The 61,038-nt window shown below is 29.8% G+C and overlaps 1 protein-coding gene across 7 annotated transcripts; it reads left to right on the forward strand.

Moving 5' to 3' along the window:
* The first annotated feature begins 23,432 nt into the window (after positions 1–23,432).
* LOC100571379 (phorbol ester/diacylglycerol-binding protein unc-13-like) lies at positions 23,433–57,792 on the forward strand. Of its 7 annotated transcripts, none has more exons than XM_029490704.1 (15): positions 23,433–24,106; positions 45,217–45,279; positions 45,566–45,595; positions 46,152–46,254; positions 46,799–46,916; positions 48,906–49,029; positions 49,206–49,295; positions 52,770–52,886; positions 52,960–53,103; positions 53,968–54,082; positions 54,149–54,297; positions 54,364–54,466; positions 55,122–55,205; positions 55,274–55,424; positions 57,045–57,792. In XM_029490704.1, exons 2-15 carry the CDS (start codon positions 45,258–45,260, stop codon positions 57,711–57,713), a joined length of 2,019 nt encoding a protein of 672 aa, XP_029346564.1. In that variant the 5' UTR covers positions 23,433–24,106; positions 45,217–45,257; the 3' UTR covers positions 57,714–57,792. The 7 variants fall into 7 exon arrangements, with proteins under 7 accessions (XP_029346564.1, XP_029346565.1, XP_016656435.1 ...); XM_016800946.2 differs by having other exon boundaries at positions 23,434–24,106; positions 52,954–53,103; positions 57,045–57,788; XM_016800947.2 differs by having other exon boundaries at positions 23,434–23,888; positions 52,954–53,103; positions 57,045–57,788.
* The last annotated feature ends 3,246 nt before the right edge of the window (positions 57,793–61,038 follow it).

The raw sequence follows: 61,038 nt of genomic DNA on the forward strand, positions 1-61,038 counted from the left end.
CAACAGTACCTTTTCTGATAGGAAAGTGAATCTAGTTGGTACTTGGGGGGGTCAAAAGTAACATTTTTCCAATAGTTTTCAAAAGCGCCGTGAAAAACAAAAGAAAAATTAAGGAAAAACAGGAATTTTTACGCAAAATCTGTTTTCGAGAAAATTGATTTTGGTTTTTGGTGTAACATTAAAACGAATGACTGTAGATACATGAAATTTTCACTGGTTGTTTATATTTCTATTTTCTATACATGATAACATTTTCAAAATACTTTGATTTGTTTTGAGCTGTTTACGGACAATTTTAGTTTCCAATTTAATTAGTTTTTTTTTTCTATGAATGTCAATAAAACTTTATTTGTTGAGTAAAAATACTTGAAAATTTAATAGAAGGCTCCTAGTATACCTATTGTTTCAAAGGCAGATGAAAAATATTAAAAATCGTTAGTCACAGTTTTTTTTTTTAAGCATTTAAAGTTCAAAAAATGACAAAATATGGAAAAATCACGAAAATTAGCAAATTATTTTGAGTTAATAATTCGTAAAAATGTTTCTTTTTAGAACTAAGATTTTAAAATGTGATACAATATTCCTTATAGGATAATCTACCTTTATCAAAAAAAAAATGTCTATAAGAAAGTCAAATTAAATTTTTATGAGCGTTTGAAATTCATATTTTTACAACATTGGATATTCACTCGATTTCTCATGTAGCGATTTTCTTATTTTGTTGTAATTAAAAAACGAATGACTGTAGAAACTTGAAAATTTCACTGAATGTTTATATTAGCATTTTATATATACGATAAAATTTTGAAAAATAATTTGACTCTTTTTGAGCTGTTTACGGACATTGTAAGTTTTCAATTTTTTTAGTTTTTTTTTCTATAAACATCAATAAAGTTTTATCTATTGGGCCAAAAAGTGTAAAAAATTAATTCAAAGCTCCTGATACATTGTTACAATAGCAGTTGAAAAATATTAAAAATACATAGGCACAATTTTTTTTTATAAGCATTTGAAGTTAAAATGTTGACAAAATTTATCAAATTTAAAATTGAATAATTATTTTGTAGTTAAAAATGTATAAAATGTTCAACTTTTATATCTAAGGATTGAAAATTTAAAACAAGATTCCACGTAAATATTTAATTCTGTTGCCAAAAATTCTAAGAAATACATAAGCACAGTTTATTTTTATAGTCATTTTAATTTCCAATTTAGACGAAATTACATATTAAAAAACCTGGAATAACTATTTTAGTTATTTTGTTGTGATTGTAATGATTGTATAATATTATTTGTGGGTACTTGAAACTTCTAAAGTATATTATTATATATCTATGATAGTACCACGGTTTGTTGTTGATGTATAACGCGTTACCTGATTGATATTGTGATATGATTAATTTGGAATTTATTATTAATACCTATTATAGGTCAATTTTTTTTGAATACTATAGATAAGTATACCTATAATAGGTATGTCTAATACCTAGACTGACAAACCGTCTCCACTCAGAATCGTTTTTCTTATCCAGTGATATTATATCATTGAATTCAAATTTAATTCTATCCATTATACAGTGACCCACTTGTAACCTACCGTACAGCAGAGCGACATACATTTACCCACCTTTTTATACTTCATGTTTTTATAATTTTTAAATTCAAATATTGCATAATATGTTTAATAGTGAATATACATAGGTAATAGGTGTTCTAACTATATACATAGTGTAGGACTTCAACATTTAACACAACACCCCAATGTTGTTATTTGATATACCTACCTACAAATTTCAACTAGTTAACTTGACATTTAGACACTTAACAATAATTGAAACTGTATTTAACTCCAATATTTCTATGTGTATATAGGTATATCGTATATTATTCAATCGTATTATGTAACCTCATGTATTTCAATTTACCGCAAACATAGCCCAGTCGACACAATTTATACAGATTTTTCAAAAAAATGTTTCCAGTAGGTACCTAGATCATTGTCTATATCTTATTGAAATCCTTAACCTCATTAGTGCAGTCGTACAGATGATTCTTATTTCTTAATTATTTTACTGGAGACGGCCGTATCTTGTTGATCGCTCCATTTATGTCCTTGTATCGCTCTTTTAATTTTTTTTTTTACACCGACGTCACTGTGTCCTTCATTGAGGAGCTATGTAAGATGCTCCTCTCCTGTTTTTTCTTCTCATAAATTTCGCCTCATTAGTGCTCGGCCATGCTAAACCAAAAATGTTTGCCAACGACATATCATAAAATTAACTGCGCATAGCCTCTATTCCGACTGTTACCTTCTCGACGATGGACCTTCATATGAATATATGATTGAACCTTCATGTTTTTTTGGGTTGAGTCTCTAATATTTATTTTAAACATCCTCAAATGTTTTGTATTCAAATTTACTTGCATACGTTCACCTGTATAACTTTTTTCTACCATATACAAAGTATTCCACTATAAACCCGCAGATGACGGTTATGTGTGGATAATTAATGTCATTTATGAAAGATGAAGTCCAAATGTTTGAATGCCTTACAATATAAGGCCTCGGCGTGGACTTTACTCTTACGCGTAAAACTTCACCTATAAGGCTTCAAAGCACACTGAGGCCCTATATTGTGTGGCGTTCAAACTTTTGGACTTCATCTTTCATAACTTACATTGTTTCCATCTGGTATCGCCTCAAAAGAAACTATACTGCAAACTTGAAAGCCTTAAACCTTTTAAATATGGTTATGTCCTTGGATCCAAGATGCCCAACTGCTTTTATTAGTGTTGTGGTTGAAAGAGTCCTTCGTAATGTAGATTCCTGCGTTTGTCACCCTTTATTAAGACTCGACATACCTTGTTTTCCCCATGAATACCTCTATCAAATTCCTGCTAAATCTTTCAAGTCTTGCTGACAGTGTATATGCTGCTAATCTTCTATTGTTATCCAATTCAATATTTCCTATACTAAAATCGATTCTACTATGCTTTTATGGTTTTACCCATTGTTGCTCGTTCCTAGTTGCACCACCACTCGTCCACCTGTTTCTTTCCATATATTCTTTGTTATTAGATATCCAAAAAACTCTTTTGATAATTACCCTATTATTCATCTAATTTGAATTGTAAAAAGAAACGCCACATTTTCCCTTAATTTAAGATAAACCTGTATGTTCTGTAGCGATAGCAGCATGATATATGTCTGTGGATCTTTCTTGAATTGGTCTATGGTGCAATTTGGTTCGATCATTTAAACCTAATATTGAAAACTCAGGTAGCTATAAAATACAGTGTAAAAATTAATAGTATTTATTATGGATTTTAGAAAGATGATAGGATCTGACCTAGGTACCTACCTACCTATATCTCTTACGACGGGTCCACCCAATCACGCGAACGTACATTTTTCAACTCCACATGGTTTTTGCATTATTTCATATTATCTGGAACAGTGCTTCTCAACCTTTTTTGTTATAGGGCCCCCTAAATTTAATGTAAAACTGTTAAGGCCCCCCCTCAATCAAAATCATTAATTATTTTTTCTTAATGATATACTACATTTGCATGCACTATTTCATTATTTCACTATTATTATTTTACATGTAATAAATAATGATTAATCATATGGTCGGTTATAATGTTATATAATAACTAAATAATCGAAAATATTTTAAATGAAATAAATATCCCCCCCATAGCCACGGCTCTCTAGGGAGCCGCGGCCCCCAGGTTGAGAAGCACTTCCAGATTCTGGAATACGCAAATATTATTTTTTTATTGTCCCAATTCCCATTTCATTCTTATTGTCACAATGCAGTACAACTCGTTTCACGTCGATATAACAGTATAGGAATTAGGATAGTAGTATAGTGCTAATTATTACCAACGTAATCTGCGAAAGGTTAATCGTACGAAGACATCGCATGATAATTAATAAAGTGTCACATTTATAATAACGTGTTGTGCAGCAGCGTGTATAGGTAATTATTATAAGGCTTGGGTGTGGGCGTGGGTGTAATTTTTCGGCATATACACGATACCTACATTGTTTCGAGTTTTAACACTACCTACAACCCAGATAGGTATAATAAGTACTATGAAGTATTGTAGTAAAATAGTATATAGATACCAATCAAACATTTGGAAGATAGGTACTAATTATACCAATAATTATAGTACCTACTAATAGGTCTGCCTTATGTAGTTTTAATCACACATTTTTTTATCACCACATTTATATGCACACATCATTAGCCATTAGGTATTATTTTATACTTCTGTGAAGTTAAATCAGTCATTTATACCTTTAGATTCTGAGCTGAGTGATGAATATGTATTGATTTTACAATGATGTGTTTTTTTTTTATCTGTCGTCAACTTTCGGGGCAGTAAAAATGCTTCGATATTTTACATCAGCATCTTTTCGGGTAACAAAGTGAATGTATAGTTGGTAATATTGAGAGGTCAAAGGTAAAAAATTCACAGTCGTAAAAAGCGTCGGAAAAGCAAAAATAAAATTAAGAAAAAACGAGGATTTTTACGTGCAACAAGTTTTCGACAAAAATCGATTTAGTTTTTTTGGTGTAACTTATAAATACCTACCCATAACCATAAATACTTTTAATTGTCACCAAATGTTTATATAATAATTTTCCATACATGATAAAATTTCCAAATTACTTTAACTCTTTTTGAGCTTTTTTAAGCATTAATTAAAAATGTCTGATGCCTATACATTTTAAATTTTTTTATAATTATTTTCGAAAATAATTTTTTAATTGGTTAAAAAAATTTAAAATTTAAAATAAAGGTTCCTAATCAGTTTTTAATAATGTAGGTAATTATAAAAAAAAAAGTTGAGCCTAAACTCATAATAATTTTTTTATGAGCGTCTGACGTTAGAATTTTTTCAACATTGTATAATATTCAGCCATAAACTATCGAAATCTAATTTCTAATGAAACGATTTTCTTATTTTGTTGTAATTCAATAACGAATTACTGTAGTCTGCAGCTGATGCTTGAAATGTATACCAAATGTTAATAGGTACTACCATTTTTTATAAACGATTACATTTAAGCGGCAAAATATTTTGACCATTTTTGAGCTATATTTTACTCTTATTATATATTTATATTTAGGTATTAAAAAATGTTGATTTTTTTTTAAATTTTTGTATACAAAATCTTTCCGCTTTGTCAAAAAATTTGAAACTTGAATACAAAGTTCTCCATAATTTGTTATAATATCAGTTCAAAAATATTAAATATACGTAGGCGAGATTTTCTATAAGTTTTTAAAGGTTAAAATTCATCAAAATCACAAAAATGTGCAAATTATTTTTTATAAGTAGGTGTACCTACCTAGTTAAAATTTTATAATTTTATTATAATGTTCAATTTTATAACTAAGGCTTGAAAATGTAACAAAATTAATGTAAAGAAGGATTCTCATAAGTAGTCCATCCTGTAACCAAATATCTAAATAAAATATTTAAATATAGATTTTTTTATAGACATTTTAATTTCAAATTTGGAAAGAATTAGATATTTTAACAAAGAATACCGATTTTAGTTATTTTGTTGTAATTTAAAAATAATATTCGTGGTTAGGTACTTAACATTTTTAAATTATATAATTATATTTTATACATACAGTGATATTTTCAAATGCAATAATTTATTCAATCTACTGTATTAGGTATTAACAAGTAGGAAATGGCATGTAGTAAAATTAATTAACTACTTTACTATCAATAATATCATAAAATACACTTAGTATTATTGGTCGATGGATCTTGTCTTCACTTGGAATCGTTTTTCGTGTACAATAATTTTATATCATTGTATTCAAATTCAACACATTCATTACTGCAACAGTGACCATGCACTCGTTCACACGACAACCTGCAATGTCCAACGTCAAACTTTTTTAATTTTTGCCATCATCAATCCATCGGTCAAATCATTTTATTATTTTATTCGAAAAAATGTAAAATGCTCATCAATTAGGTGTTCTAAAATTCAATATCTCCGTATTCTAATATCGTATGTACGTTATATAATTCATATTTTTAACTCAAAATCAAGTTGGAAAAATCTAATCGGATTAAATCAAAACAAAATTTTTACTAATTATGTATTGTACCTACCTACTTATCAATGTATCGAGTTTTCAAGTACCTATATCAATATCAATGTATCGAGTATTCAAGTACTTATATGGCTATATCAATATCAATTAATCTGCTATAGGTACCTACTTACTGCATGTAACCTACCTATACTGTATACAATTTATGTTTAAGCCATAAATACGATAAAGTACTTTCGATAGGTAATCCAGCTTGTTTGAACTTTGACAGGCACTACAGGGATAAATCAAATATTTTGAATTTTCTCTTGGACGAGCAACATATAGATAGAAAATAGCTTCGTAATTTTATATTTTAAATAATATATGGGAGGAAGCTATATCGATTTTACGATGGTGTATATTTTTATTTTTTACTGGACACCATTTATAGGGTGCAGGAAAAAGTACTTTTAAAGTGTCATATTATACCTAATTCTATTAGAATTTAGTAAAACATATTTTACATTTATAATACCGCTTACTACCTGTAATAGTATAATATCCAATAGGTTATAGTTACGGTGTTATTTTGTAAGACATTTTGAAAAAATCATTTATTTCAGAACTTTGCTCGTAATATTAATATATATATATATAATATGACAGTAATCGCTTATAAATGTGTACCTAAAGTTGCTTTGCGACTCCTCTAGTATACTCTTCGAAATTGCGCTTCACTAGATCACTGAGAACAAAACTATATTAAACATTAAAATATAACGAACAATAATAATTACTATAACATCTTGCGTAAACATTGCGTATATGATGGTATTATCAGTGGTTAAAGTGGGGGGGGGGAGAGGGACGGAGTCCCCTTCTTATTTACGGTAAGATTATGCGTCCCCTTTAATTTAAGTCTTCAAAGTCCGGGGGGACGCTACTAAATTTTAGTAATTTATTTAATGGTTTACGCACACACACACAACGATTATTTACTGAATTTAGACTTAGACTTTTTACCACACAATCGTCTCATGCAACAGTTTTAGATAAAGCTGATCCTTATAAAGATTTATTCAATAATTTATTGTTAGATTTAACTATGCTTTCTCCAGATAACTGTGATGTACAGTTTAGTGATATAAATATAAGCCGTTTGCCTAAAATATTTCAAATTGATCAAAGAGCCAGTGTACGAGGATTTCGTGAATACAAAGTGTCTTATCCTTCAGTAAATACAGACATTGAACCATTAATGACCGCTGTAAAGACTTTGGCTATTTCTTCTGTCGAATGTGAACGGTCCTTTAGTTCAATGAACGAAATTGTTTCTTCAAAAATAAGTGTGTTGACTAGTGATCATATTTCATCGTTAGCTTTCATTAATTGTACTGGACCACCAATTGATAAATTCAATCCTATATTAAAATTTGGATATTGTCATAGAAAAGAACTGCAGATGAACAATGTTGTCCAAAAAGAAAAAGGAAAGATAAAGAAGCATCTTATACATCTTTAAGATTATGTTTAAATAAATAGTTACCCATACTGGTTATACTGTATACTTGTACTTATAAATAACATTTACATAGCTTATGATACATTGTAATAAGTTAAATAAATTAATAAAAGAATATGAATAGTTATATTTATTATATATTATTTTTTATTTGTTTTTTAATGAAATGTTTAATATTAAAATGTAAACACATATCTTTTTTTACATTTCAGGCAATGAATTTCAATTTATTTTTTATTTAGCAGTCATTATATGTTCATTAATTTGATTTTACATACCATACTATTAACATAAACTTTTTATGAACAAATTACAAAGGTGTGTGAAAGAAATAAATTATACTTAATGGTTAGTGGGTTTCTTAAAAATGTTTGGTTAGATATAGACATTGGAAGAACTCGGGAACGCTCCTGAATTTTTGGTGACTTTAGTCCCCCCTCAACATTTTTCCCACTTTAACCACTGGGTATTATATATAATAATATGGACGTAGGTGTTCTAGTTTTTCGCACTGACGCACATATAAAAACAATTTCATGAGGAAAAAAAACACGAGTGGTTATAAAATATATTTTCGATGAAAAAGTCCAATAAGTCAATAACGTCACCATATAATATATTATATATATATACACTTTACAGCGTGGGTTGGTCGTCTCTGACGTGCAGTTCCTCCCCACGTTCTTTTTATCTAACCTCGTTTATTATCATCACATCACTTAATTTATAAGCTTTATTAAACTCAGTTTAAGTGACTAGAAAAATGTCTAACTGTATATATACATACATATATATAAATATGTATTATGTATGTGCCTATCCTATTTTTATTCGGTAAACTGCTCGAGTCTATATAGGCGCACAATGATAAATTGTCGAAGGTTTTGGTGTGTGTAACGACTTTAGGTATCGAATAATGTTCGTCTAATTTAGTTTAGATAATAATATAGTGTTGTGATTATGATAATTTTCCTCACAGCGTACCTAAAAGTTATTTATCAGGCGGTTTCTATTGAAATTATCTCAACGTTAAGTATCTCTACAGAAGTTTGAGGTTTTAAGAATCACGTACATCGTATATATCGTATTCATACAATTATATATATATATATATATAGGGTGTGACAGGAAAACCTGACAAATAATATAACTTTTTTTCTAATCAATATTTTTTTTATGTATAAGTGACAAGCATATAACTTATTGAAGTTTGCACCACATATATAATAATATAAGATTTATTTTTAATACTGAAAATGAAAAATTTTAAATAGGATTTAATTAATCAATTTGTATAAGTCAGAACATGTATAACATTAGAAAAATGTTGACTAAAAACATTTATCTAAGTCGAGTAGCTTATTTTTTATAATTGTTTAGAATGCCAACAGTTTTGAAGTAAGTCTCGTTAATTTTAAAAGCAATAACTTTTCAAAAAAAAATTTTCATAAAATATTTAATAAAAAGTTTACACTTTTGAATTTAAAATGTTTTTACGACTTTATCAACTTTATTTTACAAAAATAATGAGATTTCAAAAAATTTTTAAATTAAAACTACATGGCTAGATAAATGTTTCAAAAAACAATATTTTTCTAAAATCTTAATTTACGAATTGGCTATTTTGAATTTTTCAAAAAAATTATTTAATTATATCAGATTAAACTGTTTATTTACAGTATTAAATTATTTATATCATGTAGCCCAAGAGTCAATAAATTTAAAAAAAAAATTTAAAAATATTCATTAGAACAAAAGTTATTTCATTTGTCAGATTTTTCCTGTATACCTACGACTAGCTGGTCACATTGTACACTCGATGGTCCATGTAATTATAGATACCTACTAAATAGTCTATAAATAACTATAATGCTATCTATATTAGTAATTTTAATTTTAAATACTACGCATTGTTCACCACTTAAAATATATATAGAGTTTCATGATATTTGGAAATAAACTGACTTTAAGGTGGATGTAGTTTTATTTAAAGAGCGCCCGTGTCATAAAAAAAATGCAATTTATTATTATCGGTATACCCCTATTGACTATTATACAGTGTTATACGTATAGCACCAGAGATGTAGATGATATTCAAAATTTTCACGGCCTGGTGGCTGATGATATAGTTTTTTTTGTCACCACGATCCCCATCCTTATATATCAATGTCAATATTTGACACTAACAATTAATTTTAAACACATTGTAATACTGAATAAAAATAAAAATTCGATAAAAAAAAAAAAACATGACCACAGTTGTTATATGACAATGTTTTTTAGTTCGTTGTTTTACATTATGGTAAATTCGACGATGCATAATAATGAGATTAAAAAAAAATAAGTTTTCCAATAAAATTACAATAGTTGTTACAAAAAATTATAAACACAAATACGATCATAATACAAAAAGTGCAACTCAGCGCGATCGGCCTCTACTACGACCCCCTATAAGTGCGTTTCCGATGTTTAATACGTACAAAAGTTAATTTTTCAAGCACGCTCAGGCTGAGCCCATTATTCTTATGCTTTATTCTTATATGCGTCCATTAAAATTGTGATTTTTGGAAGGACTGTGCTACTTTTTTCATTTAGAAAATTAGTATTCATTGATTTTGGTTAGAAAGAAAAACCCAAGCAGTGTATACAAATTGTTTGAAATATATGAGTAATGCACGAGGCGCAGTGACGTCATACCAGTATTTTGCTAGGATCTGTAAAAAACTTTTAAGCTTTCGATGAATCTCATATATTTTATTTTTCTGACGTCATTTTCGCTATACGTATATGCAATGATAAATATCGTAGTATCTACCTAAACTCCATTCGCGTTAAGAAGGAACCTCGGCGGCCGAATTGTTGAACACATAGATGGTTGACTCTCTGTGGGATGACGAGAGGGTGTTGGCTGACCCGCACTCGATGAAAACTGGTCGCCGCCGAGGTCTCTTCTTAACTTGAATGGTGTATAATAGGTGGGATCGTTGTTCAACCACCGAATTCATTGATACATAAAGTATATTCTAGGGATTTATACGCAATAAAAAATGGTAAAATAAGCATTTTATTTACCGAAATAAATATGCAAAAACAATTATTTTTAATTTGTACAAAAAATGGATTTATATTGACTACAATATTTATCGTACCCACTAATGGAAAACAAAAATAATGTAGATAAAGGTATGTCTGACCAAGATAAGATTAGACAGTAAATTGACGAAAATTTGACAAATAACTCAATAATTATTATACGTTCATTAAAAAATACCGTTTAAAATTCGTGAGATTTTCATAAATCAAATTAAGCAATTATATGCATTATGTTAAAAATATGCAAAAATACTTTAAAATAGGGGAAAAAAGTTGTCCTATTCAGCCGAGAGTACCTAATCCAAATCGTGGACTTATCTGATAACCAATCAATTTTTGACTCGAGAAAAAATCATGAAAATGCATAGAAATCATAGCCTCAATATATTAGTATACCATTTATATCAAATATGGTAGGTATTATATTTGAGACCTCATAATTTGTGGTCCGACAAAACGGAGGTCTCAAGGATTACGATTTACGATCTGAGGACGCGCCGTCAAGGTAAGACGCAAATATTGTATAATGTACAGTACACTCATCTTTAGTGCCCTTTTCCACGAGCGTTTTTAAACGCGCGAACGCTTGTGAGTTCAGACGCACGTTCATGAAATGCATTGTATGAAATACAAGCGTGCCGTCTAAACGCTCGTGAGTTTAGACGCTCGTTTATGAAATGCGTTGGAAGTAATACAAGCGTGTCTTCCATTTAAACTCGCGTCTTGCCTCTACGCGCGTTCTTCTTAAAACTCCCGTTCGATAGCGATCAAATTGCAGATAGTTAAGACGTTTTCACTGGAAGACGGGCGTCTCGCGCGTTTACCAACTATCATATTATAATTTATGCGAAAAACGTTTAATATCAATCAGTTGGTATAATTGACAAAATATCGAGAAAATCATGACTGTCGAATTTCGACGAATGCTAATTTGTTTTATTACGAAAATACAAATATAGAAAACCGTTTTTTTCTTTTTTTAATTTCTTTACCGACAATGGACTTGAGAAACGAATGTAATGACACCGAATTATTTATAAGTGCTGTTGAAAATGAGAATGCAATTTGGAACACTCAAACTGCTGAATATTGCCAGAGAAATGACAAGTCAAAGGCCTGGGAAAATGTAAGTAAAATATTTTATGAAAATAACGATAAGCCAATAGCAGATACAAATAACATTGATAAGTACCTACACATAAACTATACTTATTAGTTATACACTTAAAAATATAATTAATAGTAGCGGTACTTAATATTAATTTCAATGTAATTATTTTTTTAAATTTCTAATAATACAATTTACATGTAGTGGTTAGTTGTATAATAATATATGAATAATATTAATATTCGTTATTACTTTATCAACAATCTATTCATGGTTTATGGTTAGGTACTGTCTACCAGAAAAAATAATTTTAATATATTAATATTTATTTAATGTCTTATATTTTGTCAATTGTCATAACATCCAATATGATTTAAGAGTAAAAAAGTAAATAAATGCAAATTGAAACAATTTTTTACCTATAGCTACTTATATTTTACGGGTGAATATTATTTTCAAGTAAACAGAAATATATTTTTAACGGACACCTCCCAATAGCAGACGTTTTCTTGGGAACCAACTAAAAACTTTCCATAATCTTAATCCCCTGAATAGCGGACACCTCCGAATAGCAGATAACGTTTCAGCGACCGGTATAGTGTCCGGTACTTAGAGGTTTCGCCGTATTGTTACATTTCAACAGGGTCATTGTAAGTTGTAAGCGAGGTTGTAAGTTGTTTGGATAGACACTAGGCAGTTATATGCCTACGCGTCTACGACCGATACATAGCCACATAGGTGCACCATAGGTGTTATTTAAAACAAAATCGTATTTATCGATTCTGCATACTAGTTGCCTCCAAAAATATACAAATTGCCTCCAATCCGTATGGTTAATAAAATGGCCAATATACACTATACCTAGTTGCCTCCGATGATCAGGTAATTCATAATTATATGTACGAGTTGCCTCCCAAGAATTTTCACACTAGTTGCCTCCCTTTAGAACTAATTTGTGGTTCATATACTTCACTATAATACACCATGTAAGTACGCACATGTGTTATATTTATAATGCGTATGATAAATAACTAGATAGATACACTTGTAAAATCACAGTTAAACCTTAGTGAAATATTTTTAAAAAAATGCTTCGCATCACCTGAAAATTTGTATATCCTCATCACATTTACATTAGTGTTTATTAACACAATTTATATTCAAAAAAATTAGACATCACAGTCTAAGAGGGTACCGCTCTGCTGTACAGTAGAACGCGTCGAGTCACTGCAGTAATGGGTGCTGTTAAATTTTAACTAAATAATATAAAATCATTGTATACAAAAACGATTCTGATCAAAGACGGTACTATCATTGGTAATAGTAGGTATAATATTTTATGATATTATTTCAGCTAGGTACCTATTAAACTAATAATTATTTTACTAGGTATAGTAGTGATGCAGTGGGTTAAATTATTTTTTTCCGAAAACATTACATTTGAAAATGTCATTGTTTGTATCGATAATATAACAATATACAGATATTTACTATAAAGCTTAAAAGTAAATCAAGTACCCACGAATAATATTTTTAAATTGCAACAAAACAGTGACGTACTAACGGGGGTGGTTCGGCGGGATAACACCCACCAACGTTTTTCAGGAAGAATTAATTTCTTCTGAGATGTATTTTTATGGTGGATAATGACGGAAAACTATTATATATTAAACCCTCCCTCAAATATTTAGGTCTATGTACGCAACTGCAACTAAAATAACTAAAATTGTTATCGCATACATTTTTTACGAACATTTGGCTATTTATTTTTGAACGAACAAAATTGATTTAGCCGAAAATTGGTTTAGTGGAAAAATTACTTACCATTTTTTTCTCAATTTCTTTTGTTTTGTTTTAAAAACTTTTGTGAATTTTTGATTTTGACTACGCAAAAGCACCAGTTAGATCCAATTTTCTACGAGAAACCAACCCCAAAGTTGAAAATCAAACCATTTTTTCGACAACTTTTCGTATATTCTATATATACAGACACAAAATAAATTTAAAAAAAACCGACAGGTACATTCACCTCTCCGCTCAGAATCTAAAATATAACGTAATAACATAATTTTGTGTCACAATTTTTGAATAACACAAGTGAGGAAAGGAAAAATCATTAGGAAACAATATAACATTATTATAATAATATATAGTATGAAAAAAATAAAAATCATAATTTGTGTAACGATAACCGTCACATCAAATAACAATATAACGTAATATACAATAGGTAGGTATCCGAAATTAAAAATTGATTTTATTTTTAATTTAATTTTAATTCAAAATTATTGTTAAAAATATAAAATTACTTTGAATTTAATATTATTAAATAATAAAAATAATAACTGTCGATTTTTTAAATGACTGTGATGGAGGGGTTCACAAGCATATTTTGTAGTTCTATTTTGATTTGCACTTTGATCAGCCCACAAATGTGGGGAGAAAGCTGCGTCATTGCTATTTGCTAATATAATTTTCAACAAGGTAATCGGAAAACTTAATTATAGTATGGTCGGATGGCATGATTGCTTCTAAAGTAAATACAAATACATCGGAAACTTTTTCGGGAGGTAAATACAATATTCCGAAACATAGACGAAGCCACTTACTTATTTCCGATTCACTTTTATATTCAATACTCAGCCCAAAGTGTTGAATTGCTCTCTATGCCATGATTGATTGAGATAAAATCGACATCAAATTAAACCAATATTGGACCATATTTATTTGCATGTATTACTATAATACCTATGAATTGTTATTATCATGTAGTCAACAACTATTTTCGTCGGACTAAAAACTACGTCTAGCATTAAATATTTTCCATAATTCGATTAAAAACAACTAATTAAATAAAAATTAAAAATATATTGTACATTTATTTATTTTATTAAAACAATTTTTTTAACATATTGCGGCCCATGTGTCATTTTTAATTTATTAAAATTAACTCCGTATTTTACCCGGTTTATCGTGTTTTATCGGTTCATCGCTTTTCTTTAAACAAAACTACTTAATTTCTTGTCTTTCTAGTATTCGGTATGAAATTAGAAGGCCTGAAGTAATGTGAGTATTACTTCACGAATTTGTTCCTTCGTTTCTTAACAGTTTTAATAAATGCATCGCAATTTTCGTTATTGAATCTCCATTAATTTGTCCCACTAGACAATAGAGTACGACCAGACGCGTATTTTATGTTTTTGATGTAGGTACTCACCTATATAATTGTTAAATAAAACTAATAAATTGCCTCTTTGGCCAGTAATTAGTTTTGTTTCGGACATAAAATTTTGTTAATTCAGCACGAGTATAGACGAGCAAATAAATGACTACCTATGACTAATGAACAGTAAACACTATTATATGTCTAGGTTCGGATTTAAATGCGCTAAAAATTAAAAAAAATCTTTTAAAAAAATGCTTTTATGACCTAAAAACTCAAGAAAATGTCTTAAAAATATAGGTACACTGTATCTACTATACTGTACTATACACTGTATTAGGTACTCCAATAAAAGTTTTGTGCTGCAATTAAATCGCAATTAAATCGGCTAGTTGGTGTGACATAAAGATAAATTCAACCTTATTGTTTAATTTAAAACCAGATTACCTGATGTTATATAGTTCAAAATTAAAATGGTTTATATTAAGTAGTACTATGTTTATATATTTACCATTAATTCAATTTTTTTAGTCATAAATCATAATACGAGAAATAAATCAAAAATGTGTCAACAAATTTAAAAATCCATTAAAAAAGTAAAAAGTGCCAAAAAAATGTTGCGGTTACATCACGGAGTATTTACAACATATTTGTATCATGGAAAGCATCGACTAAGACATAAAAAAAAAGATACAATTGCATTAAAATTTGAGCCCTACACTTATAAAAAACTAAGGGAGATTATGTTCGTTAAAGTATAGGTAGATACCTACTGATGATATCATCATCATCATTAGTAACACTGTGGTATTTTTAAAATATATTACGACGGTCAAATTATTTTTAAAAATTAATAAATGAATCTATTCGACACATTTGATTAATAGAAATTGTGACGATCTCGACATACGTCATCGCAACGGATGTCAACATATTATATTATAATGTGAACCTAAATAAAAAAAAACCACTTATTGCCCATTACCACTGGTGGAGTTTCTGTATATTATGTAAAGGATAGAATCAATTATTTTTGACGGGGTTGATCTCCGACACTACTCATTCGATTTATATGAGGTTTTTCGTACATTGTAAATCATTTCTCGAGTCATTTCTTATTGTAGGTTGTAGGTAGCATATCGAACCACTACCAAATATTATTTAGTAGGTTGTTTTTTGAGCATTATAATGTACCTATTATGAATTAAATACTTACTAAATATCATAAATGTATAATACTATTACGGTTAAGCTTCTTTCATATAACAATAGTAAATATTAGTAATTATAGTAAAGACTATGATGAGTGTTATTATTTCAATAGTCCATTTCAAAAAGTGCCACCTATCACCACTCTAGCTATACCTAAATAGGAATCTGTAAACGATTAGATAGGTATTAGCATTGATTATAAATGTCTCTTTATAATCAACGGTATTAGCTAAATAATATTATACAGGCCGCACAAAAATGTTTCTGCATTAATCTAAAATAAGCTCCTCGTGGTTTTTATTTTTAATTACAGTTTTTAACTGACTATAAATTTCCTATTATTTTTTGATAACAATATAAAACGCATTTATAATATTCATGTACAGGACGGGCCATCGCATTTTGCCATTTATCCGTAAAGGTATTAAGTTAAAATACAGAAATAACTGTTACACTCAACGTCGTGTCGATATGAAAAAGTAATCTTTAATCCTAATAATTAAAATAATTTCACTTTGGATGCATTTAGAAATACCTTTTATACTTAAAAAGCGTTGAAGTATTTGTCAAAACGAGAGGGACAAAAGGTTCTGTTAAAAATCCAAACATGCCATTTCGATACTTAATTTTTTCTCGAGAAGGTTTTATCAATACAAATGTTTTACAAAGAGCCATATTTTTAAAATTTTTTTTTAAAATTTATGGTAGTTATAGTACTATCTACTATACCTACCGTACCGCAATACCTGTAATATTTATAACCGAGTGATTACTATTTTGCATAATAATACATATTATTAAAGTTAAAATTTTGCACAGTTCATATTATTGTGCTCAACCGTATAACGAACCTTGTATGCACTTTCGATATTTATCGAGTAAGAATCAGGGCCTGATTTACAGATTTCGGGGCCGGGAACCAAACCTGGATTAAAATAATTTTGGACCCGGGGGACAAATAGTAATATATCCACTATCCATATAATATTATAGGAAACGTACTACCCGCCAGACCCCCCACTATATTGTTCGATATCCGTTGTGGGCCCGGGGTCATGCCCCCCTGCCTTAATCCGGGGCTTGCCGGGGACTTTGATTTTCTAGAGGCCACCATCCCCGTGGGTCATAATATAACAGTAAAATCAAAATAATACAAACTATATGATTGACGGTTATACCACTAATACTAATACCAAAAATTGATCACTTTTAGGTTTGTTTTTGTATTATTATTGACGCAAAAATATTGTACATCGGTCTATAAAATATATGAGTCAAAATAAATGAATCGTAAATAGAGGCCAGGTGACTGTAGTCACCAAGGTACTTCGTCTAAATCAGGGCCTGGTAGAAAAGTATGGTAGGTATAAAAATGTATGAATTAAACAAATGTACCTATGAATGGTATTATTACATGTCATTTATATATACAATAGGGTTGATTATATAAAGCTGGCAATTAATATAGCTTAAATAATAATAAATTGAATTTTCATCTCGACAATTATTGTTATGGTATTGAAGTATCGCGAACGTTTTAGATTAGAAAATATTTTAAAAGTTCTCAGGTAGGTATATCTAAGTATACATGTCGTGATGCCGTTGAATATTTTATTGGAACTACTTATAAAACTAAGTGTGAATAATATTTGACATAAATAATCTAATACTGTATTGAAATGTATTTTTTCTTTACACAATATATTAAATTGTCCAAAACTCTTTACATGTCATCCATGACAGGTTAAGTTAGGTAACTAGTTAGGTTCCATGTTCTACTACATCTAAATACGAAAAATAATTTCTTTTCAAAGTCTCATATTTCACACTTACACACACACACACTTTTGTGTATGTTATATTATGACCGTGATGCGAGTATCGTACGATATTTATATTTTAACTGTTACAGTGTTTCATATGGTATTATATTCAAGGAGGTACTTATCAAAGTTTTCGTAGAAATAATTTCTCCAGTCTGTAATTAGGTTTAGAGATCTTTAATAATATATAATATATTGGGGCTTGGTGTGGCTCAGTGGTTTTGAGGTCAAGCATCGCGGCCGACGTCGCTAGTTCCCGGATGGGTGATCACCACCCGGGTTTATAGTGACGAATCCTCGCCCCACGTACACGTGTTCCTCAACCAACCGTAAACCGTAACCCCCCCTACAAAGTAATGCTAATGACCACAGTCACCAATGCTTAAGATCAATAAAAAATATATATATACAGAGTGTAATAGATAGAACTGACTTTCGGAATAACTTTTGTTCTAATCAAATTTGAAATTTTTTTTATTCATAATTTATAGCCTCTTGTGCTATACGTGTAATAAAAAATATATATTTTTATTTTTCAATACTGAAAATAAAAAATAAAAAATTTGATTTAAATTGTTTTGAAGAAATTCAAAATAGCCAATTTGTGAATCTGGTTATAAGGTACGCAATATCTTTTTTAAAAATATTATTTTTGGAAATTCGCTAACATGTGTATACTTCTTAAACTATTTACTAATCGTATAATTTTAACAATTTTTGTCATATCCTTAAGTAGCATCAATTTTTTTTTTCGTTAGTTCTTTCTGTTACACCCTGTATATTTATAATATAGATATCAGTACCCAGATAAAACATTACGAGTATAAAATATATAAAACTGCAGGTTACAATAATATATGTAAATTGTATATATGTATAAGGGATTTAAAATTATCTAAGTAGTTATCGATTACATGTTTTATAAAACTAATATTTCATCATCTATTTACGTTAAAAGATAATTCATCCGATTTTAACTGCCTACGAATAATATGATATTATGTAAATACTATATTATATCGTATCGATCTTGAATATCTAATGAATATTATTTTTATTTTTAATAACCATTAAAAATTATTATTAAATAGATACCGAACGAACATAATAAACGTATACGTACCTACAGTTTTAGTAGGTTTTAATTACCTATGTAATTACACATTGCATAATAATATTTAATAAAATAGTGTAAATATTATAAATATGTTTCGGTAGATACCAACACATAAAAAGCAAATTTGTCAAAATTATAATTATAATTCAATTTCATGTTGTATGCATGTATAATAATATACTTAATACTTAACTCTAGGTAGTTAAAGTGTTAAAAATATACAAAGAAAAAAACAATTACTTTCTTAAAAAAAAAAATTGAATTGTACAGCTTAATATAATGTATAATATCTAATGTAAATAATATCACTCCATATATCTAAATAATCTAAGTTTACTTATAACTAATAACTGTTTAATAATTGTAAGCTAATAACCTATTGTAATTGATGCTCAAACAAACAAAAAAAAACATAGATTCTACTAGGTATAAAACTTCAATTTATTTTTAATTTTAAATTCATAATATTATAGACTTCTATACTACCTCCCTATATTTTATATTTTAATGTTAAAATCAGAGTTAAAATTAAAGAATATTAATGTTTTGAGTTCAACAAGAATATTTTTTTCTCACCACAGGGTGCGTTAATATTTTAACCGAAAAATAAATTATCATTGCACACGAAAAACAATTAGGTGCATGTTTTGTAATTTATTATATTATTTCATCCTCATAATGCATGTTTTTATAAGTACAAAGCTATTCGCAAATGGCTTTAGAAATTTCATTCTAACCTCATACTATTTCAGTATTTCTTATTAACTGCGGTACTATTATAGAAGTAGTTTAAACTACTACACACAGTACGTACACTCAACGTTGTTATGTGTACAATTATTTAGTTATTTCCTGAATCATATTTTTAGTTTTATCTTTTCTTTGACAACCTAGGTTTAGCACTTATTGCTTAAAGACTATTCTTTGTTGAGAAAAATATTAAGAAAGTCAACTTGGAGTACGGGCAGATTATCTTCAATATAGTTTATAATATTTCCTTTGTAAATGAATTTTGTTCAACAATGGGAGGATTTTTGAAATTAATTTCCCTAATAGGATTAGGTTAATAGGCAATTCCTGTATTAACCTAAAATTAATACATTATAATATTATATGGGGTTACAAATTACAGTTATAAATTATAGTGCCTATATGTCAAGCGACTACTGTTATAGTTAAGAAACATTGATAATACAACACGACCAAAATGCGTCCACATTACACACAATGCGCTTTACACATTTCATCGCTAATAAGGAATAACCTATATGTACGAATTATTGTTAATAATTGACATTTTACAGGATTATTATTTATAGGCGCCTAAAGTATTAACTCCGTATATTTTTTAGTGTCATTGTGTTAAGTAGACAGGTGTACATGTGCAATCAATATATTATTGATAAATATAACCTACCCAATGAATAAAATATGTATTGCATTTCAATTATAATTTTGATATCAATTTATGACTGCGGAACTATCACTTATTTGCCATAATAAGCACATATTATCATTGAAGAAAACTCAGTGACCTGCAGGTATACGCGTATCACATAATATTTAAATTGGTACAGTTTAAAAGATACTTCATATTATAATATATGTTGAAATAAAAATAAGGGTTAGTACCGATATTTAGGCTATAATAAATAATTATACAATATTTTGTTCGACTAAAATCGTATTCGCATAATTAAAATATGGATACAATATGGTGGCTTACGCACTCTATACGGATTGTCGATTATTTACGTATCGACATGTCACTACTATAATTTATGTTTATGTAGCTCAATACTTTTATATAGTGTGAAATTTTGTAACCAATATATTTGCAGTATAAAGCATAAAAAAATTAGATAGGTAGATGTAGTTAACTATATATGGCTGGTAACGTATTGTGTAAACCAATAATTTATGAATAAAAAAATGTATAGATAAAAGTTAATGTTTCAAATAGAAAAAAAGACAGTTAAAATTGTACTGCAATTTATTCATTTATAGTAAATAATAATATTATGTATATTGAGTTCGCATTTGTGTGCATTGTAATAATTATAATAATTATCTTATCGTAAGCCATTCGTAAAATATATATTACCAATTAAACAGTATTGTAAAACAATTGGGTACCTAAAGGTTATACTGTGTTATGTTTCAGACTATTGATTAATTGAAAATTCCCTCCGAGCATAACAGAATTATGTTAGGTAAAATTAAATAGTAAATATTTACTTTGCTGAGGGGTAAATAATATTAGTTTATTATGGTTAATATTTACAGGAGATTAAATTAGGTGTTATGTATTCAGTGTTCATAAATAAGGCTATAAATATGGCTAATTTAGTAAAATATTTAAATATTTTTGTATTGATGTCTCTGTGACTTTGTATGACTATATAAATCTTCCGAAATCGTGCAAACGTGATCATTTTTAAAAACTAATTTAATATTTAATGTAATTAAAAAACTTCTAGGATATTTTATTTTTTATATATATTTTTTAATATTATGGTTAATAGTCATCTCGATGCAGCTCATAAATCATTCTGCGGACCTCAATTAATAAAAATTATAATATTACGGTACACAAATTTAGACCGTTGTAATTAGTAGTTAAAATTCTTCGTGACAACAAAATAATATCGATTAGAAAACAGATATACTTCACGAAGAGTAAACTATTAAAACATAATATACGATTTTCGTTAAAAATAAATTTTTTTCCAATTTGCCATTTTCCTTTTTAGTCGGATGACAAAATAATAATATGTAAAATAAATAACTTTATATTTTAGTGAGCTTCTTAATGGGTCTGCGTATTGTTTTGTTTGGTGTGTATTAAAAAAATAAAAATAAAATAAAAACAACAATATCGTCACGTAACATAATAATATAATATGTTTCATCGGACCGGAACAATAATTATCGAATACCTATAGTCATAATTATTATTATTATTTATAATCCACAGTCACCCTCGTCAAACAAACGACGGTGAATCGTAAACGATTTTATCGAATAGACATAATATTATGAAATATAAATTGTACACAGAGCATTAGAAAGTCTAGTAGGTACTCGGTATACTAGGTATATGGAATACGGCTCAACACATTTTTGGTGTTGCGGCGCAGCGTTGAAGTTGACGAATGTTCAACGACTCATCACACAGACACTCCTTATGGTTTATAATAATATACTGCAGAGTAGGGCTATTATACACACACCATTACAAAATCGGGGACGATGAGGTTTTATCGGCGGTAACTCGTAAGTGTGTCGGAAAATTGATAAATCGATGAAACCAAAAAAAAAAAAGGAAATCGCGTATATTGCACAGCCGGCCGTCCGTTTTCATCACACTCGCGTGTATCTTATATATTATATATTATTATTATTATTATTATATAAATCCGGCGGCGGCGGTGGAGGTCACGTCGTATATAGATCGTCGTGCGGTCATGTCTGCGCTTGTAACAATATATAGGTAGGTAGGTATATAATGTTATGACAATGCACGGAGATATGACTTATCCTTATCACCGGTGGGGCATAATAGCTGTCTTACGGGAGAGGGATGATTGCGGAGATGAGTGGGCACGGTCGAGGGACGAATCGGCGAGGGGGGAGGGGGAGGGCCGGTGGTTGGTCATCAGTGGCGACGACTAGATGTACGGCGGTGGCAGAAGAACGCGGGAGAGCAGAGAGTTTCGTCTAAACGAACACTGCCGCGCGGTGGTATGATATCGCGGCGATGGTGGCCGCGGAGTCGATGGAGAACGGGCGGCGCGGGTAGAAGAAGAAGTTGTAGCAGAAGACGAAGAAGAAGTAGTAGGAGGGAGAAGTAGGAGAAGAATAATAATAAGAAGAAGAACTGGACGCGGTGTCGGTTTCGGTGGCGGTGTCACTGTCTGCGCGTTTACGACGTATCATATATAGAGGTATACGCGTAATACATACTATCGTATAATACATGTACATATGAATACGTGTGTACCGCACGTTATCACGCGACATGCGGGCGAATACGATTTTGATGCGCGCGCATTCGACAGGGGCGGCGGTGGCGGCGGCGGCGATGACGGCCTCTTCACTACCACCCTTCTGGCCGGCGCCCGCGTGACAGGGTGCGATACGCTCGGCTCAGCTGACTGTGCGCGCGGGACGTGCACGCCGAGCGGTGGCGTACATATATCTATATACGCGCATTCTGTATCGCTATGACGTAGTCGTACACACGCGTACAATACACCATGCTACCAACTTTGCGGCGCGCCGGCCGATATACTTTTTCGTGCCCGTCAGTGGCGATGCCGCAGCCGTTCGGAGCTTTATTATCGCAGCCGCCGCCGTCGTTACGGCGCACCCGTATCGCAGCTTTCACCGCTGCCGTCTCGTGTCGCCGCCTACGTCCGTCGTCGATGCCGCCATCCGACGGCAGCAGCACCAACAACAACAACAACAACAACGCGTCCGACACCGCCGGCCCTTATCGCTGCCGCTGACTCCGCCGCGCTCGCAGTGGTCAGTCGCACTGCCGAGTGCACGTTCGCCCCGCACGGCCGTCGCCGTCGCCGTCGTCGTAGCCGTTTTCGTCGTCGTCGTCGTCGTCGTCCCGCTCGCTGCCGTTTTCGTCGTCGTCGCCGTCGCCGTTATCGCCGCGCCGCCGTCATTTTCCACTGCCGTCGCAGTCGCCGTCGCCGCTTTTGCGTTATCGAACGGCGGCCGCACCTTACCACGCTCGCAAAGCTATTATCACTCAGGTACATCAGCCACTGCTATTATCAACTGTCTCGTCGAAACACGAGATTCTCGTAATATAAGCACCGACACCGCCACCGCCACCACCGGCACCGCCTCCACAACTACCGCTAGCACGACCTCCACCGCCGCCACCTCAGCCACCTCAGCCACCTCCGGCTGTAGTCGTACAACCACTGCGATACTACTACTATATTACTACGACTCGCCACGCGTCGCCGTAAGTACACGTCACGATGCGTTCCTCACCCCGTCTGCACGCCCCCTACAGGAAAACCGCGCGCACCAAACGATCGCCGTCGTAAATTTTTGCAATTTTTTTCCACTCCCGGGGGTCGCTATATATGCGGTTTTTATCATCCCCGCGGTGCACCACTGCTCGCCGGTTTTGTTCATCCGTCGTTTTACGCGGTGCGTCTCTCCCTCCGCCGCCGCCGCGGGAAAAAGTCGTCTGCAAAACTAATTAGGCGCGTTGCCAATTTCTTTCACAATGGAACTGGGCCACCGCCGCCGCCGCTGAACTGTGTGTGTGTATATATATATTTAGAGTTATTGGACCTTTTGGATAAAAACTCGCCGAAAAGAAACCACTCTATTGCCAATACGGTCGGGTGCCCGCACGCTATAAAATTTATATATATATATACATTATCAGGCATCAGCCCCCAACTTTTCTAATTTCCGGAAAATCGTTTGAAGAGACCGCAAAAAACAAGCATTACCTATATTATACCTACTCATCGTCATAATTTTCTTGTGCTCTCAGGTATAAATTACTCGGCCGGCGGCGCACACCTTAGATCGCGTCTCGCGGCACGTGTATAAACGGATTAAAAACTTTAACCGCGATTATGTTATTATTGCATTATGATATACCTATATATTGTATAAGACGCAAAGGAAATTCTCGTCGTCGAAATCGAACGTATAACGACGATGATGATGTTGTACGATATATAATAATAATATTTGTTTAGCATAGTAATATATTATAATATAATATAAGTACAATGCTGTGGCGGTATCCCGCCGACTTTTTTTCATCGAGAGTCGCCGCCGACTCGTAAAATAATAAAAATATATCGTTGCGACACTCGCGCGATTCTCGCTACAAACTTTTGAAGAGTTTACTGTATACCATTGTTACCAGGTATTATAATACTATTACGATGGTTATTCGTGACAATCCGAATACTATAATATACTACGCGGATTTTGACAATCTCATTACGCGACCCGTTGCCCGAGGTAAGGAACCGTGGACGAGGACATGGCGTATAGTCGGCGATGAACGGTGAGGATTGGAGTGGGGCGAGGGGAAAAAAATTGTTTTCAACAAAATTTACGAGAAAAATCGAGTTTCTACTCGGCGACCGATGACGCCACCCTCGTACACATCGTGACGTCACGCTGGTATTATATATGAACTAGATTTTCTTTCTGCCGAATGCGAACTCGTTTTTTTCTTTCCTTTTGGCCGTTAAAAACCGACAATATTGATCAAGTGTCGTACGAAACGTAATTTATATATTATATTATTATTATATTATACGACATTATATTATTATTATTATCATTATTTCGTACGGTGTGACGCCACCACAGTGATAATATTAATAATTTGTATATAATTACGATAGTACATGACTTTTCGCCATCACTCGTATAATATAATAATATGTGAAGGTAGGCTGCAGGTACGTCATATTATATAACATATAATATACTTTTATATCTCTGGACACACATCGCATCCGAACTATATTACGCTCTCTCACGCGTCATATCGCATTATTATATAGTAATGTACGCGGTTATCAGTCGTGTACCGAATTTAACGGAAATGTCATTTCTCCGCACCACGCGACTGTTTTATTTCACGCGTAGACACGACTGTGCGCAAGAGATCGATTTGCTGAGCTTCCTATGTATATATATATATATATATATATATATATGTGTATAGACCTACCGCACTCGTGTCGGGTATCAATGAAAACGTGTCCACCGCTAACCATTATACGCGAGACACGCACGCACGCACGCACACCCACACACCCCACACACACCCACATACCCACACGCGCGCACGCGAGCTCACTATTGTTTCGTTCACCGTTTCGTATAAAATATATGCGATAGCAGACACTTACGCCCGGTACACTTTTGGCGTGTCTCCGCCTCGTGTATACGCATTCGGCATTATAATATCGATATGTATAGGTATTGTATAATATAATATTGAATGTACGGATAGCGATAGCTGCAGTGTACGATATAATATTATACGGAAATGCCAAACATTTCAACTGAGAGACCGATGATTATATTGTTATTGTGACACGAAGAGTTTCGTCGGTATCGGTTTTGATAATATAACTCGGTGGGTGGGTATAGGTAGATATGCGTTGGCACTGCATATAATATAGACGTATGCTGCAGAATTTCAAGTCGGGTGCAGCGAATATATTATAATATAATATTTTTTCACGACTGTATTTTAGTTAACGTTTTTAAATCTCAACTCATTGACAACATATTTTAACCTTTATCGATATCTCGTCTACGATATTACAATATATATATAGGTACTGTGGTCTGTGTTAAAGATATATAGCAGAAAAGAATATAGCTCGGTATAATTCAACATTGTACTCAGGGTTGTCCTGACGATTTGCGCCGTCCAAGGGCAGAGTAAAATTGCAGTGCCTAAAATGTCATTTTTATATATAGCACATATAGGTAAAAAGGGGCAAGGGCACAAATAGACTTAAAAATATAGTACCTTTTGGCTCATACTTACAACAATACGAATAAGTCAATAAATTAATAACGCAACACGACATAATAATATACCCACCTACTTAAATTGAATATAATAATATTGATAAACGAACAAGTCAATAAATATAGCAGACGGTAGCAAGAACAGTAAAAAATATATTATAGAATATTAACCTTCCTACTTTTTAAATCAGTAAATGTGTCAATAATATCATTAGGTATATTATAAAAGTTGGTCAGCAATTTCTTTTCAATAGATATTATAGCTAAATTGGAGACTTTTTCATGGGACAGAGTGCTTTGAAGATGGTCAACTATAATATAGGTAGGTAGGTAGTAAAAATTATTACCATTATGGAATGTATAAACTCTAAATGATACATTTCTTTTGCTCATCAACTTTACTTTTTTTTATTGTATCTATAAAAGCGGGGCCTGTCCAACATTTTGGAAAAATGATCCCGCTCGCCCCGCTCCAAGGAAAGCGGCTCTTTTTGTTTGGATAATTAACGAATTTTGTATCTAGTATTATTATACGGTGGCCCAGTTCGGCCCTTATACAGATCTATTATTTAAACTTTTGGAGGGCGGCAAGAGCACACTCTGCTGCTGCCCCTGTACGCACCCTATATGGAAGGTGGGTAGGTATACCGACTTTTATTGTATTCGTTTCTGCCGGTCGCAAGGATATCAAAAAAGCAACAAATATCACGACGTGTGTACGCGGGTGGTATGTGCACACAGCAGACAACAGACAGGAAGAAGGAACACTGCAGCGTAGAGATCTTTTGAATTCCAGTGTAATATACTGTCTGTAATCATTATTAGTGGACCGTTTCCGAATATCTGCGGACTATGCGGATGTTGGCGTCCCCGTAACATCCCCTCTCCGTGCCACAATGCGTGCGTTTTCCTCGAGTCGATAACCACGGTATAATACGAGTGCACAGTGTGTGTGTTATCAATATTTCAAACGCTATAACGCCGAAAGAATATAATAATATTATAATATACGAAACAATTCCATTCTGCCAACCGATAAAATTATGTAGGAATTATCGCGTGAACGCAGTCGACAACATTCGATTTATCGGTCTAAAAAATAATGTTTTAAATAAATAAGAGGTAATAATAAGCATAAAGCAATTATGCATGTTTAATAATATATTATAGAAATACCGACGTTTTTAGTTTTATCGAACTACCTCATTTGGTCTGTTTTTTTCTGTTTTGACATTTAACCTGATATATTTTTTTCTCGATTTGAAAATATAATAATTTTTTAACATTATATAGGTATTGAAAAGTGACAACCACATTATTTTTTAACCAACAAATGATCGATTAATAATTAATGGGGCTTCATATTAATTAATATATATTTGAATTTGGTTCAAAGTGGAATTTTACTTGAGACGTTATTATTACTGTTTTAAACTTTTACCAAAGCAACTTCATATAAAATTAAAAGTATTTCTAATTTTAAATCAAATATCAGTTTTAAATTTCTTTGTATCAATTACATTTGAATTGACGTTATTAAATCATAGTCTTAATATTATATATTAAACCAAGTATTTTATTTTATAATGAACGGATGACTCATAGTGTTACTTCACAAGGTTTGTGGTAAACAATTAGATTTACGGTATCTATAATTATTGGGTAACACCCACCGTGTGACCTAGTATGGGCTATCAAAGTGAGTAAAAAAGTTTTAGGATTTAACTTTTCAAAAAGTTCTGGTGAACTTCATTTTACGCCAATATAATCTCTAGACAATTAGTTTTGTTACACAATAAATAAAATTATATTATTAATCGTTGAAATTCGATAGGCGTTTACGGTGACATGGTTTTTGATGACAGACATAAAAAAATAAAAAAAACAATGACATAGGTTTAGGTGGAATAAATTGAATAAAAAAAATAAAAAACGATCGCTGTTGCGGGTACCTAGTATTGAGCGAACAGACTACTAATTTCGAATGTGCACTAAAATATGTGCGGTAAACTTTGCGGTTTTATTTGCAAACGGTGTGAATTGTTTGGTACTGCTGGTTTAAGTAAATTTTAGACGAAATTTCGTTTCATTGAATAGGATTAGAAGTTATTGACTGTATAGATACTAATGGAAAAGTTTTGAAGTTAACAATATAGTATTAGTTACAATTTTTGACAATGCGTATTCAGTACCTATATCAACGGTAACATTTTGTAGGTATTTAATAAAAATAAAATCCAAACTAGATAGTTACCTAATTATGTTATGGCGTTGCGTATTATATCCAATCTTTTAAAAACTTATAATTGTGTTGTCTTTATTATGAAACAATTAAGTTTTTCGTACAAAAAATAACAGTTACATTAATCAATTTACGAGATTAGGTGTTCTTTTAAGTCACTGCAGATATAATCATATATTTCATAATAAAATAATAATATTTGTTATTAATTATTACCTAGTTTCATATTAAATAATACATTATTCAATGCACACTGTCACACTGGATGGGCATTTGAGATTTATAACAGAAGAGTTTTTAAGGTTTATTAAGTAACTTGAACCAAGTTAAATTTGATTTTAAACTTAATGTCGTAAGATAATGATAAAACTATTTAAATCTTCTACTAGAAAAACATATTATGAACATACAGCTTAGGCATTTGTAAATATTTAAACAAAATAAACTCTAAATTAATACTAACGACATTATTTGTAATACTATTATTGGTGTTCTGATAGAGTTCAATTTGATAATATAATTATACCTACCTAGTGAAATTAAAAAAAATAACTTTTGATAAGGGTGGTGAGGAGACATTGACCCTAAAAAATATAAACCAAGGTAACAAATACGTTATATTTTAGACGGGAACAGGAAGTTCTTATGTTATAATTAATTTTTTTTATGTTAAGTACAAAAATAAAATAAAGTTCATGATTTTATAAGGTAATTTGGACTGAGGAAAAAACCATGATAGTATTTAACTATATTTATCGGTAGGAAATTGAAAGTCACGGTGTAAAAATTCCTTATTCTCAACATCTCATTTAAAATTCGTATGATACATGAATAATAGTCAAAAATGAATAGTCACGATTGATCGTTTCCGAAAATAAGATACTGTAAATATTTTTGAAGTATTATCGAAGCATAAGAATATCGATAAAAGACAAACAATTATATGAAAAGTGTGGGATTGATAAAATCTGTGAAATAAAAAAAAAGTATATTTCTATTGTACTAAAATACATTTTGTATTGAGGCTATTGGAGATGACCCGAGAAATATTTCGAAAGAAAGCCGGATGGGTGAATGCAATATAACAACTATGGGTGGCTATAATATAAGAGATAAGGATTATTGAAGTGTGGAAAAGAAATGTTGAGTATATTGTATTTATAAAAATAATAATTAAAGTAGACATGGGATTTATATTTAACTTTGATGTTCAATGAAATCTATGTTTTGACATGTTGACGCGTAATTTCTAATTCACCCCTAGCGTCACAGCTAGGATTAAACACGGAACTAACGTAAACAAAATAACGCGAAATTCTTTGATATATTATGTATGTAAACAGTCGTTATAATAGAGCTAAGCTAGATCCAAATATGTTTATAAATTAAAACAGAGAACCGAGTATAAGTTTGAGTGAAAAAGTTTTATTACTTTAAATTGAAAATATTTAATCAGCGATGCTAATAGTGATAATTTATAGGAGACATTTGTTCAGTATCTATATTATCTTGTAAGCTATTTTTTTCACGAGGATTTAAATGCTTAAAAATATACCATTACTCAACACATTAAAAGATCATAATGTCACGAATATAATAAATTATGTGAAAATTATTTTTAAGAGCGTTGCTTTTAAAATTTTTGATTCTCAAAGTTTACAAATTTACAAACATCCTAAAATCAAATAAAATCTGTATTCAGTTTTTTTGTGTTATCCCACGAATTATTTGTTTGAAGTCTTAGTATTGTTTTTGTTTTTTTCTCAATAATATGCTCCAATGTGTCTATAAGTTTAATCCGGGTATTATACAATATTCAGTTTACTTTATAAATTAGAATCATCTATGTTTTAAGTTATTTCTGTTAGAACAAACATATTTTCGATAAAAATTGTGTTTCGTAAGCTTCCACGTATCAATTCAACTGCTAAATACTGTTGCAACTTAAGAACATTTGGTTCTATAAGTAATACGTTGGCAAGTGGCCTACTCGAATCACTGGCGTGACTGATCAATACGACCAACTCATACCTAACAATGGGTTGTTCACTTGTTTGTCTTTTACTTTCTCGTAGTTTTTATGTTCATTAAATTTATAATACTCATCACATTTTAGTAGGTGTTGTACTAAATTTGATATTTAATATGGAGTGATTGTTTATTATAATATTATAATTAACTAAACTTTTGTATTTAATAATATTTTGAAAATACACACGGTATTTTATATTTTCTATACCAAGGGTGGATCCAGAAATTTATCAAGGGGGGGGGGATAATTAAAATGTATCCAACAGATACTATTCATACTTAATAACATACTTTTTAATATCAGTATTTTGAATTTATTCTTACAAACTTGTACCCAGACTAGAGTTTTCAGGTTCATCAAACAGATTTCCGTCATCTCTATGACATCTAAATGCTAAGTTTTGTTTACCCATATTAATAATAGTATCAACGATTGGTAATAATCGTGAACGATTTTCCTCTATTTGTTTTAACCTATGATCACTATATCATGATATCTATAGTATTTTCATGTCTTATAAGTGCTCCATCTTTTCCAATAAGTTTAGAAAAGGAAACAAGAGGATATTTTACTAAATAGCCTGCTTCGCTGTTACATTTATAAGCTCCCACTTGTTTATTTAAAACGAATAAGGTTTACAATTTACAATAAATGCCTTTTTTTAAATGTTGAGTATATTATCCATGAAAATCTTTGAAAATGATAAAATCTTAAATAATATTTTACAATATTTCCTTTCTTTAAATGTTCAGAATATGGTAGTAGATCATTTTGATATGGAATTAATGGATTTGTAAGCAAATGTTTTCTTATGATATCAGTGATAATAGTTTTTGTCTCCAATAAAACACCAACATCATTATTACAACATTCATTATTCGCAGGACTGTCAGAATGAAGTTGTAATAAATTACTTACTTTTAATTCTTTTTCATCACTTTTATCCTCAAATATAATATCTTTTTCTGATTGCAGTTCTATTAACAGTTTTAATATCAAATATAAGTTAATAAACAATATTTTTTTTTTGTACGTATTTAGTAATCCATTAATACCTTGATCTTTCACTGATTTCACAAGCGAGGATGAGGCTAGTTGGTGATTAACATAATTTTGCTCTTTTTTGTTTTTTATTGAACATTTCTAGGATAGGATTACACTTTCGTTTGGACATTTTAACGTGACAAAATTAAATTATAACACACACTATAATATACTTTGATGCGTAGAACACAACTAAACTGGAATTCTAAAAAGTACTATCTATTATATGGTAACTATTATACCGAACCTACATACAAAAAGATAAGATAAAATTATTATTATTTATTATTTTATCTGTGGTCTTAACGAGTTGCCCCGATTGACAGTTTATCGTAATTCTTTTGGGTAGTGGGTAGGTACGTTATAATCGTTATAACGATACGTAACCCTGAATAGAACTAGTATTTTTCACAAGTAACAATGTAATAATTTTTTATAAAATAAGCTCAAGGGCGGGGTATTTACCCTATTCCCCCCCTTGGATCTGCCACCGTTGTATACAGTATACAAATTATATTCTACTACTTATGTGAAGTTATGTCTCATGTACAAATTAAATTAAGTTTTGAATGTATCATTTAGGTAGTTATTTTGAAATATACTTTTAACAAATTTGGGTATCTAACTGTGTACAATAACATATGAGGTAAACATAAACAATTAATATATAAAAATATGTATACATGTTATAAGATAAAAAAATTTAAAAATTTAATACACAATATATAATATTAGGTATAGGTACAATATTATTGAAATATTAGCTATTAAATATTTTAAAATAATGTAATTTTTATATTGAATTGTAGAGATATAATATGAAACGTTGTTTATATTGTGTCAGAGTGTATTTTTATTCTCCACCTGACTAGATTTGTTGGCCGACGGCAATTCAACGTCACATCGAAAGTGTAAAACAAACTTCAGCGGTTTAATGACAAGTATTTTTCTTCCTTATTCCTTTTATCCCTGTTCTGCTATCTTTCAACAACTTTATAGTTTGAGAATTGTCGAGGTCTAACGTGTATAACCCATAGTTTCGGGTATTTCTAATTTGAAACTAAGACAAACTCATGTCGTTCCATAAAACAAATATCGTCGACAAAATCGTTTCTTGTATTGGCTTATATAGCGATGGGTATTGTTTTTGCAAACAATACCTATGTATTTATGGTTGGTCAGCACGCACGACCGTTTATGCATTGTTTTCGACGGTGGGATTTATTATTTCGTTGGTTATTAATTATTTTAGAATTTAAACGCATTTAAAAATGCACAGGTATATTTTTATACTTTATGATTAAATTACTTTTACTCCGAACAAAAAATAAGCGGTAAAGGAGAAAGATAAATAAAAATAATTGCTTAACCGAATTTTGTCAACTGAAAATCATTAATCTGAGTAGTTTTTTGATGTAAAATACCTCAAAAAGTCATAATGCTTTAAGTTCGTCTAATGATTATTTTTGAATCATCTTGAATGTTGGATATTTTAATGACATTTTTCGTTTGGTTAACATCTGGTTTATTATAAAAGCAAATAATGTAGCAATAGATTACATTTTAAGTTGCGATACTTCGTTTTTAAGATGTTATACTCTGAACCAATTTTATAGAAAATATAATATTATACATTTCTAATATCGTTTTAAGTAAACTTCATATTTTCGTTTTCATATCGATAGTTTTAAAATCTTTGATATGGTTTTATATGATATACCTACAAATATATTATTTGTTTTCGAGTGGGAGTATCTTATTACAGTAATTATCATTCAGTTAAAATTAACTTTTCGATAAAATTAAACGTCTGGTAATAAATATTAAATTCTAAGATTTAGATAGTAAGAATGATCATCGTATTCCTTTTCCTGATCGCAATAACCGTTTCAGATAACTTTGATCAAACTTTAGCGGAACTAGTTGAGAGAGGTTCATTAATTTTGTAATTCCCATAAACCCCAAAATGAATGATTAATTAAAGATGTAAAATTATTTAAGACGTATAAACTGTTTTAATAGTGATTTATATACAAAGTGGTACTTTCTTCGATTAACATCATTGTTGTTAAATCTCGTACTATAATATATTGTTATCAATATTAGATGGATAAGCTGCAATCGCTAAGAGAATAAATATATATTTATGTTATAAACTTATGACTACTTATAACTTGTTTCAATGTAAAATAAATAAATTAGGTAAATATAACATAATATAAATATAAATTGCTTTCAAATACAAATCCTCACACTCTAGTGGCCCATCTAATTTCTGTATCAGGAATAATTTTATTATTATTTTTTGTAACAACACATGTGCAGTTGTATTGGTTTTGTCACGTAGTAATATTTATATGACATTAATTCGTATGTATTATATATTTATATAAAGTACCTAGGTACCTAATATTTTTCTAACTATTGTAGATGCGTGCGTGTTGTAAGCTAAATGAATTAACTTAGTACCTATCGTTATATACCTCGTTTGAAAGAAAGTGAATGTTTGATATTATTTATATTCTATAGGGTTATGTATTTATTTACAATGTATGAGTAAAAGTTAATTTATTTTATACTATGCACATATATATATATTATATATACACTATACAGTGGGTTAGGTTTTATTTATTTAAAATTGAAAAACCTCATACTGGCGTATAGGTTTTAAATCGTGGTGATTTAGTGACTACCATAAATGTTAATAACGTTTTACAGTTATATTAATTATTGTTATCTAAACGATCGTTTTCAATATAACATTTTATATAATAATGTTATAAATTCGAATGGTTTAAAAAAAAAATTTAAGTGTATTGAATTTATAATTAAATTGAATTCTGAAAGACACGTCATAATTTACTCACGCTCGAGAAAGCATAATAATTATTAACTACCTACCCATTCCGTAATGTTTTGCTCCCGGTGGACATTTGTTGAGAGTTGGAAACTCCATTAAATCAATATGGTTGGTTTTATATTTTAATTTAATAAGATAATGAAATTCTCGTGTTTAATTTCAAAGGGTATAGTTTATCGGAATTTCCACACGAGCTGCAGCGGCACATCAACCGTCCGTAGTTTCATCGTTCAGTCACATGATGATGATGATGATGCGGGTTGCTGGCGATGGCCACCGCCCACTACGCGTGAGGTCAAACGTGTGGCAGTGGTATCGGCGGTAGGCGACCGACAATTTACAAAGACCTATAAAGAGTTATTAAAAAAGAAAAACAGGCCCCCGGTCAGACGGTAACACACATGCATGTACATAATAATAATAATAATAATAATAATAATAATATAGTAATTATTACGGTCAGGCCCCGTGTGTTTACACCTCATAGTAAAACATTCTATGCACATTTAACCCCCCAGATCATCCTCGCGTACAGATGACGTCATATTATCGTGCGGCCCTAATACTACACATCACACTACGAGTGGTTGGTGGTGCGCACACTTGAAAGACGCGAACGAACGTTATAGGAAACACTGCAGTGTTTTAATGTTATTAAAAAATAATAATCATAAAAATTGTAGAACATTTTTTATCGCACACAAAGAATGATGATGAAAAAAAGAGGGGAAAAAATACAAAATAAAAGATTGATTGATCGGTTGGTTAATTTGCAGGCGCGTGGGGGTTACACGAGGAGAGTATCAAACCCTCCAGGGTGCCGCTGCCTCACAAATAGTGTATTGGATGTGAGTTTTATGGGTTGCCGTATCCCCGTACATGTATATAATATTATATGTGTTCGTGTAAAAATGAAAATTTCGTTTTACAGTCGACGGTTGCTCGGGGCGGTAATAGTAAAAAATAAATTAGACCGACTATGGAGAACCTAACCCCGGCTAACCTAGAGAGAGGAGTACGGAAAGGAGAGAGAGAGAGAGAGAGTTGGAACTATAGTCCATAGAGTAAACAATTATGTTACATGTACAGTGTATACTATAATTTACCTACTTATAATATATTTAAATTATAAGACGAAAGAGAAAAATAGTTCGCGACATGAACGAAATCGTCGCCGAGGTGTTTGTGTAGTAGTGCGATATTATGGTTAATATGATATTATATTATGCGGTTTGTACAGATGCGCCGCGAACATAATATTATTATTATATGTATAGTATAGCCACTGCGGTTGGCCGCTGCCAGTTTATTATCAATAAAACAATATAATATATTATATACCGTACCTATATATATTATATAATATGAAACGCGCGTAGGTAGGTATAATATGACAAACGACAATTATATACAAAACAATATTAAAACAATATTTGCGTGCGTCTGGCGTATATATCATATAATACCTATGTGTGGGATATAATATACAATTATACTATATATTATATATTTTCACGTCCAAGTAATAAACGCGCTCTCGCACATAAGCAATATACAATATATATATATATACAAACTAATAATAATAATACTAATAATAACGCGCTTAACAATATAAAACGCAACCTCGTTGTACGCGCGTGTATCGTGTTTTAAATCATTATAATATATTACTTATAATATAATATATCATACTAGCAGTTTATCGTAGTCACAATCGTTGTATATTATGTGCGATCGAGTTTTCACACACGCGACTCTTTTTGCTGGCGTCACTTGTTGGTTCAGGTGGTGTCGCGCGCGCGCTCCATACGTTATACACACACTGCACAGGTACTATAATATGTTATACATATAATATGTATATAATATAATAATATATTACATAGGTATGAAATACAAATATATAATACAGTACGGTTTCACTGGAAGTTGAAGTTTTTCCATATTACGAAGTCTTGCGGGCAACAAAAAAAATTCGTACTACAGAGAATTCCGTTAAATAGAATTAAATAAATTTGAGTTCTAATGTGGTTTGCTTCTCGAAATTTATTAAATTACTGACTGTGGCACCGAAGTAGTCCACGATAACGTCTGGCCATGGCCGGACCTCTTTTATGAAAATTGTTGCCGAACGGCCATATGTTATTTACATCACAGCTGTATTATGAGTAAGAGTATATTTAAGCTATGATTATGAACAAATGTGTATTAAGGTAACTCTAAATATTAAATAGTTAAGATATCGAGGCCACAAAGTTTTGAAATTGCCCGACCACATTTTAAAGACTTCGGTGCCTCCACTCGAAAATATTTCACTAAACAGAAAATGTCGTTAAATGCAAGTTCGATATAATAATATGGAAGTTTTACTGTACAATAATATGTTCCTACAATAGCTGTACATGCAGTGTGTTACTAGAGTCAAAATATTCTGGGGTAGCGAAAAATAATTACCTACAAAAAATCTCCCATTTAGTTTTTTTTTCTAATAAAGTATTTTTCCTGGGAAGCAAAAGTAACCTTTGATATAGGAGTCACTATAAGAGGTCATCTCTTATAGTGACTCCTATATATGTAGCCGCTTGTATTGCCCGGCAGAACTGCTCGGGGATAAATGAAACCGAACGAAGACAGATAATACTGCACTTTTGACGGATAGTAAATAATATATAACACAGTCGACTCGCATCACAGCGGTGGCTTAAATTTTTTTCTTTGACTCACATTTAATATTTTTACACCACCCACCCATAATATTTTTTTGCTGCTCTCAAAATAGTGGATTCATAGGATATTAGTGGTTAAATAACACTAAAAAATTGTTTGAACTACATTTGCAATCATAGCAGGACACTCACCCATTAATATTTTTGTGAATCGCTTAATTCAAATATATACCTTCTCGCAATGTAACGAAGCTATCGATACAATGAAAATGTCGATACGACGAATGAATAAATTTCGTTCCCTCGAAAATCTCGTAATATAACTAAAAACTAAATGTTTTTTTGTCCCCTCGATATAAAGAAGTCTTTTTGGCTAAAGCTCTCGCAATGTATTGCATTTGTATGATTTTGGAATATTGTCAACAGTGGGTAAGCCATCCTAAAACAACAGGTTCGATCTATTATTATATAATCTAGTACTGGTTTTGTTATAGCCTCGCTCGGGTGAGTGAAAACTTTACAGTCCCACCACTTAGGTTTGTTATCTCTCCACTATACATAATAATAAATATATCGTGTTAATAAGCTGTAATACTAATTTGACAAGAATACACTTATACGGGAATAATAGGTATTTATCACACACAATCTCAGAATTTTAGGAATCACGGGTGACCTAAACATTTTTAATTAATACCACTACTATATCATACACTTTTTTACTTCTACTATTATCACTTATTATAATACACTTTTATCATACATATTAAATTAAATACCAAAATTAGTTTTAAAAAGCTTAAAATGTTTTTTAATTTAACTATAATCATACATTTTATTTTATTTTAATTTATTTAATTTACAATAATAATAGTATTGATTCGGTTGCTACGGTTGCACGTGATATAATATAATATAATATACGGTTTACGCGGGTATCTTTTAAAAGTTAACCAAATCAAATTTCAGAAAAAGCTCTTCGTCATGCAAAACTAGAGATCAACCTGGTTCAGAATATACCAAGTTTATCCCTGCACGTTTAGCCCCTGACAAACAGACAAGATTCGAAGTTAAATAAAAACCTTTATTAAAAATGAATTATCATAAATCGTATCTTATTTGTTATTATTGTTATTAATTTGAACATTTTTTCCGATGTACCTATTTATTATAATGGATTGCGGGGCTGTAAAGTTTTCACTCACTTGGGCGGGACCATAACAAACCAGTAAGTACCTATAATCTATTATCTATTATTGTATAAGGTTTTTTCTTTGAAGTGATCAAGATCGGTCTAGTATTATTTTTTTATTCCATAAGCCTCAGCCATTACGCTTTGTCTTTTACGTATACTAGCTATTACACGTGGCTTCTATACTATAAGACTTCTGGGATCTCTAATAATATGTGTGAAAAATTTGGTACCGATTGGTCAAAAATTGTGGACTTGCATACTTGTAATTTATATAATATAACCCAAATAATAATATGTTTGTATTAGTTAATTATTTATATATTATAATATTAAAATCTATCCATTTATATTTTTTCCATTTTTCTTTTGTTGAAATATTCTCTATTGTTTTTTTGTCAAAATCGGTCGACTATTTTTTAAGTAAATGAACCTCAACCATAAATTTAGTATTTTTTTATATATAATATATAATAGCTGTTATACTCAATTTTACAACTACATAGAATAGCTTTATTAGCGTAAGTGAAAAATATATAATAGAATACAGAAAATTCTATCAAATCATATTAATTATTTTATTATCTGTAATCAGGGACAAACCTATATGATTATATAAACAAAATTACATTTGATTTTCGTGAGTTGAAACAAAATGCATGTGTGAGCATGATTATTATAGCGAACCTATATTTAGATTTTAAAATGGGGCTACTAACCCATAGTCTCAAGGTATAACCCCGAAAACTGTAAACCCCGATATAGGTACCGAAGTTTTATTGAAAATGGTTCAGTAGTTTTTGAATCTATAGAAGACAAAGAAAGAAACATTTATTAAAATACAGGGTGATTCACGGTGAAATCATGCTTACCACCATTTTTTCCTATAATAATGAAATTTTTCAAATTCTGAAAAAAAAATTCTTTCAAATTCTTTTGGAATTTTTACCTACTTTTACCTACTCATAACTCATGACTCATAACTCATGGACCATTTTTTTAATTCTTGGATTTGTTTGTACTAACTTAAGGAGTGTCCTGTCGCAACTCAAACTTTTGTTTTTTCAGATGATATTGCGCTTTTCGGTTGTAAATTATTTATTGGATTATTTTTGTGAAAAATTTTCCTATCAGAATCAAAATTTGAAATAGCAGTTTTTGGGTTATTTAACCATGTGTACGTGCTTAGGATAATAGGTCCATGGAATATGGGTTTGGAAGATATGGCAGTTATGATTATTTAAAAATGTTAGTTATTAACATTAATCTATCAACATTTGTAAAAGTAGTTTACATCTGTTTCATATTTTTGTAAGACCATTTGTAAGGACTATAGTAAGGACTATAGTAAGGACTATAGTAAGGACTATAGTAAGGACTATAGGGCCCTATAGTATACTATTCTTAGAATTAACATTTTAACAACTGATAAACTACTTCTTCATATTTTGAATTAGGGAAGGACCTAGTATATCAGTTTTCAAAAAAATTATTCACTAATTAATTTACCGTAAAATAGTGGAGTTCTCATTTGAAAAACAGAAGTTTGTATCGCCACAGTATATCTTAAAGGACCCGGTGCTGGTTTTTCAAATTTTCTGTAATTTTATAAAATTTGAAAATTATATTTGATATTTTAGTTGCCACCTTAATTATAATACTTTTCCACTAATGTACTACCCGATACCTATTTAGGGGGAGGGGGGGTATTATATCGAAAAAATATGATTTCTCATGAAAAATTCTCAGGCCTTGTAGAATAGTCGGTTTTTAATAACTATTTTTGTATCTGAAAGAAAAAACTTCCTACAGGCCACATTGAACTCCGATTTTTAAAATTGATTAAAAATTAATTGAAAAAAAAAATTAAACATTTTTATCGTTAATAAACAAATTAATATTGTTAATTCATCGTCACGCCATCACCATAAAATATTTGTATGATTTCGATCTCTATAAAAATCACGAAGGTCCATATATGGATAATCATATATTCATCTGTCTGAAACGTTTTTCTGAAAACATTTCCAGGGATTTTTAACACCACCACCAACACCACCACCTCCACTACAAAAAAAAACTTACCCCATATACACGTGATATATATGTTAAATAACATGTAATTATATATCATGATATATCTACGCTATACATATACATTATATATATACGTCGTTGCGGTAGGTAGGTATATATAGGTAATATAGGCGTGCGTCGTGTATTAGTGCGTGTTACATTGTACTATTACTATTGTTGTTACAACAGTAAGCGATACAGTGCATGCAGTACAATACCCTAATATGCACGACTTACAGCAATGTGCGTACAGAAGGTACTCGCGTCGATATAATATACGCGACGACTTTTAGGTGTACGTTATTATATTATTATTATATGGCATATGTGCCACCGAGCGCCGACCGCAAAACGATCGATTCGTGTTTACGCGCGCACACACGACGGTCGGCCGCGTGCACACATTATTATTATAATATCCGACGTAGGTATATATATATTGTGTCATATTATTATTAAAATACATAGGTACAACGACGATTTCACATATTATTATATTGGTCGCGTACAATATTATAGTATTATAATATATTATATTGTCATTTGCGAGTGTGTATACAACAACGACAATAATAATATCATACTCGCGTATGACTCGGCATATATTTAAATATGGGTAGAGGTACATGACGCGTACATAATATTGTGTACGACATAGGACTATAATATTATTATACTTGTACAATATCGGTGTGTGTGTATGTGTGGGACATGACGTGCCATGACGACGTGTATGGTACGTCCGTCCGTGACCGGTTACTGCGAGCAGTCGCGTGTCATCGGCCGTTGATTTTCAATTCTATTTTAGTCGCTGTCGCGCGAGACCGTTATGAGGGAGGTAGGTATATACACCCTTACCACACGCGCGTATAAAATAATATATAAGTAATATAATAAACGGGTACGTACGATTTCACTCACTCATTTATTCATTTTTTTCTCGACCTTTTTCCACTGTATATATATTTATACATACACACGGGAAAGGTAGGTATAAGGAAGTATATATACTAACCCGCCTGCAGCTACACACAAGCGCGCATGCGCACACGCACACCCATAATATATTATAAACCTTTAGCGTATATACATATTATATAATATATATAATATGTAATACTGATTTCGCATTCGACGCGTTTCTGACCCTTGCCATACCGAAAATATCTTAATTTTCGCGTGACGCGCAAAAATCGTTTACGCGATCGCGCAGTATGGTTCACGCTGCACGACGGTTTTATATACGAGACTTAAAGCCCGCAAAGTTCACGCGTGTTTTTATTATTATTATCATCGTCATTATAGCACACAGTGGTTGGGTGCACGTTAAGGGCTGTGTGCGAGCGCGCGCGTGTGGGTGTGCGTGTACGAGTGTATGACACGATAATCGCACGTGTTTTATTTATACTGTACTTATCAACGGCAGTCAAACGCGGCCGGCCGGCTGGCCTGTGGTGTGGTAGCGGGTGTGGGGGGGAGGGGTGCTCTCTTATCATCCAGATCGGGCCGCAAACGCACAACTACGACGACGTCTGTGTGTAATATTATTATGTACCTACCCCCAACAACTATTCGCATTAAAATTAGAACACTGAGCGACTGACGTCACCGCTCCACCCGCGTGTTCTACGTAGGTTTGGTTTTGAAACTATATATATTCGTTCATTCTCCACCCACGCGACCGACCCGCCCCCCTCACAAATTCCCAGACCGTACAGTTGAGGTACATCCACGGTATATTCCCGGTATACCCGCGTCTCGCGCGGTATACCCGACGAAGCAGATCATTTTGTACGTTGCACAATAAGTATACATGTATAGCGCGATGTAGTATAACAGGAATAATAATAATTGAGAAAATAAAATATAATAATGATGGAAGTTAACTGAATCCGTTAATTATAATTAACAACTACGAAACAGCAATGACAATTACATATTATTATAATATAATATTACATTGTTGATTGTTCACAAGACATAACAATATTTTATCGAGAATTGAACGTACCTGTATAGGAGTGAGCATGATTTTCAGATTACGTCATTATATCCACACCGTATTAAAAACAATTGCATATTTTATAGTTCTCTGGTGCTGTGTGATAAATAAATACGTAGGTACACGTTTTGTTTGTTTAAACGTAACGCGTTTGAGCGAGTTTTCATACAATTGCCATTTACACGAGTCTGTGTATCCATACGATAAAAAATAATATCTGTAAGCTATTGAAAATTTAATTAGCGATGTCGTTCTTAATCAGATGGTTTAAAGGTGTATATTATTATGAGTTATGGTATAATAGTAATTATAACTTCGGGGCATGATTGCTATTTGGTCAGTATTACTTAACAATTATTTTAATTATATTATTTACTTGATGAATAATGGCATCACGACGTTGAGACGACAACCAGTAGGCCGACCGGATATCAGGCCGACAGGCTATCTAAATTATATGTATTACTAAATTACAATTTATTATTCATATTTAATATTGGGGCCGGAGTGGCGCAGTGGTCACGCAGTTGACTACGACTCACACAGTCATCGGTTCGATTCATAGCAAAGTGCAAAAAAATGTGTGTGATTCTACGCAGTCACCATTTTTCCGTGCTGTCGTCCGATTGCGTCATCCGGTTTCCAACTAGGTCCCACTCCACTGGGAGTGAAGACCGCACATGTCTCCTCTTGGAGAAGGGCGGTAGTATCATGCATATAGTGATATATACATAGATAAATAGATCACACGATCTCCCTACTACCCACTTGTGATAAGCATTGTCAAAGACCTTGAGGTCGTTTCAATGAACAAATAAAGAAAAAAAAAAAATATTTAATATTATTCTTATAATCGTCTAAAAAATATTCGATTAATATAATTCGGCCATCGGCTTACCATCCTAATTCCAAGTATTCCATAACTAGATAATATCTGATTAATATTTGATTTATTTTTACTATGAAAAATAATAATCTTCAGTAATGTTTTAGCGTTTCGTGGAATTCATTATAAATATTATGCAACAATAACTTTTATAAAAATTATGTACATGATTTAATGTTATTATTAAAATTAGCATGTGCCGTCATATCCCTTCGCTAACTTTAATAACCAAGTACCCAACTATATAATATCTTGTATTGTATTTATATTCATATTGTGACCCATGGATTAAACATCTTAACATAACGTGTTCTAGTATTTTATGTCAAAAGAGGGAATCATATTATAAAATATTACTTCACATTTGTACGGGTTCGAATGAAAAACCGTTTTTTGTTATTGTTGCTACACTGAAAATCGAACACCGTTCCATTCGAATCTTTATAATATCTTTATAATTCGTATCTAAACCCTTCAAATGAGATAGCTTTGAGATTTTCAACGCTCAGTCATTTGAATATAATAGCAGTTGGCTATTTATAATCTACCATTGAAATGACGTTGAGATATTTATGTAAAACCAAAACTTCGATAAAAATATTGATAAATGATCGTATACCTACTGTGTTTTGTAATAACATTTTATATTAATATGCTCGATATACTAGAATACTTGATTGAAAAAATTGATTGAGTAAGTTTATATTTTGAAATTGTTCATATAACCATGCTATTATTATTCTATTATATATATTACTAGTCTACTGGTGTTAAATTTGATTAAGTGAAAAACTGATAATATCAATTTAATTATGCCATTTGTAAAAATTCCATAAGTATTCTGCTGTTATTTCCATAATAATATTATTAAGTAGTATTTGACTTAAACACATTTAAAAAAAATATATACTATTTAAAACTCATATTAGTTAAAAAAATAAATAAATATGTTGTAAATTATAATTAATAATTTATGAATTTTGATGTGCGTTGCCAAGTCTACATTTTTTGTCTACCACATGCAATTTATAATTATAAAATATGGTCTGCATTTAATGAAATATGTCATATTATTTTTGGACCGGTAATGGATTATTAAATTAGAAAGACTAGAGAATACTGAGCATTACACATAATATGTTTTCTATGGTAATTTAGAAAGGGAAACTCATTTACTGCTTATATAGAAGCTGTCAAAATTAAAGGTTTTTGGAACATGGATAATTAATTTTGTTTACATTATATATGAAAAATTAATCTTATAACACACACTTGGAAAAAAACGTAAAGAAGTTCTTATTTGAAGCCAACAAATCTCCAAAGGTTTAAAGTTAAGTTAGGTTTTACTTTTAATTTTGTCCAACTACTTTCAAATGCTTTAAAGTTTTAATGGTTTTTAAGAATCTAACACATTTTGCGTATTTTTTTGTATTTTTAATTTGTATACATGTAATAGCAGTACATGAAAAAACATGTTTAATGTATATATATAAATAAATAACAAATAAATACAAACTTGTTTTTCCTCTTATTTTAGGTCCTTGTTCATAATCAGAAAACATCGTAGCTGACACAAAAATGTCCCTCCTCAACGTTAAAGGTAACGTACAGAATGTTTTCAAACATATTTCATTTCAGTTCAGTCAATTAACCCTTAACCCTTGTCTAGCTACTCTAAGCAACAATAATCCCTCAACCATCCTATGGTGTAGCCATAATTTTAAATTCAGTCCACGTATAAATTAAAATTACAAAATCTCGTTAGTCTTGATCGGTGATACGCCATTTTGTTATCCTAGAGAAAATGCATTTCACTTAAAATTCTTTACAGTTCTAAACTGTTTTAGATATATTTTGAAATTGTTTTTCATTATTATTTTTTTCAGTAAAAATGGCTCGTTATGTTGGAGACCAAGGTGAGTACAATGAATATAAATTTTTTCACCTAGACACAATTGTATTATGCTATTATTATAACGCCGTCATGGATTTTTTTCATGGACACAAAGAGATTGATGACCTGACAGCTTTGGAAGTTTGAAAATTTAGGTTCAGATATACGGCCGTTTATGATTTTTTTGTTAACTTTACGCTTTATATTGTTTGCTATTATTTCGCCAAATTACCCGTACTAACTTAAAACTTTGCTGAACAGTCACGATTCATGTAAACATTTTGTTTATTTCTTTTCTTTAATATTGTACAGTAAAACGTATACTTATATCCACAGAAAATACGAAATGCGAATTTAATACTGAAAGAATAAAATACACTTAGTTATCAATCACTTTTAAGTTTTCTTTTATTAACTAATTTTTGTAAAAATAGTAACACGGCGTTGTATATAGGCAATTTTGCTACATGAATGTGTTGCATGAGCATAATATAATAATAATTTATTGTTATTACTTATTCCATAATAATGATAATGTAATATTGGACGAATAAAAATATAGATTTGGTTTGTTTTAGCGCCACAATTCAGCACATATGCCACGTTAAAACTACAAAATGTTAAGTGTACTACCGTGACGGTCAAAGGAGCAAATCCTTGTTGGCAACAAGACTTTCTATTGTAAGATTTATTTTTCCCAAAAAATACATTATTTTTGGTAAAGATTTTTAGATCATAATAATGCTTATACAAGCGAGTAACTTTAATAACACTATTATGATTCGAGCATGAGAATGTTTAAATTCAATCAATGATTGAGTCCTATAAATCCTGCTACAAACATTGATCATTTGTAAGTAGGATTTATAACGTTCTATAATGTAGTACTATCAGTTTAATATTTATTTATTAAATATATCATACAGTTTATTACACGTATTTTATATTACATATATATATATATAATTTAAATTATACATCAATAAACATTTTAACCCACTGAAATATTTGTTAAAAGTGTATAATTCATGTTTATGAAATAAATAAATATTAAACGTTCCCTAATCAGTAACCTTATCATTTGCTCAGGAAGGCTTTATTGAAAATAGGAAAATTATTATTTCTAAAATCTGCAACTTGGGACATTACGATTTTTATTAATCTACCCTTGAATAACGTTTGAATATATTTTGATTAAATATTTTCATTTATTTAATGTGTATAGCGAGACGAACGACGTCAATACGGGTCTGTTGGTGGAAGTATGGCGCAGAGGGTTTCTCCTGGACTACGCGATAGGATACCACATGGTCAGTTTACCAACAGTGCGCTACTCCAACGAGGTAACTGATCATTATATAAATATAAATCTAGTTAGCCAACAACTTGAAAATAATTGTCGGTCAAACGGTTGTTTACATGTCATTACTGTTTAATTCTATGTACTACATGTATACTAAACCCAAAGAAATCGATCAAATTTTATATTATGTACAGTGGATTCCGCTTGATGTGGAAACGTTGAGACCAAACTCATTTGCCCACATTAAGTGGTTGCTCTTATAAACCAAAATTAGTTAGTTAGTAATTTAGTATAGGTACATTGGAATTGAGACTAGACCATTTTGGCCATATTACACGGATGCTTCCATTAGGCGGAATCTACTCTATCTTATAAATATTTAATGAAATGCTTACTAAATAAAATACTGTCTGAGTCATATTCTATTGTGGTTAGGGGATATGAAAAAAAGATATGATAAATAAATAAAATAGATTAAAGATGAAACTGTATATTTAGAAAAATGGTAGGTCGTAGGTATATAATATTTCGAAACGCATGTGGTAACGTATTGGATATATTATGATATATTATATAACATTAACTCGTACAGTTCAAAAACACTTTTGTTTTGATGGTTAGACACGTTATCTAATTATTTTCACTTATATAACTTGATTATTAGTGCAATAAAATTGGTTATTAGGGTGAAATTAATATGCTATTAGTGCGTTGTCACGGACATCGATGTTCAGACTTCAGCTGTAATATACTATGGAGAAAATCACAATTTTGATTTTAATAGGTTTATCATGTAAACCAGTCATATCTCATGTGCATTTAATAAAAAAAAAGCAATACATAGTTTGTTCTGAAGTTATTTTATATAGTATAAAGTTTCAATATTAACTATAATATCTATACATATCTATATCTATGTATAATTTGATTTCAGATTTATGAGTAACATTATCTAACATAAAATAAACAGCAGTAGTTCTTATCGCGATTATACCATTTATTTGTAACTGTACTACGTGTTATAAAAGAGATGGATAATATACAATTATGTGATATGTTTTTAAAACAGTTTTTTATAATGTTATGATGGATGTTGCAAAATTTCATAAATATAATATAAGTATTCATTAATATTTATGTGGTAAGCTGTAATAAAGAAATAGTTTTTTTTATTATGTCAACAATACCGATGTTGGAAATTCGGTAAATATATTATATGTATATGTATAATATAAATAAATAAAAGTTTTTTATATGAACTGTTGAGTGATGTGGTTATAGTTGTGGTGTCACTTTGTTTAAAAATAGAGGTTGATAGCGCAATTATAACTATAATAATTTACAACTATACAGGACTACAAATATCACATCTCTCTTGAAAATTCAAAAGTATTATCTTATTACAATTCTTGTTTTCCATTAAATAATAAAATATATTTTACAGTTAAATACATATTTTCAATAAATTATTTTATCTGAATATCTAGCATAATAAAGTATAATAAAGTGTATGTATGTATGTATGTATGGATGTATGTGTGTGTGTGTGTGTGTGTGTGTGTGTGTGTGTGTGTGTGTGTGTGTGTGTGTGTGTGTGTGTGTGTAAGCACGCGTATATGAAGTGTAACTTATTTCATAGTTTTTTAGTGAGGTTTATCTGAGGTTTTCTAAAAACGAACAATATCGTAGCCAGGTCTTGCATGAACTGACAGGATTTTATGCTCAAGTTCGTGATGTATATTATGATATATACAGTACATACAATAATTAAATAGAATGACCATTTTGAGAAAAATAAAATTATTCTTCACATTTGGTTGTTACCAATTTAAATTTTGTGTCGTGAGCATGAAATTGTGAGGATAATTTCATTATAAATTTTTGGCGTTGTATCCTCCGTAAAGAAATTTTACTTCAATAATGTGTATTTGTTATTATTAAATAACATATAACAATAACCTAGGTAATATAATATATTACAATACAATTTTTGCAATTATTGATTGAAAATATTTTATTTATTATACAGGATGGCGAAGGAGATTGGGTGTCACTAGATGCTGAACTTGAAATGAGCGACGGTGTAGTGACTGGTACCAGGTGTCCGACAGGACATTACCTGTTGATTGATGCTAGGTTCGAACTACCCTTTGGTAAGTGTACAATAAGTATTTTTTTTTTTTCAAACTGAACCCATATAACCGTACTAAAATATAACTAATCGGGAGATGTCTACGAATTATTATTCCAAGAAAAACGACATGGAATCTTTTTAAAAAAAATAAATGTAGAATCATGTGCGATATCATGATGGATTTTCAAATTTTAGGCCCCTACGATCCACCGACTGGTTGGAAAGAAATCTTAGGAGAGCTGGATAATTCCAACACGGCTCCGCCGAGCGCCAGTGCATCAGGAGGTATAATAATGAAATATACGAACACTTAAACGTTTCGCACGTCTGTCTGGGCTTTATCGAAAGCATGGTTCTTCTCTAACACTACACCTTTATTCTAATTGAGTTATGAAGTATGAAATCAAATGTGTGTCGCTATTTGCTATTTATGAAAACTAATTGATTACGTACTTAATATAAATATAAACTGAATCAGTAAACATCGCAAGCATGTTCAAATAAATTAAAATTATGATCATTACATAACTTTTACGCTGGTAATAATTTTATATTTTTACACGGACAATTAATAAAAATGTATAATATTACAAAGTACTACTATCAGATTTTTTTCGTTTCTTTATAAAATAAGTTTCAAAAATGTTATTGAAAATTCGTGTAAGTGTAAATAAGGTTTTTAATGTTGCATAAAACGTACTCGAGGTTATTATTAAATATAAAAGAAATTAATCGATAAAACAATTCGTCTTTATTTATCAAAATATAAGCTGGATTTTAGTTCATAAATTTATCCGCCGATAGAACTTATCTAGTTCATAGTGTGAAAAATAAATTGACAAATAACATGTAATTAAAAATACTAAACATTTGTCAATAAATTACATTGAAGTTATTTTATTATACAACTTTTATATGATGTAGGAAATATTTTTGTCAAATACGAATCATAATTAATTTTATTGTTAACTAATAAAGATGATGTAAATTTAAAACATTTTATGTTCTTAAGATATTTCAATACAATTTTCCGCAAAATGTTGCCTTATTTCTACAGAAAAAATACTTACCAAACTTATGAGTACTATTTTGATACAGATAAATACTTCTTATTTTGTTGACTACAACAATTTGTATGTACAATTTAATATTACTATATTAGCTTGAGAAAATAATTTAAAAAATTTCATTTGTATTATACGTCAAGTTTAATATAAATTGTTTATTTTATATTATTTCGACTACGTTTTATCATTTGCAAAGGTTAACAAGAGTATATTTCAATTATTTTATAAAGAAACATATTATAATTTATTTAGCGAACTATTTAAATATTACAATGATAGTAATAACGATTATGGTAATGGCGGTGACACCCATTTGACTTTGTATAAAAGTTAACTTTTGTTTTTTCGAGTCTTTCAATCTTCTTGTATCCAATTCAATGCTCTTTCTTCTAAACATTTTATTTTATTTATTATTTTTTACTAATTTATTGTGTGTTACTATCAATGACCTTGAACTGAATCGTTGAGTACCTACATTGTAAATATATCATGTTGTTCAATTTCGCATAATACCTGTACCAACCGTTATGGTATTATTTTTAATTTACGAAATGTTGCTGGGGAAATGTTGCTTTAAATATAATTTGTCATTCCCGTATACCCAAATATTACCTCTCCTTGCATCTGGACCGAAATTATTTAACCTGGACCTGCTCTAATCACTCACATTTCCTCGAAACGATCAATGCTTTTGAACGATGTGCACTTAAAGTATATACATCATTGATATTGGTTATCGAAAAACTATACTCCAATGACCAATATTATACCGTATTAACTATTAATTATACACGGAACAATACACACAAACACACACATTACTGTAGCTCTGTCGCTTGAATTTTAATCCTATCGAGTAATACCAACACCTCATCTGCAGTATGTTATGAGTACCTACCTATAATGCTACCTACTGTATACATAATATTATTGTTCTAATATATTACATAACACGTCATACTGTATTATGTACTTCATTCTTATTGTTTTATATACCTACCTAATATTATCTTCAGTGCATATGTCATATTATATATACCTTCTTTTATGCTTACACACAATGACACACACACGCACACGCATTCACACACATATTATATAATATATATAATATATATTATAGAATTGTGTCTGTATAGTGTTCTATAATTATCTATTGTGGTGCATTTATATCGATTATCAGGCGTCGCTGGATCAGAGTAACAATATCGCTAATCCAACGTACGTCTTTGCACACGCGTAAATATTGTTTTATATATACACTGTATACACTGTGTAAACTGTGTGGGGATGTGAAAACGGGGATCGCAAAAGGTTCACGTGACTTTTTGCAAAAAAAAAAAGTATATTATACCGAAATGCTTATTCTAAATGGCTTCTAGTTTCATGGATTTTATTTTATTGTCCTTAGCACGTCATCTAATTATAATAATAATGTTACGTTACGGTACCTACTATTTCTAGAATAGGTACAATGTCATAAAATATATAGTATAATATCGTGTAGTACGTAAATGATATTGGCTAAAATTCTAAACAGTTAAACTTTACAATCTTCAATTTCGAATGTCTGTTTTTTCAAAACTAGGTACCTACTTTGTATAAAATATAAGTGATTATTTTAGTTTTTACTTTGAGATATAATAATATAATGTATTTGTTAGTACCATAATATATCAATAAATCTGTCAATAATTTACATTTATACGATGCAGTTTTTTTTTAATGAAAAAGTACAAATTTCTTAAGATAAAGTACTAAAAACAAAGTGGTTTTTACGTTTTGTAAATATTGTATATATGCTTAGGTATATGCATAGATAGATTAAGGATAATACATAATTAAAAAATATACAAATATACAAATATCATAACCGATAAAGTATGAAATAACCTACCGTATTTCTAATAAAAAATAAATTATCAATACCAATACAATAAAATACCCTTAGAAACACACGCTGACAGACCGTCTCCGCTCTGAATCGTTTTTCATTGTATATAATGATTTATCATTGAACTCAAATTTATCACATAAATTACAGTGACCTACTAAATGTGAGTCACAGTCGAAAACTAGCTACTATACAGCGGAGCAAATTCCCCAGGTTTTTTTTTTTAAAATTAAATACCTATATAATGGACAATTTAATATTGATTTACACGTACTTATATGTAACATTGTATCATTTTCAATGGGTATTCGTATTAATATTATATGAGTGAATAGGCCAAGATAACTTAACAATTTTTTTAGTATTTGTCGATCCATCAAAATGTTTGCTCTTAAAGAGTTGCTCCATTATTGCGATCTACTGATAGTAAAATAAACCTAGATGGAAGATGGAAAGTTTTTTTTATCCCTCGATAAATAAGGTCGTACCTGTTCTTGTCAACTCCATCATACGTGCCAGGGAAGCAAACTCGAGGGATTTCGGATATAGATCCCATGTCCACCTTTTTTTTCTACGCGTGTAAATAAGTTTTGACAAATTTGATTGGAAACCTTATCGATACCCAAATTTAATGAATATTAGTTGTGACAGCTTATATTTTGGTTTTGAGAGTAAAAAGGAAAAAAATGCTAAAAAGTTTTCCAATATGTTGTCCCTCATGGGTAATTCCTTGGGTTATCGGATAAAATTATACAAAAAATAATAATATAATAATATGTCAAGCCTTATTGTGTGTAGACAATGACGAAATCTGTGATATCGTGGACTACCAGAAAAAATTTGAAATCCTGAACACTTTCGAACAGGATTCGAGGTCTGAAGACGTTTCGGCGCAATTCCAATATTATGGGCAGTGTAAGTATACTACTATTTTGATGTATAAACCGAACGAAATGCGCAGCTTAATATTATGTTATTTCAGCTGCAGGTAATTCGGAAGACAGTGATTATACAAGCGATTTTAATTATCCAATATGTCAGCAACAAGCAAATTCTTCAGCCTCTCAATTTAGAAATCTTGCCGATCAATTAGAAATGAGTCCTTGCAGTAGTCCAGATCATCCAAATACAAGTACTTTAAAATTTTTTGTGTTAATATGTTTTTTCAACTTTAATAATAAATTAATGGCTATCAAACATTTAATTAGGAGGAAATTAGAAAACTTAGAAATTTAATATTTATTAATTACAGTTAAATGTAGAAAATTAATCATATTTTACGATTGCGATATTATTTTCTAAGCTTTAAGTGCATGCACGTTCTTTTGCTTTTCAAGAAAATGTTTATCAAAATACCTATTCCAGTAACTAATTTAGTTTAAAGTTTAAACAAAATGTATTATTGTTATCAGTAAACGTCCGGTTTTCTCATATTTATTCGTCGTATATTTAAATTTTATTATAGTTCTTAACTAGTTTTATAAATTTTGAAAGTATTTCATTTATATTTCTAGAGAAAATATAATAATCTTGTATTCATCCAATCTTCGTGAAATTTCAAATCAAAACTTTAAATTTATATTTTATATAAACATAACAAATATTTTTTATCAGGTTGCTAATCTAGTTCGTAAACTTATAATATTATTATCACTTTATTTTGCATTCAACTCAATAATAGACCTGATTTATAACTCTTATACTTCTAAATAAACTTATTTATTTAAACATCTGATCATATTAAATCACACCTACTCATATCATAATAATGACTATTATTAATTTCAGTTCTGTTACAATTTTTGTAAAAGCCTTTTACATATAATATTAATTAGAATAGTCTTATTAAAAAAAACATATTTTAAAAATATTTTGTTTTAATATAAAATGATAAAGTATAATATTGAATTATATTATATTATGAATATGGTACGTAGCTGTCCAATTTGAAAATAAAAACAATTATTTATTAATATATTTTTTTTTATAATTTTAGAAAGCTCAGCGGGTAGTCAACATTTATATGACTCTCAAAGGTATGAAGAAAGGAGGGTACCAGAGGATGATCTATATTATAATAGTAGGCCAAACAATTATAAAGACCACAAAAGGTAATAACATTTAATGATCTAAGGATGTTTAATATTTTATTGATAATGAACAACAATGATGTGCAGGCGAAAAAATGACTATAAAATAGGAACCAGTGAATGGTATGATGAAGGGTCTTCAACAACATTCCTCGACCAAGAACAATTTCCCACTTCTTCCAGACATTCTTGTAAAAAGCATGTTTCTAAATATCACCAACGAAAGACAAATAAAAGTATGTTTAAACTTCATAATTTTTATTGCACATTAGGTGTTTTATTTTTTTTTTATATACTTTTAGATCGAAGGTCAAGTTTGGAAAGACAATCATCTTTGTACCGACCTACTTACTACGAAGAATATTATGATAATGGGGACCAATTTGAACCTTATGACAATAAACAGTGAGTTATATTTTATTACACTAATTATTTTTAAGAATTATTATTAATTTTTTTTTTTTAAGACAGATTTTTATCTTGGAAAATATTTCCTGTTTTTTTTTATTACATAGACATATTTAATAACATACACAAATTCAAAATGACTTCATATTTACTATAAAAATATCGATTTTGAAGGCTTAAATAGTTATTATTAAGTTCTAATTGTAAACATTAAAAATATAATATTTTTTTGAAAATGCCGTTATGCATCATCGGAGGTGTAAAAAATAGCAGTCTAAATATTTTAAGAATTAAATATCCCTTCCTATTATTTTAGTCGCAACTTTAAAACCATTATAACTTATACTGTCTAACTTAATCTGTCCAATATAATATATAAATTCATTTATTCAAAAATATTCTGTTAAGCCAACTCAAATTATTTGTTTCCATTTAAAATCCAGAATAATTATTAATACTTTTTTAAACAAAATATTCAATATACTATTATTATCTATATAATATAATAGATAATTAATAAATTTGATGGGATGAGATATTTTTTAATTTTAAATAACGAATTGATATTATATTATATACCATACGATAGGTTTGTAAATCTATACAATAAATAAAAATTAATCTATTTTTAATTATAATATTTATTTTCTAGAAATTGCGAACAAGTGATTCCATATGGACCAGAAAAATATTACAATGATGGACCCAACGAAGAAATGTACAACTACGATAATAGGTTAAGCAACTGTCAAATATTGCTAGTTAACTTAAGTAGAACTTATAACAAAACTTTTGTGTGTGTAGTTATAGTTATGCGGACCAAAAGGAGGAAGATAGTCAATGGGATGGCGGGGGTGTTGGAGAGTACTACTATTCACCTGGGTCGAGTAGTGACACTCAACAGCTAAAAACCACTTACCCCGTTCAGCAAGAAGTCGATGAAGAAAACGAAGAGGTAGTAAAATCAATAAAAAATATTATTGGAAACTGGCAAACTACTATTTTTTGCCCATTTACTAAAAAAGCAATTGAATTTAGGTTTTTCGTTTATGTTTATTGTTAGTTTTCGAAGTAGAAAAAATGAGTAAGGTGTGATGTTAAATTTTATTTTGTTGACTTTTGAGTAACCAATAAAAATACGCTTCACACATATTTGTTCAATTGTATTTGTTTACAAACGGATAAGGATAGGTAGGTCACTGCAGGTATATTGAATATAATTTATAATAACTTGTAGGTACATTCAACAAAAACTAATATAAATATTAGCGTTCAATAATAATTAAAAATAATATCGTCATTGTTGTTAACATACCTGCCTACTTATAATATAAAAGCAATATTATCAAAATAGGTAAAAATAAATATTTTACATTTAAGGTCGCTTATATATTCTTTATTAACCATGAACTATTTTTTATCTATTAATTATTTCATTCACTGTTGAAATTGACTTCAACTTTATTTCAAACCATTAACTTTTGGATCATTAATAGTCTGAATACAACAATATTTTAAAACTCATATAAAAAATGTTTTTACTCTTAAAATAATGACAGGAATATTTTTCATAAATACATATTATAGAATATACAAATATGAAATAATAAATCGAAAAAATAATATGTATTTCTTTATTTCTAAGTGTGTAATCAATATATTATTTCTAATCATCTATAACCGAACACGTTTCAAAGAAGAAAAAATATTTTTCATAATTTCATTGAAATATTTCAGGAAGAGTGAAATTTTCAATTTTGAAATATTTCAAATTCAGAACCCTAATTATGATAAAAATGTCTTAAATCTGTTTTGAATGCTTTAAATTTTTTAATATTTAATCTTTGAAAAATTAAATTGAAAGTCTTTATTAATTTAATATAGTGATATATTTTACTATATTATATAGTTTAATCATTGTTTCTTACCTATAACATTTGGATTTATATTGTATTTCTATAGTGATTAGGTGTTTATTTAATTGAAATTAAAAAATACAGAAGAACCACTGTCAATCTTTTGTGAAACATTTTAGGCAATTATATAGGCAATTTAATGAAAATCATTATATTTTAATAATATTTCAAATTTTTAAACAATGAACAATGAAGTGTTAAAAAAAAATAATGAAATAGTACGTTTTATTACAAATTTGTTGATTGGTATTGTTCATAATTGATTTTTAAGAAATTAAAATTTTAATTAACTTTTGAAATAGTCTATTGCACTTATTTCCTTTGACCTTTGGTGTGTGAAAAACTGAAAACATAATATATAGTTTAAATTATAAAAATTAATCTAATTTTAATTTTAATGTTTATGAAAATTATAACTTATACTGATAAAACAATAACGCAAGTTATGATAAATATAATATTTCTACTCTATTATTACGTTAAAAATAGGTATCATACTATCATCTCTTAACTTTTAATAAAAAAAAACAACCGAATGCAAATTATTAGTTTTTATGATATTTCTATGTTTTAAGATGAATGATAACTAGTCAGAATACAATTGACGTTTCACTTTTCAACCAATTATGATTTATAATTATGTAAAATTTGTTTTTTAGGTATATTTTTCACCGAACCAAAGTTATGAAGATCGTCATTACAACGAAACTCCATACGAAGTATCACCACCAGCGGTACCGGCTCAAAGGCATAAACAACTTCCTGAAATACCCGCTAAAAAGACGCCTTATATGGAATACTACTCAAATTCTTATTATAATGAACAGGTATCGAGTACCAAAAAGATGTTACCTCAAATACCTCACTCGCGGATCAAGCAATCGCCTTCGTTGCCACAAACGTATCAAAAAATTCAGCGAAGAGCCAGCACTGACCAGAGGTCCAGTTCGTTGGACCATAAAGACGGTGAAGACTATACATATACCGAGACGAATGTTAAGGGGCAATTCGAAGAGTACGACGACGGCTATTATAACGACAACATTAGTTTACAACAAGAAAAACAGTACGCACAAAATAATACGATAAGTTCGACTAACGCGAATAACGAATATGATAGCCAAAGAAATAGCATGGACGATAAAAAAGAAGAGACCGAGGGATTTAACCGCAGGGATACGTTTATGAAGTTTTATCAAAGAACTGTGAAGCATTTAGAAAATCCCCGAAGTTTTTTTCAACAACACAACGATTCAGCAGAATCACAAGAAGAACATAAAGAGGTGATCGACGCGTCTTATTTAATTATTAAGTATAATAAGTTTTGAAAAGTATTTAGGTATTTTAACATACGTTATGTAGTGTTAGATTCTTCATGCTAATTTGTTCATAATCTATTAATAACTGGAATTAATAACATGACTCTAAATATATATATATATATATATGAATTGACTCATTTAATACGAGAACAAAATATGATATTTTTGAAAGGCGTTTTATTAGACAGTACAATATAAACATGGTAGATTACGAAAAAAATATTTTTCAGTTAATTTAAGTTACTAGGTAGCTAGGTAGGTTACTATAAATTGTCGGTAATGTGTTTGTAAAATATAATCTGTGATCACCCGATTTTGATATATTTGACAGAAAATAATATGATACAACTATTATATTAATATATAGTTGGTATAGTTTCACACTTTGATTTTCCAGTAAATTTTTATAAAACTTAATATTTCTAAAGTAATTATTTTGTAAACAAGCTTGTAGTTTTTACTCTAACAATTAATAAATGGTTAATTATAATCCGAAAATGTATTTGGGTGCTTTAAACATTTTAATGTTTGGTATTTTAAGGATTACATTTAAAGTGCTAGTTGTATCACAGATTATATAAAACATTATTATTCAATATAATCTGTGGCTGTATCATGTGCATATTATAAAAACAGACATAACTAGATGTATACCTATTTGATAATGTTATTCGATCAGATCAATTAAAGTTATTTAAGTTTTTATAAGCAAAATAAATAAACTATAATGATGGAAATGGTTTATATATGTTATAAGACATCAAAAACAATTACTATGAAAAAATATTTGTTCAATGTGTATAACTTTTAAATTAAGTAAAGACTGAAAGTTTATTCAAAGTTTTAATTACTTAGGTACTTATTTATATTCATGTAAATTTGAGTTTTTAGAACGTAAAATATTCAATAAACATTTAAAATGATGAAAAACAAATTTTATACATTACATAGACTATTTTCACATTTATTTTAGTAGATATTTTCATTCCCATACCATTTTTCAGTGGTTTTAAATATTTTATAACTTGATAACATACGCAATACTTGAATTATCCACGATAATTATTTTTACATATTTGTTTTTATTTGTTAAGCTAGAAATCAACAATTGTATTGTTATATTATGATAAAATGCTTACTATCTATGTTACGAAATATCTAAAAAATAAAATACATTTTATGAAATATTTAAAAAAACTATTAGTACCTACTTGGTATTTAAATATTATTATTAATATAGAGAAAGAGAGTCCATTATTCAGAGTATATTTTAATACTTCACATTTTCAAAACTTGAAGATTGAATTTTTTTGTAGTTAAATATTATACTTTTAAGTGTTCATTTAAAGTTTTTCCAAAAATCATTTCGAATTTTCTTGATAATATTAATTTAAGGTCTATTACGAGTAGCCGTATTTAAAATCAGTTCATATTTTTAGGTGGTTTCAAAATTATTCACAGATACTTAAGAAACTATATTATATTTTTCATTAAAAATGATTTTCTTTGATTGATTGGAAGATAAAATAAGAATATTTCTAAATATTAGATTTCCTAAAAATCAAATTCTTGAAAATGTTAACAATAATTTTTATTCTGATTATAGTGGTTATAATAAAGATGTTTCGTATGATGCATGAAGGTGTAGGTACACTAAAGATTATGATTTATAAGTTACTATAATCGTTTATTTAGTTAGTTGATTTTATAGGTACGTTTTAACACTGTAAGACGAAAACTTGTATTAATTAAGATACACAAAATCAAATATTAAGTTTCATTTTTTTTTTTATGTTTAAATATGTATTATATATGATTGTATGTACTCAATTTCAAGTCATATATCCATCATTTCCATTTAAGTTTTAATGTAATTTGTCGATCATATTACGTATACTACAGTATAATTTGAATTTAATGTTCCTGTAAAATATAATACATATTCAGAGTAGGTTTATTCTTAATATGTATGTACAAAATGATAACTAGTTCATTAAACATACATACTATTTTGTAGTGGTGTAAATAAGTTAAATTGCTACTCTCCATAATCTTTTATGTTTTAGTACCCTACCTTTTATAATTTTAATTCTACTTCCAATTAATTCTTTTTAAATTTTTTTATAACCGATTAAATCTGTTAGAATTGACGTCAAGCGTTTAAGTACCAAATGTCTCCACAATTGATTTTCTCGACATTTATTTTTATTTTATTAATACCAATACAGAAATAAATTAACACCGTTAAAGAAAATGTTATTGACAGTATTGACTTTGATTCATACTTTAATATATAATTCATATTGTGTTTGTCATCTGAAACGTTTTATTTTATTTAAAAATTACAATTTAATAAAATATAAATAATAGCTATCTAAACGATCTAATGATATGGTCTTTCAAATCAAAAAATCTAGAAATAAAATTATGTTCTCTTATTGCTCTGGTTTGGAAAGAAAGCTCTACATCAAACCAAAGGAAATTCAGTAATTTAAAATTACACAGATAATTAACAATTGTAAAAATGAATAATTAAATTGTATAAAACATGAATTAATAAACATTTAAGATTACTTGATTTAAATTTAGTTGTTTCCTATTGTTTTGAATTCATTAATACGATGCCTGGTATAAATAAGTTGGTTTACATAATTTCTTGATGGATATAAAATATAATTATTAGTCCACCTGCTTCTTGTGTAAAGTGCTCATGTTATTAATAATATAGTTAATAGTTTAAAATTAAAGTTTTTATAACAAAAATAAATTTAACAAATTGTTATAATATTGTAGACAATTTCAGTATACAATTTGATTTTAAACGATTATCTATCAGAAATATTATGTACATTATATAATTTATTGCTTTTACAAAACAAATAAAATCTCTTGGATAGGTACCTAGTTGAACACATATATTTTTAATTCCATTGTTATTTCAACTAACATTTTTATATTAATCTGAAAGTTTGTAAAATTAGATATTACTATGAATATAGTGTTTTTATTTAGAAATAAACGTTACACATTTTAAGAATAAACTAAGAATACATTTTATTAGGTTTTTTTACGTTTTTTTTTAAAGTTAATTCGACATATTTTCTGTAAATAGGTACCTAAATTGATTATATTATTTTAGGTTAGAACTTCTAAGTAATAACTAATAATACCACTTTATACTATTTATATTTTCCATAAAAGTTAAAAGTTGTATATAAATAGATGTTAAAAAAACAAGTTTATACATTCATAATTTGCTTCAAATATTGTGTAATAGGTCAAAATATATTCTAATTTTTAAGTTTTAGTTTTAAAATTATTTTAAATATTG

This window comes from Acyrthosiphon pisum, chromosome A2 (assembly GCF_005508785.2).
Source record: "Acyrthosiphon pisum isolate AL4f chromosome A2, pea_aphid_22Mar2018_4r6ur, whole genome shotgun sequence".
NCBI classification, from domain to species: Eukaryota; Metazoa; Arthropoda; class Insecta; order Hemiptera; family Aphididae; genus Acyrthosiphon; species Acyrthosiphon pisum.

What these genes read in the sequence shown, in the direction of transcription:
- LOC100571379 (XM_016800946.2), top strand. Translation starts at nt 45,258, where the DNA reads ATGTCCCTCCTCAACGTTAAAG. An exon ending in AATTATAAAGACCACAAAAG is followed by an intron (nt 54,083 to 54,148) that starts GTAATAACATTT and finishes AATGATGTGCAG; the next exon opens with GCGAAAAAATGACTATAAAA. An exon ending in TCGATGAAGAAAACGAAGAG is followed by an intron (nt 55,425 to 57,044) that starts GTAGTAAAATCA and finishes TTTGTTTTTTAG; the next exon opens with GTATATTTTTCACCGAACCA.